At 37.7% G+C, this 72,089-nt stretch overlaps 4 protein-coding genes and 1 long non-coding RNA gene across 6 annotated transcripts; 1 reads left to right on the top strand and 4 right to left on the bottom strand.

The window, feature by feature from the left end:
* Positions 1-4,884: 4,884 nt before the first annotated feature.
* LOC142544240 (uncharacterized) lies at positions 4,885-5,391 on the bottom strand. The gene has a single exon (XM_075651299.1). It carries the CDS (start codon positions 5,389-5,391, stop codon positions 4,885-4,887), a length of 507 nt encoding a protein of 168 aa, XP_075507414.1.
* Positions 5,392-16,420: 11,029 nt separating this feature from the next.
* Positions 16,421-24,528, bottom strand: LOC142547256 (uncharacterized). Of its 2 annotated transcripts, none has more exons than XM_075655442.1 (6): positions 24,221-24,528; positions 20,424-20,618; positions 20,118-20,234; positions 19,836-19,985; positions 17,309-17,367; positions 16,421-16,678 (listed from the first exon to the last, which is right to left on the bottom strand). In XM_075655442.1, the coding sequence occupies exons 1-6, from the start codon at positions 24,365-24,367 to the stop codon at positions 16,543-16,545; spliced, it is 804 nt and encodes a 267-aa protein (XP_075511557.1). In that variant the 5' UTR covers positions 24,368-24,528; the 3' UTR covers positions 16,421-16,542. The 2 variants fall into 2 exon arrangements, with proteins under 2 accessions (XP_075511557.1, XP_075511558.1); XM_075655443.1 differs by having other exon boundaries at positions 20,424-20,646; positions 24,221-24,356.
* On the top strand, positions 20,642-24,200 carry LOC142547257 (uncharacterized). The gene is made up of 2 exons (XR_012820637.1): positions 20,642-22,212; positions 22,243-24,200. It is a non-coding gene; the product is annotated as an uncharacterized LOC142547257 (long non-coding RNA).
* Positions 24,529-37,977: 13,449 nt separating the features above from the next.
* On the bottom strand, positions 37,978-40,332 carry LOC142544239 (uncharacterized). The gene is made up of 4 exons (XM_075651298.1): positions 40,129-40,332; positions 39,635-39,908; positions 38,919-39,553; positions 37,978-38,826 (listed from the first exon to the last, which is right to left on the bottom strand). Exons 1-4 carry the CDS (start codon positions 40,330-40,332, stop codon positions 37,978-37,980), a joined length of 1,962 nt encoding a protein of 653 aa, XP_075507413.1.
* Positions 40,333-40,343: 11 nt separating this feature from the next.
* LOC142544238 (uncharacterized) lies at positions 40,344-42,173 on the bottom strand. Its single transcript, XM_075651297.1, has one exon. The coding sequence runs from the start codon at positions 42,171-42,173 to the stop codon at positions 40,344-40,346; it is 1,830 nt and encodes a 609-aa protein (XP_075507412.1).
* Between the last annotated feature and the right edge of the window lie 29,916 nt (positions 42,174-72,089).

Below are 72,089 nucleotides of genomic sequence, written 5' to 3'. Positions count from 1 at the left end.
AGTTTGTAATCTGAAAAGAGTCATTTCAGAACTTTGTTGTATCGTATTTTCACTGTGTTGAGTAAATAAGAGTTTCAGTAGGCAAAGGGTAAGTCCTGCTGAAGTGGGTGTGTACAAGAGTTGTACTGTAAAATCCAAAGTCTTTTAGTGATACCTTCTGGAAACAGAAGAAGGGGAGACATAGAAGACTTTATCTTCGAACTTCCATAAACAATTGTGTCTACTGATATTACTATTTTCATTCACTCCATCGGATTGTTTCCGCACTTAATATTATAATCTGTTGGAAGTATTTACGACAAGATCAGCTATTATCTCTAACAGGATTCTAGCACTTTCTTTATCCAAGAAAGAAAAGAAGAGATTGGAGAAGAGTTCATTCACCCCCCTCCTAAACTCTTCCTCGATCCCCAACATAGTATCAGAATTTGAGAGAATTGTGTCGAGTATCAGTCGAATCCTTATTTTTTCTTTCAATATTGTTTTTTTATAATATGTTTGATAATGTTTGTAATTTAGTGCAGATATTAAACATCGTTCATTGCTTCAATTACAAATTCCGCACAACTACATTTGAAAAGGTAATTTCAATAATTTCTTATATTTTAATTTTATTAATTATATTGTGCTAATGTAATTATAATTTTGTTCGGTTGTATTATACTATTAAGTATAATTTTGTTATATTTTTTATTTTGCATATTAATAACACTATAAAATTACTAATAGGAATACTAGTAAGAAGCTAATAATAAATATAAATTGTTGATCGTTAAAAAAAATTTCAAAGTTTGTATTTTAAATGTAATTTTATTATTTAAATATGAGAATAGGATCATATTAAGGGCTTTTTCACTATTTAGTGTATTTTAGGTTGGCCACGCTTTGATATATCAAAAAAAAGTTATTAATGAAAAAAATTTGTTTTCATGTGAATCTGCAACCTACTGGCTGGCCTTGTACACATGTAATTTTTCGTAGACGAACAGTAGTAGCGTGTCTATTTATCTTGTTAGAATAAAGAACTTGACTTTGACTCATGTACTTGTTAGTATTTATGTTTTTTTTACTAGTTTACTGGTTCGTTACCACTACTTCCTTTGTTTTGGGTTTTGCTATATTTAATAAAAAAACTTGACGTCTCGGTCAATGTAATGAAGAAATGTACACATATATATTTAAAATTACAAAAATACAAAATTAATAATTTTGAACAAATTATTATATTATGTATTTCTGTAATAGAAAATTTTTAACTAAAATAAAATTGAAACTGATGTATTATGTTTACTAAATTGACATAAAATTTTTTTTAAAAAGGCAATGCAAAGTCACGCCTACCATTTACCTTTTTAATAAAATAATAATACAAATGACTCGCTATAATTATTTCAAAGTTTCACGCCTAGATAGTACATGTATTAATAATAATAATATTAATTTTATGATATATTTTGAATTGTTAAACATGTGTACTGATACTCTTAGTTGTGTATTGATACGCTTAATTGTTAAAATTATTAATATAAGAAATTAATATATGTAAAAATTATAATTACACAGGTTTAAAATTTTAATTTTTTTAATATAAGTCATAAAAAAATTTATTATAAAAACAAACATTGTATTATTAAATGTAATTTTTAATTACATTGATTTAACAATATAAATTTTAATAATAATAATAATAATAATTCTGTAAGTGATTCTTTAAAATTAATCCAATATAAAATATATATTTTAATATATGTGTAAGAAACTCATAAATAAATTTTTGTATGATTGTATACATTGTTTTTGTTTTCGGTGCAGACATGAATACTGTGAGAGCCTTACTCTACGTAGGTGGCTATGTCATTATTGAAGATGGTATGGTTGGATATAGTATCCCCGCTACCAGGCCCATTAAAATCCCTCTGTCTTCTACATTTTCTCAACTGGTGAATTATGTGCATCGCAAGCTGGAGATCGACCCATCAAAATTCTACATCAAATTGTCAATGAAATATTGTTATAGCTCGTTGTCTCGTTACATTGAAGAGCATGTATATATCACAGATGATGATAATCTACAATTTATGTTTGAGTTGCCGACAGTGGATTGCATGTACTTGTATGTTGATTCGTCGCTAGTGTTACGGAGCGTAAGTGATTACAATTTTGATGCAGTCATGCCGGTAATAACGCAAGGTTTCGAAACAGTAGGTTTTAATGAAGCGGGACCTTCTATGTATCACGTCGATGAAAAGTCAACTCAAACATATTCTGGGATCGACACTGGTCCTTCGGATCACCATATCACGGCTCACACTGAAGAAAACTATGCATAGGGGATGAATAGAACACGAGAATTGGATTTTACTTCAGGGGGTTGGGATCAACATATCACGGTTTCATCAGGAGTTGATGTTGCATGAGTTTCTAGTAGAACACGCCAATTGGATTTAAATTCATGGGGTGATGAAGAAAATACCACAAATGTTAGACATTTTGATAGTTCTACTGTGGATGCAAATATTTCCGCCCCAATTACAGAACATATGCCTGAGCAAGATGATTTATTTGGGGACAGTTCGCATCATGTCATGAATAGCGATGATGATTTGTATGCTATATCAAGTGACGGAGAAGATGATCATTACGTTGACAATGCAAATGAAAGGACATCGGCGCGTGTGTTAATGTCTGGAGCAACATTGACAGAGAACATTCCTATTGCACCGGAGCAACATTTACGTGAAATTCCCTAATTTTTCAATGAAGTCTATGACGAACAAATTCCAGATTCATTTGGTATTCTTTCTGCATCATGAACAAACTTTTACAATCCCGAAAGATCAGAGATCGGTGTAAAAATGGTTTTTAAGTGCATAAAAGATTTAATAGCTTCATTGAAGGATTTTTCTGTTTGGGTTTTGAGACGTAAATATATTGTTGTCCAAAGTTCTCAGACAATTTGGAAGGTCAAATGCAAGAACTGGTCCGAAGGTGGAAATTGCGGGTGGGGACTTCGAGGATCGTTGAAAAAAAATTTAGGCTACTTCATGATCACAAAATATGGTGATGATCACACATGCATGTCTACCCAAGTCGGTATAGATCACCACAACCTTGACGTAAAAATGATAGCCAATATACTTTTGGGAATCGTGCGTTGTGATCCTGCATACGAGATCAAATATGTGCGAGAAAGTATTAAAGGAAAATATGGGTATGATATATCATATGCTAAGGCATGGCAGAGTTTGAGACGCGCAGTGGAGGTAATCTATGGCACATGGGAAAGCTCTGTAACTTTGCTTCCTAAATATATGGGAGCTTTGTCAAAGTACAATCCAGGAACTATTGTAGAATGGAAGCATCTTCGACCGTATGATCATCCACATAAAATTTTGAACTTTGTATTTTGGGCCTTCAAACCATGTATAGATGGTTTTCGACATTGTCGCAACATAATCAGCGTAGACGGTACCCATATGTACACCAAATATAAGCACAATTACTCATAGCAGTAACTTTGGATGCCAATAACCAGGTTTTGCCGCTAGCATTTGAGCTCGTTGATGAAGAAAATTATTAGTCTTGGCATTGGTTCCTCAGTAATGTTGCACGACATGTTACCAGAGGGTGAAGTGGTGTGTGCCTTATATCTGATAGACATGCGGGTATAACAAGTGCAGTGCAAGATCTCCCTGACTTTAAGCCTCCTCGTGGTGTTCATTGTTTTTGTTTGAGGCATGTTTGCTCTAATTTCAACAGTAAGTTAAAAAACATTCATTTGAAATACTTATGTTAGGAAGCAGGGATACAACACCAAGTAGCAAAATTTAATGCGACAATGGAGGCAATTAGAACAAATAATGGAGCAGCTTTCACGTATTTGTCAAACATTCCAAAAGAAAAATGGTCATTGGCACATTATGGTGGATGGAGACGAGGGATAATGACGACGAACATGTCTGAGTATATTAATGGTGTATTGAAAGAGGTTCGACGTCTTCCAATAACTGCAATAGTGGAGCTGACCTTACAGCGATGCGTGCACTATTTCATTCAACGGCGAGCGCGACTATACTGAAAATTTGCTCCAAAAATTTTGAATTTAATCGATTTAGGCCATAAGTTTTCTAAATTCAATGTTTTGATCCTGAAATTCTATAAATTATGGAAACAGACCCTGGATTTCTAGAATTCGCAAAACAGCCCCTGAAATTCTCAAACTTTGCAATTTAGTACCCAAATTTTCGAAAATCCCATATTTCCACTTGGAACTTTCGATCATCTCAAATTCAGTCTCTGGACTTCTTAAAATTACATATTAGCCCTGAATTTCTCAACCTTGTGCAATTAAACCCTTGATCTCTCGGTTTTTACATTTAATCCCTATAATTATCGATTTGTGCAATATACGTCCCATAATTCTTGAATTGGTTCAATTCATTCCTTTACATCCTTAAATCTTATATTTTATTTTCAATTTTTATAATTTTCAATGTCATCCCTTAAATCCAACTAAAGTAGATCACGCAACCAACTTTCTTCTAAGTTCCTTGTTACCTCAAATTAATCCTACTAATCAATTTTGCCTCCTCAACATGCATGATATAATCTCTACCAACATTTGGTCCTTTCTTCTTTGGCAATCAATGGCCTTGTGCCCTTCCTCCTTGCATACGAAACACTTGAATGATCCCCACATGCATTTGTCATAGTGAGGGCGGTTGCATTCCTTGCATTGTGGCCTTTCTTCGGATTTTGGGACTCCAACATGTGGTGGCTTCTTCTACCCCTAAGCTCTGTGAGGTCCCGTAAACTGCCTCTTGTTTGGCTGAGAGTTCTGCTGATTCTGCTACCTCTGGCACTACATTTCAAAATCAATATCCTTCAAGGTCTGTCAGCTTGGAAAGCACAAGCAGTGGCAGCTGCATAATCCGTCGGTCTCATCAACATTACATCTCTACGAATAGTGGCTCGAAAGCCATCCATGAAATGCCACAGTTTTTCAGCAGCATCTCTAGCAATGAGAGGCACGAAGTGACAACCCTTATAGAACTTCCTTATAAACGAAGTCACAGACATTTCTCCCTGACAGAGACTCATAAACTCCATCTTCAAGCGTCCTCTGACGTCAGAAGTGAAATACTTCTCGTAGAAAATGTCCTTGAACCACACCCAAGTAAGGGTGGCTAGATTGACACCCTGTTCAGCTCCTTCCCACCAAAGAGAAATGTCATCCCGCAACATATAAATAGCACGACTGACTCGATCAACATCCCCCATACTCAGATAGCGGAAATGCACCTCAAGGGACCTGATCCAACCCTCAGTAACAAATGGGTCGGTGGTACCTGAAAACTCTTTCGGACCCAGCCTCGTGAACTGATCATACATATCATGTTATAGTCTCAGAGCCTCTTGAGACTGATGCTCAAAGAAGCGTGCCACACCCTCCAGCACTCTAGTAGCAGCATCTCCATTAGGAAGTGGGAGTGCATTCTCTTGACGACCCTCATGAGTATCAGTCTATCTATCAGTACTAGGTGCACGTCTAGAAGGTATTTGTAACGTCCCAAAAATTTGAAGGTCCACGTGAACCACATGCATGCAAGTTATTAAATTTCTTTGGTATTTTATTAAACTCTTTTAAAGCATTAAATGCATGTTTGTTTCAGTAATTCGTGTTTTAATTCATGATTTATTTAAATTTCATGCATTAGGATTTTTAGTTAAATTTCGCGCTCGAACGAGGAACGGAGATCGGTGATATTCAGGAAAAATATTTTTATTAAATAATTAAAAATAATTATTTAATATGAGGTGTTTTTAAATATGATATTTGAAAATGGGTCTTGGTTGGACATTTATACCCGTCGTGATATATTTTGATCCGGTATGCAAAATTTAGCGATTCGGGGGACTTTTTGAGGGTTGGTCAATATTTTCAAAATGTATCTAAACAAATATTTTTTGGAAGAGTTTTTGGGCTTGATAGGATTATTTTATTGCTTAGTGGGCCAAAAGTCCTTTTAAACCTTTTAATTTTAATTAAGGACCCATTAACATTTAATAAATTAAAACTTTAACTCCTTAACTAAGCCTTAAACCTAATCTATTCAAGGTGGCTGCCTCTCCCCATTCAGCAGCACTTTTCTGAAATTTCAGCAGCCCCCAATCTCAAAAATCCTCTCGTAACTTTCAAGGAAATCATCCCCCGCTTCTCCGGTTCACGTCCTACGCGCATATCTTCGAGTTTTCGAGCGTATAACGCAAAGACACGCTATGTATCTCCTTTCTCATCATTTACACCGTGTATATGCGTGATTATATATATCTGCATGATAATTCGTTGGTCCCCCTTATAGCATCACTTTTGTAAATATTTTGACACGTATATGTGTATAACTTGCGCACAACTCACGGTTTCTTGCTTTGGTGCGAAGGGCTGCCAATTTTATGTTGTTAAGGGATGTACACGTTGAGTAAGAGGGGGAAAAAGGCTGGAGTCAAAGTTTTGTGGGTTTTAGGAGAGGGCCGATCGGTATCTTGAGTCTTCGGGTGAAATTTCTGTGTCACAAAACTCGTCACCCTCTGTTATTTCGAATTTTGCGACTTATAAGTTGGTTTTCTGGAAATGTGTTCAACACATGATTTGTAGCACTCTGTCTTATTTTCGATTCGATAGCAAATTTGTAATTTTCAGATAAGAAACGACGGATATATGATTTTTATCGTAACGCCGTACAAGCTGTGAAATTTACGTATCAAAAAACCCATCACCCTCTGTTATTTCGTATTATGTGACTTTTAAGTTGGTTTTCTGGAAATGTATTCAACATATGATTTTTATCACTCTGTATTATCTTCAATTCGATAGCAAATTCGTAATTTTTTGATAAGAAACGAGGGAGATATGATTTTTATCGTAAAGCCGCACAAGCTGTGAAATTTCCGTGTCACAAAATCCGGCACCCTCTGTTATTTCAAATTCTGCGACTTATAAGTTGGTTTTCTGGAAATGTGTTCAACATATGATTTGTAGCACTCTGTGTTACCTTCTATTCGATAGTAAATTCGTAATATTCTGTATGAAACGAGGGAGATATGATTTTTATCGTAAAATCGCTCAAGCTGTGAAATTTGTGTGCATACGTTGGAGATTTTCAGCAACCTTTGGGCTTGTTTCGTGGGTCATAAGTGGTCTGGAACGGGTATTTTAGAGGCTGGTTATGTAGGTTTAAGTCACGGTTTAATTTGGGGAAGATTTGGTTAAGTTTCGGGTTGATTCGGGCTAAAGCAGGGACTCTGATCCAAGTTTTAAAACGAATCGATTAAGTTTTGAAACATGCTTGAGTTCACGTCTAAGAAAAAATTTTAATTATGTCTTGAGATGTTTTAAGGAGTTTGGTAAGCTTCGGGTCAAAATTTAGAGGTCCAGGGGTAAAATGGTCATTTTGGGTTTCCAGGGACAAAATGGTCATTTTGCACCCGAGTCGAGATTTTTGTCCTAGCAGCGCCCTAAGCACATTTTATCATGTTTTTAAATGTTTATGCATCATGATCGCGATTTTTATGAATTTATGAAATATACGTTGCATGCTTGATTTTATGAAAATTTACGCATGTGCATAATTTTGATAAGTGATGAAAATGATGATGTTTTGAAGGATGGGAATCAGTTGTACCTATCGAAGTATATGTAAATGCTTAAGACATATATGTAAATCATGATGATGAGGCCTAGGCACAGTGGATGTATAATACTGTCACTGATGTCTGACAGCCGCTGGGTACCGCGGTTCTATGTATGATGGATCCATCGTAAATGATGAATGATGTACGACAGTCACAACTAATGAACTAAATTACTAAAGGAAATGATTAAAATAATGAATGATGATAATGATGAACGATGAATGATGATAATGATGAACTGTTTTGACATGTAATGATTTCATATGGAACGTCTGAATTTACGCTTTTAAAATGCATGAAAGGAATGTTGATTACAATATATTTTCACTGATGTGTCCTATGTATATGTACTTGTTATTTCCAGTACAGGTGTGTTGAGTCTTTAGACTCACTAGGTGTGAATGATGCAGGTGAGCACATTGATGAGGAGACTGGAGGTGCCGAGGACTGAGTTGGCGGAGTTAAATGTGCGCACGCTAACCTGATGACCTTGTATTTTTTCGCATATATATGATTTTATAGGAGCACATTAAATAACTTTTTTAAATGGTTGACAAGGTTATTGTGTTGAGAGTTTGGACATATTTTATTATGCTGGATGTTTTATTTTCTGAACGGCGATTGTTTAGGTTGGCGGTTCTTTTCATAATCTTAACTTCATTTATTTTATTCGGCAGTGGGATGATTTTATAAAATGCATGTTTCGAATTTTTGTATTTTTTCCGGCATGGTTTCAGCCATTGCAATTTTTTAAATTAAAAAAAATGTTCAGTAGTATTTTAAAATGAGCAGACGTTTCAGTATTATATTTGAACGTATTCTAAATTCTAACGTAATCAACATGCAATTAAATATAAGCATCTAACCATTTAGCTTATGAGAACCATTTATCGATCAACTTAAACATGAATACCAATTAACTTCAAAAAGTATTTAAACATGTAACTTAAGTATATAAGCCATGTAAACATGCAGGTGTCATCGTTAAAATCATTTAAAGTATTTAAACTTACAGACTTGAGGCTTGACGACCGAGCTTCCTTTGAGGGAATAGAGAAACATCAAGATCTTAAAGTTGATGAGGGAACCAAATTATAAAAATCATAAATGGTATTACCTAACCTTACTTAACTCTCTTAATTAATGCATTAATAAGTCCACTCTCTTTCACCAAATAAAAAAAATTCAAACACCTTTTATTTTAATTAAATTTCAAATGTGTCATATATTTTTTTGACCCGTGAGAATTGTTATTTGCAATTTTTTTCGGAGTGAAAATAGAACGATATGAATTCAAAATTTCAGTTATTTAAAAAATAATATTTACAAAATAAAAATTAATAAGCTCTCTCACAAGATTAATTTATTGTTTCTATTACATAACTTATCTTCAGTTGTTTTTATATCAACTGATATTTTGACTTTATTTATAATCATATATTATTTTAGTTAAAAATAATTATTTCACCCTCTTATTTTACAAGAGAGAATAGAGGGGAGCAAACTCGACCGTGTCTTTCTAAAGACACAGAAGTAACCTATAAATAGATAGAAGAGCTGGACATCAAACCTCGGATTCCATCTCAAAATATAAATAGTAAAATGCTTTTTTAAAGCAAATAGTAACATGGTTACAAAATTCAAAAAGTAAATAGTGATATGCCACCCACTTTTTGTCATGATATACCATGATGTGAGATTCCACCAACTTTGAATAGTGAGATTCCACTTTCAACGACTTTAATCATCTTTGATATTATCCTTGAGGGATTTTTTCAAATTTTCAAAAATATCATCTATTTGAGATAATTGAGGAATATCATCCTCTGGATCCTGTGCATCCTGCATTTGCATTAGATGTATGAATTGATTTTCGCTGGATTCAGACGCCATAGATTTATCTGACTTTGAATCAGAACATCCAATATTCTGAAAAAGATCCTTTTTCATTTCTTCAATATAAACCTCAATCATTTTTTCTTTTGAATAAATCTCTGAATATTTCTGAGTAAGAATCTTGAATGGACTCATAGAGGCTTTTTCTTTTTCTTGTTGATTGTGAAATTCTGTTTGGTATAATAAAATTTTCTCCTCCATTTGATGAAGAGTGTCATAACCATAAAGTTTTCCAGTTTCTGGATCATCACGCAGTAATTTGTCCCAAAATTTAGTGGAGCTGACTCGCCATATGCAATGGATTCCTTCATCAGTGTATCCAAATTCTGGTTGCCATTTCCAGATCCAGGGAATTCCAAATTCCATGAAGAATAGACATAAAGTCTTCCCATCAATCCAGTGTTCAGAGAATGATTTTTTAATACTTGGGGAAACATTTAACCAAGTATTCATGGGTTTTATAAAAACTTCTGGCAAAATCTTTGCAGATGGACCAAATATATTCCACCAGATTAGAAACCAATTTGGAACCGGATGATGAAAAACATTTTCACAAATCTTTATAAACCATGTATGTTTCCTCTTTTCATTTTTATAGAATAGAGTTTTATTAAAACTCTCAATATAATCCCAAAAATTGAATTTGAAACTCATTTTATGACTTTCAGAATAAAACTCTTTTTCAACCAATGGAGATATACCCCTATCTTCAATAGATATGATCTTCTTAATAATGAACTTTGAGAAGTTATAACTTCCTTTTTGCTGAGTATTACTGAAAAAGTAAGTTATATCAACACTTTTTGTAGATAACAGAAGATTTTCATAAAATCATCTTTACTTGTAAGAACTATATACATATGATGTATTGGTTAGATATCTTTCCATGATAGTCCATGGTAAAAAATATCATTCATAATTTGTTGAAATTCTGAAGGGGTATTTTTAAGGCCAAATGGCATAACAGACCATTCATAATGTCCTATTGGAACATTAAAAGCAGTTTTATATCTATCAGATTTTTTTATTTGAATATGCCAAAATCCTGATTTTAAATCAAATTTTGAAAATATAATTGCATGAACCAATCTATCTAATAAATTTTTTTTATTAGGAATAGGATGCCTAATCCATTTTAAAACCTTATTAAGAGGTATATAGTTTATTACTAATCTAGGAACTCCCATTTCCTGTTCAGAATGTTTATTAACATAAAAAGCAGTACATGACCAAGGAGATTGAGAATGTTTTATCAAACCTTTTTCTAATAAAGAATGAATTTAATTTTTGCATAATTCTAAATATTCAGAATTCATTTGACAAGGACGAGCCTTGGTTGGATTATTTTTTTCATCAAAATTCTCTTCATATGGAAGAGATATAATATGCTTCTTTCTATTCCAAAAAGCATTTGGAAGATCATTACATATTTCTAGTGAGAATTTATTATAAATAAGTTTAATTTTTTCCTGTAATTTAGATTTTGTAATTTATCATCTATAGTTAAAATATTAACTTCTTCTTTTAAAGAATTTATCTGAAAAGTTTTCCTATTAATTTTTTCTTGTAATTCATTTAAAATTCTATAAACAGGTTTAGTTATAAACTTAAAGAAAATAGGATTACCTTGAAAAGTTCCTATAATACCTGTTTCATCAACATAAGTTAAAGGATAAATTTGATAAATAAAAAGAAGTTCAAGTATTAGTTGGCTATAAATATCTTTTGCTAATAAAAAACTGGTTTGAATACAGTTTTTATCTTTGCAAATATAAACTTTTGGTAATTTATAATTTATTTCTAATGGTTCTCCTCCTGCATGAGAGAGAGAATGAGTAGTTTTATGAAAATACTTAGTAGGAATTAATCCTTCATGTATAACATTTAAATCTGCACCACTATCAATCATAGCAATGAAATTCTTTTTATAAGAATTATCAATTAACAAAGTAATATTGGTATACCATTTTTGAGATATGATCATACTTAAAACAGATAATGTTTTTTATCTTGATCAGGAAAGAAATATCTTGAAGATTATCAAAACTTTCAGAATTATTAACTGAATTATTATTATTAGTTTCAATAATTGAAATACGATAATTTAAACTATTATTATTATGCTGTAAAATTTTTACTTGTTCTTTAAGATTTTCTATTTCTTTGACTAAATCCTGTATAGTAATTGGATTCAGTTTATTATATTTTTGTTGTAAAAGATTTTTAACTTCTTTCATAGAATAAGCTTGTTCTTGTTTAACAAGAATGTTATTATTATTACTGCTAGTTGAAGCAGTATTCTCCATTTGATCAATAATTGTATATTTTAAGACTGGATCCTTAATCATTTTAAGGAATTATAAAATATTGTTGTTAGTTAACACATTAATATTTAAGTCTTGAAATTGAGACATGAGTTTATAAAAATCATCATTTTGATTTTTTTTCCTCTATATGATTTAAACAAGATTTTTCTTGTATACAATTATTACATTCATCTAAATCAGATATTTCTGATTCACTATCTATAATTTCATCTGAAATATAAGATTCTAAAGAATTCTCAGTTTCACTGTCAGAATTATTATTTGAATCCATTATTATTTTAAATAATGTTTCTTTTAGATTTTCATCTATATCTAAATTATTAATTTTGTTTTTAGCCCAACATTGATTAGCATAATGTCCTGGCTTTTTACATTTTCTACAAATTATTAATTTATTCTTGTATTTTTCTTCTTTCCGTAAATCACGGCTTTCTTTTCTTTTCTTCTTTTTATCTTTTTGTCTATAAATGTCTTTTCTTTCTATAAAGTTTTTCATCTTTTTCTTTAATTTTCTTCTTACCTTTATTAGGTAAGTCCATACCAAATTGATCACAAAATTTACCTAATTATTTTTTCTCAAGTAAATTATGTCTTTTAATTTGATTATTTAATTTTAATTCATTACACAGAGCTAAACCCTCTTTAATGCAAGTATTAATTAAATTTTCATAAGTATAATTTTCATATGGAATATTAATATTATCTTTTCTTAATACTTTTCTAATTCTTTCAGCAAATAGAAAATGTAAACCATCTATAAATTTGGCTTTCCAGAAGCTATTATTACAATCTGGTATCTCATATATACGAGATAAAAAGGTATCTTTATACCATCTAAAATCAGTAAGTGTTTTATATTTTAGATTACTTAATAAAGTACGAATCTTTTCACTATCATAAGTGAATTTACCAGTAAAGTGTTCAATCATAGTCATTATTAATGAATAGACTACATTTTCTGATTGAATATTATTCTCAATTTTTATAGAATTAATAATATCTTCTTTTTGAAATTGATTTAAATAATTATCTCACCAACCTTTAAGTTGGCCAGTAAATCCTGATATAATCATCTTAGCAATATTTTTATCAGTATTACCTGAAGTTTTACACATTGTACTATACATAAGCATTCTGTGAGCAGTATTATAAATTTGCTTATCACTAAAACCATCAATATTCCATTCATAAATACTTTTCTCATTATAACTATTAGCAAATATATATTCTTGTTTTTCAATAAGAACATCCATGAGAATAGGTCTGTTATAATAATATTTGTTCTGGGTAGGTCTATCTGTCCATTTGATTTTATTAATTTCTTCATCAGAATGATTCTCTTCAAACTCTTCATTAAGAGTATTTAAATTCAGATTTTTAAATTTTTCTTCTAATAATTTTTCTATATCAGAAACAGAAGATTTAAATTTAAAATCCTTTATATCTGGAGGGGATTGAATAGATGAAGTAGCAAGAGAAACAATATTAGTTTCTTCTTCTTTTGTTTGGATATGAACATCTGGTTTAATTTGATTAATAACTAGAATAATTTTATCAATACGATTCTTAAGAGAAACTATCTCTTCTCCTATTATCGTAAGATACAAATTTGTATAATTCTGTTTTTCAATTATCTGATTAATATGTTTAACAGTTATTTGTAACATATCATTGTCAAACAATTTTGAAAAAACAGTAAAATTTAAAATTTTATTATTCTTTTCTATAATAAAAGATTGTTGAGAAGGATAAACAGATTTTTGAATCTGTCCAGAAGAAAGTTTATAATTTCTTTCAAGAATAGAAATATAATCTATGATAAAAGTTTTGAAAAACCAAGGAACAAAATGTATTAATTTATTCTGGTTTTCACAATATTTATAAAATTCCGAAACAATATACTCAAATTCTTCTTCAGAGAAACTTTTAAAGTACCAATCACTGAAAGATTCTCATTTGGGTAAATAAAATTCTGCATTGATCTTTGCTCCAGCAATAGATCCTTTAGTAAAATCAATTTTTGATTTACTATCCATTAAATACTAAAATTCATTTCTGAAACTGTATCAGTTTCTCTAACTTTTTGAAAGTTACTTTTATGAACAATATTGTTTTGATTTATTATTAACTCATCTACTGTATCTTGTACAGAAGACTCAATATCTTCTCTTATCTGAGTTGTAGAAGCTCTAGAAGTTTGAGGAATATCCACCATATAATCTAATGGTTAAATAAAAGAATGATTAGATCTTGATCTAGCATAAATAGAAGATGGTAATAATCTTCTTTGTTCATTATTGAACTGTATTTGAACAGATCCTTCATTATTCTGTATAACTTGTTGTAAATCTCTATTTATTATAGGATTTCTAGGAACAGCTTGTTCAATTATCCAATTTTCTGGAAATTCAATTTCTTCCCATTTTATAGATCTACGGGTTGTAATATTCGATCTATTAAAATTAGTTTCTATAAGAATAGTTTCATTTAATTTTTTATCTATTCTTTTACACATAGGATTCAGTGTAAATAATGGTTTATAATAAATACGATAACAGATACATATAACTTCTGTGCCAGGAGTATAATTATAACCATGAGTTTTAACATTTAATGTTAAAGAATCTAATATATTAATATCAGACAAAGATAAAGATAAATTAGGATAAAAATCAAAATATACTGGACCATGTGCCAAACTAGATTGAATTATTCCCATAAGGGATTGTTTCCAATTCAAATTTCTACCATCTCTTAAAGCTGCTATGAAGTTTCTGGTAGTCCTTCTAATGTTAAAGGTCTAAAAGCTATTTGAATTAAACCTATATGCATGAATCTGTAATTTTTCATATAAGGTAAAATATCTTTATTGTTTAACAATCTAATAACCATTTCATTATTATGAAGTGGTACTGATGATTCTGTAGTTTTAACTACTTGTTTAAAAACAATTCTTTCAAAGGTTTCTATCTTATAGATCATTTTAGAATCTATTTTAGGAATAGTCCATTTATTTAATAAATCTAAATTTTCAGGTAAATCATATTCTTCATTTAAACTGTTTTGAACAGTTTCTTTTAAACCGAAAATATTCATTTGAATAAAAAGTGCTAAATTATTATCCAGACTATTTCCATGGCTCTGATACCATCTGAGGCTTGGGATCAAAGTGAGGAATCTGATATATTCATTTAAATAATTAAAAAATTAATGTATGCACTATTTCTAAAAACAGATATTATTATATTAAAATGAAAAGAGCGAGTATAAGCATAATATTAATATTGACATTCAAAAATTTATCCAAAAGAAATCATATGTTAAAAGCTTAAATATAAAGCATTTTTTTATAGGTATATAGTATATGTTTCACTAATATGCAATTTACTTTTAAAAATCAACTTAATGTTTGAGTTTCTTGACAATGTTATTTAGAACATACTTTTGTGTATCTTGTTACACAATATCATGTATTTAAATTCGATCTATATTCATCATAAAAAATATTATTTTGGCATAAAAAGTAACATATTTCATGAGTTGGGTCGGGTCGTATGAAGATCCGTCTCGCAAAATTGACCAATGAGACAATCTCACAAGAGTTTTTTTATCAAGAGACATAACTGGTGCTTGTAAATGTGGAACTATTGGGTATGAATGAATCGAGGTGACTTCAGAGTTTTTAAGTAAGTTAAAAAATATTCAATTTATATCAAAACTACCAAACTCGAACTTATTCAAATTTTACTCAAATTATTTTGTTCAAGGATTTGCGAGTTACTCACGAATTTAATATTTTATTAATATAATTATATATTAAATAAATATATTTCAATCAATTCAAGTTTTTGATTTTTAGTAATAGGTCAAATAACTCACAGATATGCTCGAATATTTGAGCCAAACTCAAACTCGAGTTCTAGTTTGAGTCAAATTCGAGAAAAAATATCTAACTCTTCTTGTTGGGATAGAACTCGAGTTTGTGCTCGAACCTTAAATTTTAATTTTTTTTAATGTTCGACTTGATTCAATTACAACCGGGAGAATGTGCCTTAATTGTTAAGGCATGACACTCTTACCACAAAATTAATTTGCCCTGCCATTTTTATTCAACATGCTGCAAATTAACTCTTTTAGCCAACTTTATTCTAAAAACTTGAAATAACTTCTCCAAACTTCATTTTCTCAAAGTTTTTCTACCTATAATCATCGAAGTAGCTTCCAGCAATTTAGGCGGCATTTGAAATCCATCAGTATAACGAATGAAAGTGCATAGACTCGTAGGGAGTGAAATTGAAGTTCAAAATAAATTAATTTATTCAAACAATCATATTAAAAAGTATTTGTTTATGCAAACCCATATAAAATTTGAATATATGTATTTAAAATTCATTATTTCAATTTTTTACCTAAATGGATCAACAGCCATTAGCAAATAAAACCAGAACAGAAGAGTTCGTGCAATTTGGTAGATATCCCAAGTTTACATGCAAGTAACACAAAACTCAAAAGGCACCTCATTCACTTGAGATAAAAATCAAGGCATTCTAATAAATTAACTGTATCCTTGTCAAATAATAACGAAAAATAATGAACAATTCAAAAGAAGAGGACTGGTGCTAGGTGGTCAATCAAGGTAAAAAAGAGTAACGATCTTGCGCATATTTTTTGCTTCTTGACAAGTTTCCATGAGCAATCTACTGTCATGAAAGGCAAAACATATGATTTGTTGTACTTGCGAGATGATGTCCATGTTGCACAGCCTGCATAGACACACACAAAATAAACCATTACAAAAAAAGTTAAAGGTGGTCCAAACCAGGATATCTACGAATGTTTTTCTTATATAAGACCAAGGGGGTGGAAGGCGACAGAATTTGCATTTTTGACGGTCGGGGAGGGGGGGGGGGGGGGGGGGGGGGGGGGGGGGTACTCTGCCTCTATCTTTCCTTTTAATTCCATCCCTGATCATAGGTGATGGTATGGAAAGGAAGCTCTGCTTCTTCAGAGCTAAAAAGAAGAAAATAGCAGCAATTTAGTTGAACATGCCAAAAAAACACTGGATTCAATTTTCTTGACTACTGAGTGTTATTTAAGCCTCAATCCAGTGACGCTAAAGTAAACAATTAAAAGAGTGTTACTCCACAGCAACGACTCTAGAAAAGGGTGATAAGTAGAAGCTCCAGTATGTTTAACCGAGAGAACACAAGGTATGTGCTTTAGCCTGATTAGTAGCACAACTGTTCAACTTGAATCAAACATATGACATTAAGCTAATTTATCAAACTTGATTTCAAACGATGCTCCTTTGAAACTTCAGCTCCATATTGAAAAAATAAGAAACAGCAGAATGGGAAATTAAACATGCTTCCTCAAAAGAAAAACTTGCATACCTGCTGGCCTCTATCAATGGAAGATGATCATTGTGTGGTTTCTCTATCACATTTTGTACCTGGAAATCCACAAATCACTGCATAAATATAATCCCTTGTATATGTTTTCCTATACCATCTTTCTAGGCACATCAACACATGATAGGGTGAGAGCAGATGACAAAATGTTAGAGCACTAAATTGATATATTTAAACAGTGGGAAGATAGAATAGTAAGATATCGTTTCGAAAATCCTACTCTTGTCCCAGAGAGCATGATTAAATCAGAGCTCAAAACATAGCATCCAAAAGTCAGATGTGCTTATTTAATTATATTATTTTCCTTTACAGCATAGATGAAGCGTAATCACATGGATAAAATATATTGGATTGGATGGAATACACCTCCTAGGAGCTTATTTAACAAAAAATCTACTGATGGATTTTTTCCTTCGTTATTTAACGGTAAAAGAAATTAAAAACAGCGAATGTACATGGTATCACGTTAAAAATAAAGGAAAGAAGAAAGTTATGCAGCACGTAAGGGAAAGCAAATGACATAAGCACCCACGGATAGACACAACTCAAAACCTCAACCCTAGTGCAATCCTAGTTAACACAATCATCTAAAAATAAAATATTTCAGGTCGCCCAGTAACTATTCTCCTCTACCATGTTCATCAAAACCTCAACCCTAGTGCAATCCTAGCTATCACAATCATCTAAAAATAAAATATTACAGGTCGCCCAGTAACTATTATCCTCTACCATCTTCACCAGCACCAACTTCTTTCTTACCCAGCTTTCTCATACCAGAGACAAAAATCTACATCTAGAACAAATCTAGAATCAAATCTGTCCCAGCATTAGCAAGCTCACACTGAGCTTAAATTTGATTTTGGCACAGCTGATTCTTAAAATTCCTGTTTTAGAGCTCACAAGAACCAACATTTATGAAGAAAATTACACCACAGATCAGGGCAAGTGCCTGTGTTTTCATAATAATTATGTTTACTCACGCCCTCCATTTAATGTCCCATTAGAATCTGGGACCTAATTTGGATTCAGAGTGGAGGTTGGTTAATCATTGGATACTCACTATAAAAATAATGATTGTCAATTGATGGCACCACATCATTATTTAAGTGTCTTTTTGTGGTAAATTTGCCTTCAAACATATAACTCGCTTTTAAACATATAACAAGTTCAATGATTAGAAGTGGAAATGGAAAGGTCAAGTATAAGTATATTGCTTTTAACTTGTAATTTAATAAATTGTCTTTTATGACATTTGAATTTTTAGCCGGATCATCTTTGAGTTGTGCCCTGGATACGTCTCGTAACTCATGTCTCTTTATCTTAAAGCCATGAGTTTTCTGTTCTATCGGGGGATATTAATTTCCCAAGTTTTGTACACGTATTTTCTATTTCTTTGATGACTATCATGTGCAACTTATGTCACTACTTCAGTTTTCCTTAGCTTTGTTTCCATTTAACAGATGTTAAAAACCTTCAAGATTCTAAAATTTAAAATGTCTCATGAAGAATAGAAAATAGTCAACTAAATATGCAAAATACAACAGCAAACACTAATGTTAAAGTAGCTTTTGTTGCCCCCTCAAGTTAGACGCCGCCCATAAGATGATAGGGTCCTTAATGATTCAAATTTACTTATATAACATAGATCATTTTCAGCTTGGTTCAGTTGCAACACAAATCAACATGCAGCATCTCTCATCGCATCAACCACATTCCACCATGTCCGTTAGTCTTCAAGTTCAATGGCTCAAAACTTGAACGATGCTTAGGATTCACAGAGATGATATCAAAGAATGGAGTATTTCCTAAAACGGAGCTCCTACTCCAGGAGTGGTCAGGCAATAACATTCGAGTACACTAGCAACAGGACAGCAAAATTGTGTGGCTTGAAAATAACATTAGCATGCATTAGGGGTCCTTTACCATGTGTTTTCATAGGTCTAAACATGTACTAATTTGTATTTATCTCAGTATGCTACCGACTTTCCAAGTACATAAAATAAGAATTCACTATTGAAAATACTAATAAAAAATTAACTGTAAGAAGCCACATAGGAATGCAGTGACCTATTATTTCTCCTGCATTGTTCACAGATAAAACATAATAGATGAGTTGTCATAACTTTATTGTCTCCTCTTTGCAAGATAGTTGTACATACTTCATCAAGAAAGCTGTATATTTTGAACAGCAATGCATATGAAACTTTAGCCAGAGCAAACCTTGTCTGATTTTCTAGGTCTCCGTTCCAATTTTTAATTTTAAGATATTAAAAGGCCCAGCAAGAAACTACATTTCTTCCAATTACAGTGCAACGTCCTAGCATAGTTAGAAACTATGAACAGTTTCTCCCACAGTGCAGAACATAGATAAACAAGCGAAAGGTAGAAGGTTAACTGCAAGAAATAAATGCAGATTCAGCCATATAAATAGCTGAGAAAATAAAATTGATAATTTCCGGGGCACTTTAATCTTATAACTAAATGACATAGCGCAATCCTCAATTCTTACCTTAGAAAGTAACTCTTGACTTTCTGGGGGTTGCTTTTTTAAACTCTGTGGCAGTATGACAGTGAGCAGCTCTGGTTTTTCAGCACGAAGAGCTCCTCTGATTACAGCAGCATTAGTACCTGAGGCTCCCGATGTATAAATATGATTTTTCTGCAAAGAAGAAAATGATTTTGAGACAAGAATTCATATAGAAAATCATGGAAATATATGAGGTGTGAGCATCATAAAGTAAAAGAATCACCATTTTAAGAGATAACTCAGATTAGTTATTGCGAGTAATACCGTTATAACCAATGCATAGCTTAGAATCTCAATAAGTTCTTGGTGCATGAACCCCATATTCCTTGTCCCAAAAAATCCAATTGCTCTAGGTCCTTGTTGTTGAATTGCTAGCAACTCCTGTTAAAGGAAGTAAGTGCTAAAATAATTCGCCGTTCAACATCGATTTTAACTCACAGTAGGAATCAACATATAGCCAGAAAAAAAAATACAAAAGCTAAAAACAATTAGATGCATAAAAATAACCATCCAATTTATCATTACAAGGATTTATCAATTTAACATAGGCATGGTACACGATCAACAAACCTGTAGGTAGTCCACATCAGGAACAGGCTTATACTCGGATACCAAAACAGCTCCAGACCCTTCAACAAGAGATTGGGCTTGGGTTGGAATCTGAGTTGATATTTCATCATCGGAACCACCCATCTGTATCTCACTCTTCTTGCCATCCCTCAGATTATAAATTTGTTGTTGTCTTTTGCCATATCCGCAAAGCCACTATACTAGCACATAGAAAACAGATGCCCTGGTAGTAAATCATTAGTGAAAACGAACTGACATGTGGAAATCACAAGTTTATTGTAAGAAAGAGAGGCAGCGTTAATAGCATCTGTGATCTAAATAGGTAAAAAGAAGTTTGTTATCCACTACAGTCCAGGACAGGGTCAATCTACATAAACCTAATTGGAAAATTTATAAACAAGCTCTATTCCTTCTAGCTGTTTATTATTTCAATTTATTTTCTTTTACACGCAAAAGTTTGGACAGAAATAGGTCATGAGTAAAAACTGCTGCACATCTTCCTTGAATACAGCTTGAAAAGAACATGGCAAAGCAGTGTTAGGATATTGCAGCAGATATTGCCAATGCTAGAACAACTAACATCAAATGCTTTGAATTTACTTGAATGATACTTGAAAATTCTAGCAACAAATAGCTACCATGGTGATAAGGATAACATATCATCAAAAGAAATTTACAGTGAGTGAACTCATCAGTCAAGCTTTTTCTCTATCGAAATTATTAAAATCTTGTTTCAGCCACCACAAAGTAATTCTCCTCCTTCTAGTATGTCTAGTACACTATCTCAACCAATTATTTATTCTTACTCGGAGTTTTATTATTTAAAAACGTAACTCATGATTGCTGCAGGTAACATACTTTCGTTAAATTTCCATGCCAGGAAAAGTTGATTTAGTTTGGGTAACTGGGCCACTGCTCTATTTGTTATTTAGCAACTTTATTACTTCTTGGCACAAAACTCTGTCATTTCCCATTTCGACCAGCTCTGTTTGACAAGCACGGTACAAAAACGAATGTCAAGCTCAGATTGACGAATGGTAATTCGTATGAATTGTTTAGGATAATGAAACAACAAAAGATTCTCCTCTCATCTCACAGGACACAGCTAGGAACATTTTTCTCGTTTATAGCTCGAACTTGACTTCAGAGGTCCATAAATAACCATTTTAAGAATGTGACATTAGATTATTGTTGATACTGCTGCAATTATTGATTAGGAGGATGAAATTGTACTGAAACACAGTTGGCATTGTAATCTCCAAACAAAAACGCACTAATTACTTACATCTCAAAAAGATTAACAAGGATGATACATTGGCACGCCAATACTTGATCTTCTTGTTCACTTTATAAATGCAAACATCTATTCAATTAGACACTAAAAATAATAATTATAACAAAATTAACAATAAAAAATGTTCCAAGAATAAGAAACTTCAGCCTACCTCGTACTTTCCCATTCAACAAATAATTATGTTGTGTTAATTTCAATATCTTCCTTCCCTAATATATCATTCAGGTGCACTTCTAAAACAGGATAATCCCAAATGTATCAACAACTTGGCATTCAGGTGCACTTCTAAAACAGGATAATCACTAATGTATCAACAACTTGGAGCATGGGCGAAGCTACTCTGATTTTAGGGTTCAATTTAGCCCCCTCAATACCATGTTCATGTTTTATTTTTGCAAAGTTTACATGGATTTGAATTGAATATAAATTGTGTACATTTATAATTTGGTTTTGTTGTGTATTTAGCTTATGTGGAAATAATGTCAAAAATATTATGTAGTTAGTGGATACATCAGCGGGAATTAGATTTGTTACCAATTTACTCGTATATTACATTACACATAGACGATCTGTATGCCTCATATATTACATTACACGTGTAATGTGTGAGCGTCAGCGGCTAGTCTTTATAATGAACCCTCTAGAGAAATAATAACTTCTGCGAATAAAAAATTATGAAGGCTGGAACAAATTTACATCGTCGCATGCACATATCTTACATAAATAAGTTGGGTCATGCTGTAATTGAAAAACACTATGATTCATTTGGTAGTTAATAAATTAAACCATTATGCGTGCACTCTAGGGTTGCACTCAGTTAAAAGATAAATAAGGTTTAAAATAGAATTGGAGAATTAATTGAATGTTCAATGTAAATGATTGAACGTGGAAGTATATTATGTGACAAAAAAAAAAAAAACCATTATCCTTATTTTCTGAATTTGTTCTCTCTCATTCTTGGTACCCTTTTTATTTATTCTGTTTGTCCTCTCTTTCAACTTTTTCCTTTCCTTCTTCATTTCTACCAATCCTGCCACATTATCTTAAGGAACTTCTCCACCCTTCTTTCTCCATAGGATTACCACCTTTGCTTTCGTCATAACACCCAACCATCTAACTCTCTTTCTCCTCTTCTTCCACCACCCTCTTATTCCTCCTGTGACGACGTTACTCCAACCTAACCTGTCACTTTTTGTAATCTGAATCACTCAATCTTGTTCAAATCTGCTTCATCTCTCGGGAACCATGCAAATTGACGGTACTTACGGTCACACCCCTGCCCTTAATTTTTTTATCCAAATACTTTTCTCCACTTCCCTGTCCTCTTTCCTTGTCAAAGTCACGGTGTGGGGGTTTTTTGCAAATCAATAGATATGCAGAGCGGAGAAGAATCGGGGGATACCATTATTGATAAGAGATTGGTCCATAAGGAAAGAAGGGCTGAAATTAAGTTTTAAATGAAAAAATATTGTGATGATAATGAGGAGGCTAGGGGCGGAAGTGACATTAATTTACAACAATACAGATTTGTGTCTGATCCTTCTTCAAAGCCTGATGGATTTATCATATAGAGAGATTATTATAATGGCTGTTACATTGTGTTGTGTCCAATCAAAGCACACCAAACACTTGATTAAACCACAAAAATTAATCTATCCAGTGATAATCCTTCAAACCTCACTTAACCTAAAAGAAGTTTTCACTATATCCCCAACAAAGCGCACTCTCTTAAACTCTTAAACATTAGTCACATAAGTAATGAATTGATGCTTGTACTTAACATTCACTCGAAAAATTATAATTAAATATTTATTTGATTCATATACAGGTTCTGTCTAAAAAATCAATTCCCTTACTACATGTTCTTGAATCCCAAGCTATAAAAAAGGTAACAAAACATATTTGGCAACAAATCATGGAATTTTTTGCTAGTTCTATCAAATCAGATATAACTAGATAGATGATTTCTTGACCATTTATTTGAAGAAAGACATTTGGTGTTTTTTGCACGAAGTAAAATTAGTTTAAATTTTTTACCACACCCTTAACCATTGATTCATGGCTCCATCTCTCCAAAATGTTGAGAAACTTCAGGCCTTTCGAAGGGTTTGGGGGAAGTTGGCAACATAACACACTTAACGGGTCTGAACCCAGCTCAAAAGAAAAAACTGGCAACAAATTCATGAATTTCCATATCGAAGGAACATAACCATTTTGTAATGCCGTCCCGGTTTATCTCCGGCTGCAGAAGGGTAATTATATTTTGCAGCAACAGTTCATCAAACCTCAAATGGATTCAAGAGCACCAAAAAAGAGGACCGTATGCCAAAATCCATTATTGAAGAACATGAATTCCAAAAAAAATACACCAAATTAACAATGCCCATTTCGAACAGGCCCCTCGCGTATCATAAACAAACACACTAAAGCCCATAAACACCAAAAGGTAATAATACGACGAAAAAATAAAGGCAATAGGGAACCCATAAAAAAAAAAAAGAACCTTGTTTTTCTGGTAACACGAGCATGGCGACGAAGCAAATCTTCTGAGATTATGCGAAGAAAAAGAAAGGGAATGGAAGTGGCTCAAAGTATTGATATTAGTATTTGGAAGAGGCAACTGGAGTAGCCTCAAAGAGGAAGTTGTCATGTCTACCTTTTCGTCTCAATTCACAAATTAAGATTTTGGCTAAGTAATCGCTCTGCAGCTATTTTCAGTAATCGTAATAATATGGAAATCAGGTGAGGACGAAGAGTGTGTGATTGGGTGGCTGAGACAATCTTCTGCTTGGCATACTTTCTTGCAAAGCCCCTTTTTTATATATTTTTAATTATTATTATATACACACAAATGCTGAGAATGGGATATCTTCAAAAGGGTGTACCCTTTTTTTTTATTATTTTAGTTTCTTTAACATTTCAGTTTTGTCTCATTTTTTGTGTTCAAACAATTGGGAAGAAATCATGGGTATAAATTCAGTTTCAATTCTTTTAAACTTTACTGGGGAATGTTTTGAAATTCATGGATTTCGATTAGTTTTATTATTTATAATTAAATAATATATGACATCTTAAATCTATATCTGTTATAAAATATTGTCTTATTTAGTTAGATTTGTGATAAAGATAAATATGACAAGATAATATATGTAAAGATTTGTATGTTATAATTTTTTCCTATAAATAAAGTGATTGTATTCCATGAAAATTGCACTTGAGTATTGACTCATTTTCTCTTTTCTTCTATGAAATATCTCTACCCATCTCTCTCTTTCATGCTTTATAACGAGCTATCAGCACGATGCTGTAAACAACTGAGAATATCACAATGTGTTGTCAATACTCAATTTTATGATATATTTTTTAGTGTTCTAGAAGTAGCTTAATTATAACTAATGATCTATTGGTGCCTATGAAATATCATGATGTTGATGGCTCTAAATTAGCACAACTTAATTTTATATTGAGAGAGATTCATGATTAAAATATAATATAAGATTAAATATATTGAGAATTTAAATAGATTCGTGATTATGATATAATATATTGAGAATATAAAGAAATTCATGATAAAATATGATGTCTGATTTCATATATTGAGAAACTGAATATATTCACGGATGATATATGATATTAGATCCAAAATCCATAAGTATTATTGAAATATATAGATCTATTCCAAAGTATTCCGATATTTATAAATAAATATTAGTCAAAAGATAAAAAAATTTGTTGATATTCATGAAAAATATTTATATAAGATCCAAGATTTGACAATATTCTTGAGGGATATTGATTTAATGCATTTTTGGTGAATGTTTTTTTTGATGATCTTATTAATTGAGAAATGTGTTACAATTTTTTTTAAAAAAATATCGACATAGGATCTAAAATTGTCTATATTTATAAAAAAAAGTGATTAAAGCTCTAAGATATATTCATATATATATAAAACATGCATCCATTTTTCATATATATATATATAACATAATCTATTATTTATCACTATTTTATTATGCATAAAGATTTCATGTTCGATGATGAACTGCATAGGCTATTTGATAAAAATATATATATGAATATGTGGCAATAAGACCACAATATTTGAAAGAGAATATATGACAGTAAGACCACGATATCATCAATCGAAAAAGAAAATAAACCGTAAAACCCAATGAATTGATATCATTGCCTGTATCTAGCTCTATGGAAACATAATTTATCCCCATAGATCCTAATTCTAATTCACTCGTGGCTAATATTGGGAGCAGATTTTTCAAAAAGAAATCATCTGAGGTATGGCTACCCAAAACAGCCTTCGGTTGCCCATGAAGATGGCCTGCTGGAATATTAGAGGTTTTAACAAACTTCTGAAGCAGAAAAGCGTCCAAAGTCTCATCAAATTGAATAATTTGGACAATCTATGCCTTCTCGAAACGAAGCTACTAATGGAGACACTTGAAAAAGTCATTAGACTACGATTCCCAGATATTTTATTTTTGAATAATATTTCAACGATTTACCCTAAAATGAGAGTTTTGTTACCGTGGAATTCTTGTGTTGCAAATTGATACCCCATGGATGAGCCCATTACTCCTGGCCCATCCTTAGCCTAAATGGAAGACAAGCCTATCATGGGCCCATGTATTCTCCTATAAATACCAGGTTTGAGTGTTCAGTTCATTCATTCAATATATTGTTTTTCAGCAACACTCTTAGCTGCCCCCCCATATATCCTCAGTCACTGACTTGAGCGTCGGAGGGGCTACGCCTAGACACCCTCCTGGCCCCCTTCTAACGGTCTTCTTCGTGATTTCAGGCTCAGGACCATTTCAAAAACCTGCGTCTGGACTATTGACACTTGCTGGAATCGGACCCTAAATTTCCCGTGAGTATCACTTGGCGCCGTCTGTGGGAAAGTTTGAGTTGAGACGTAGAGATGGTAGGCAAGAGAGGGAGTAGAAGAGCTACCTCAGCATCATCGCGTCCTCAAAAGGGACCCGAACAATCTCATGTTGAGACAAGACAGGAACAACCGTATCTTGAGACGAGACAGGAACAATCTCGTCAAGAGACAAGAGCCGAACAACCTCGTCAAGAGACCAGGGTCGAACAACCTCGTCAAGAGACCAGGGTCGAGCAACCCCGTCCTAATGAAAATGTGGGGAACTTGACCCTGGAGCAGTTGGGTCAATTTATTACCCGGACGATGGACGAGGCCATGAAGAGGAATCAAGAGTCTATGTTTGCTGAAGGACAAGCCACTCGCCAGGAGCGAGAGGAGAATGCTAAGGGTCATCAGAGCAGGGTTGAAGAGACGCAACCCCTCCAAGGTGAGGAGAATCCCGAGATAGAGGAGATGTGGAAGGAGATAAGAATGTTGAGGCAACAATTGGGAAACAAAGCTCCAGTGTCCAAGAAGGAGAGTCCTTTTTCCCCCGCCATTTTGGAGGAAGGGCTTCCTCCAAGTTTCCGAAAATCAAATGTGGGAGAGTACGATGGTCGTACTGACCCAGAAGAATATTTGGGAAGGTTTGAGAACACAGCTCTGTTGCATCAATATTCAGATGGAGTTAAGTGTAAGGTGTTTCTGGGCACATTGGTGAGGACAGCCCAGCAATGGTTTAATACCTTGCAGCCCAACTCTCTACGATCTTTCGAAGATTTTTCTGCTGCTTTCTTGCACAGATTCGCTAGTAGCAAGAGGCACCAAAGAAATTATTTGAGCTTGTTTGTGATGAAGCAGCAAGACACTGAAACTCTGCGAGAATTTATCCGGCGTTTCAACGATGCAGCGCTGGATATTCCAGATGCTTCCCCTGACATCATGATAAGTGCCTTTACCCAAGGACTTAGAGGAGGAGAGTTCTTTAAATCGTTAGTGAAGAAACCTCCATCAAGTGAAGATGATCTGTTATCTCAGGCGGAAAAATATGTAAATCTTGAAGATGCCCAGCGGCATAAGAGGATGGAGCAGCGTCCTGGGGGAAATAGAGTTGAGGGAGCAGAAAGAGGAGGTAGGAAGAGAGGCACAGGCGAGATGGAGGATGATAAGGCTAGGGGCAGAGGACAATTCTCATCACATGTTTCCCTGGATAGGAGTCGGGACGAGATGATGGAGGTGAGGGAGCCCGCGGGAAGGTGGCAGAAGTCACGAAGGGTTTACAGTGCTAGATTTCCTTCGTGGGATAGACGAAAAAGATCCGCACCTGGGAGTCGACCGAGGTCTCACCCGTCCCCTAGGCATGGTCAAGGCCCCCCATGGATAAATCGGAGGGTTGGGGAGCAGAGAGGAGAAGGTCGAGGTCAAGATGTTCCTCAGGAGCCCGTTGAACCGAGGAGGGGAATGGATGAGGATAACCACCCTACGAGAAGAATTATTCATATGATCTCGGGGTGTGCTACGGATGGAGATTCCGGGCGAGCTCGGAAAGCGTATGGGAGGAGGTTGGAAAACTTTGAAATATCTAGGGGTGCAGACTTACCACAAGACCCCGTCATCAGCTTTGGCCCGGAAGACCTCCGAGGCGTTGTGACTCCACATAACGATGCATTGGTGGTGACGGCCACCATTGACAATTATGATGTGGCGAGGATATTTATTGATAATAGAAGCTCCGTGAACGTCTTGTTCAAGAGCACGTTGGATCAAATGAAGATGGAAGGATTTGAGTTTGAGCCGGTATCCATCCCGCTGTATGGGTTTGCAGGACACGTCATCCCGGCTTTGGGTCAGATTGTTCTTCCCCTATCCTTGGGGACTGATCCTCGGCGGGTAATAAAAATGATAGCCTTCACCGTGGTAGATACCCCGTCAGCGTATAATGCAATTCTAGGACGGCCAGCCCTGAAGGATTTCAGAGCCGTAGCTTCCACTTATCATCAGAAGCTTAAGTTTCCTGTGGGAAAAGGAGTTGGAGTCTTGTGCGGGGACCAAAAATTCACGGGTTGGTGTTGTGAAGGGGTAGTGAGAGAGGAGGGAAAAAGAGCGCGTGTGGAGCTTAACATGATTAGGAAAGGAAGAAGTGGGTAACTTTGTCCTGTGGAGGTATAAGAGGAGCAGAGATGAAAGTTGGAGAATGCGCCGGGCAAGGTTCTAAAGATGCTCTAGAACGCTTACCACCTTAGAGAATATTAATGTTGACTTGAATTTTGTTGTATTTCGTTTCTGAATTTGTCTTATGTTATCAGTCGAAATTTAATAAAGCCAAGTTCTTATATTAAGTTCGTGGATGTTGTTGCATTGTGAGGATGAATGAATTAAATTTTCCTTTTAAGGCATCGCCTAGCAGAGGAGCAGAGTTTGGGAGAAGTTCAATTTTTTCTGCTAAGGCATCGTCTAGCAGAGGAGCAGAGTGGAGGAGGTGAATTTTATTTTCCTGCTAAGGCACCGCCTAGCAGAAGAGCAGAGTTGGGGAGGAGAAAAATTTTATTTTCCTGCTATGGCATCGCCTAGCAGAGGAGCAGAGTTTGAGAGGAGAAAAATGTTATTTTCCTGCTATGGCGTCGCCTAGCAGAGGAGCAGAGTGAGGAAGGAGAAAAATTTTATTTTCCTGATAAGGCATCGCATAGCAGAGGAGCAGAGTTGTGGAGGAGAAAATTTTTATTTTCCTGCTAAGACATCGCCTAGCAGAGGAGCAGAGTTGAGGATGAGAAAAATTTTATTTTCCTGCTAAGGCATCGCCTAGCAGAGGAGCGGAGATGGTGAGGAGAAAAATTAAATTTTATCTACTTAGGCTGCGCCTAGTAGAGGAGAAGAGTGGAGGAGGAGAAAAATCATTTTACCTACTTAGGCTGTTCCTAGTAGAGGAGCAGAGTTGAGGAGGAGAAGAATTTTTATTTTCATGCTAAGGCGTCGCCTAGCAGAGGAGTTAGAGGGTGACGAGACGAAATTTTTATTTTCCTGCTAAGGCGTCGCCTTGCAGGGGAGTTAGAGGGTGAGGATGGAGAATCTTTATTTTCCTGCTAAAGCATCGCCTAGCAGAGGAGTCAGAGGGTGACGAGGTGAAATTTTTATTTTCCTGCTAAGGCGTCGCCTCACAGAGGAGTTAGATGGTGAGGTGGAGAATCTTTATTTTCCTGCTAAAGCATCGCCTAGTAGAGGAGTCAGAGGGTGACGAGGTGAAATTTTTATTTTCCTGCTAAGGCGTCACCTAGCAGAGGAGTTAGAGGGTGACGAGATGAAATTTTTATTTTCCTGCTAAGACGTCGTCTAGCAGAGGAGTTAGAGGGTGAGGGTGGAGAAACTTTATTTTCCTGCTAAGGCATCGCCTAGCATAGGAGTCAGAGGGTGAGGATGAAGAATCTTTATTTTCCTGCTAAGGTGTCATCTAGCAGAGGAGTTAGAGGGTGATGGGGGAGAAACTTTATTTCCTTGCTAAGGCATCGCCTAGCAGAGGAGTCAGAGGGTGAGGGTGAAGAATCTTTATTTTCCTGCTAAGGCGTCACCTAGCAGAGGAATTAGAGGGTAATTTTTCTGCTAAGGCATCGTCTAACAGAGGAGTCAGAGGGTGAGGATGAATAATCTTTATTTTCCTGCTAAGGCGTCACCTAGTAGTGGAGTAAGAGGGTGATGGTGGAGAAACTTTATTTCCCTGCTAAGACATCGCCTAACAGAGGAGTCTGAGGGTGAGGGTGAAGAATCTTTATTTTCCTGCTAAGGCGTCACCTAGTAGAGGAGTTAGAGGGTGATGGTGGAGAAACTTTATTTCCTTGCTAAGGCATCGCCTAGTAGAGGAGTCAGAGGGTGAGGGTGAAGAATCTTTATTTTCCTGCTAAGGCATCGCCTGGCAGTGGAGTTAGAGGGTGAGGAGATTGAAGTTTTTATTTTTCCTGCTAAGGACTATTTTAGCAGAGGAGTCAAGGACGTGGGAAAGTGGGAATTATTTTCCTTCAAAAGCTTAGTAGAGGACATTGAAGATGGAGGCGTCGAGGACATTCCGTGTTAGAAAAATTTATTCCGTTTATCGATAAAGAATGACGTTTGCCGCTGCGAAAATTACGGGGATCGACCTGCCCGGTCAGGTCGTGGGTTTGGGGGTAACGCCCCCAAAAGCTCTTCAGAAACAATCATTTGGAAGGGCGAGGGCGTGCTTTAGCGAGGTGCGAGGCAAGGGTGTGCTTGGCCAAGAGAGCAAGTAGGTAATGAGCCTTGGGCGAGGATGAGCGTGGCAGTAGGCGCGGGCGATCGGGCGAGGGTGATGCACGTAGGGACGAGAGCGAGGCTGGGGGCGAGGTTGAGAGGTGACGGGGCGAAGGGATAGGGAGAAGGCTTGCGCGAGGCGATGCTAGGAGGGCGAGCGCACTGCACATCTGGAAGGGCGAGGCACGACTAAAAGGCGAGGCAAAGCGAGGCGAGGCTGGTAATATGTGGGGCAGCTGGGGCAAGCGACGAGGAGATGGGCGGCGAGGTGGAGCTGGGCGAGGGGAGAGACTAGGGCAGGCATAGGGGCGAGGGCTAGGGGTTGGCGAGGGCGGTAACTGGCGAGGCAGGCGGGATGGGAGATTGGTGAGGGCAATCGAGCGAGGCTAGGGGGAGAGGGCAAGGGCGAGGGAGAGGCGAGCGTGCAGCAGGCGGAGGCAGTGAGCGTGTAGTTGGGTGATGGGCGAGGGGCGAGGGCAGTGGCGAGGGGCGAGGGGCGAGGGGCAAGGGTACAGCAAGTGGAGGCAGGCGAGGGCAGGGGCGAGGGTGTAGCAGGCGGAGGCAGGGATCATGCAGTTGGGCGATGGGCGAGGGGCGAGGGCAGTGGCGAGGGTACAACAGGCGGAGGCAGGCGAGGGTGCAGCATGCGGAGGCAAGGAACGTGCAGTTGGGCGAGGGGCGAGGGCTGTTGGCGTGAGCAGGATTGCGATTGGGAGCGAGGGTGTGAGGGGATGAGCACGCGAAAATAGGTGGGGGAGGGCTGGTGAATGAAGGGTGAAGGAAATGCTGTGTGGGAAAAATGAGAATGAATTGAGAAGAAGACATATATTTACATAGGAGGTCCAGATCAAATCTTTCCTTTCAGAGCAGGATTGCGATTTGATATGTTTTCAAACTTATGGAGACTAGTGAGCAGCCAAGAAATAACGCACAAGTCACACCTTATAAACCGAGGACAACACAATTAATCGAACTTCGAACCTGCTATTCAGTTCGACTTGGGAGGGGGAGACTGGTGATACCCCATGGATGAGCCCATTACCCTTGGCCCATCCTTAGCCCAAATGGAAGACATGCCTATCACGGGCCCAGGTATTCTCCTATAAATACCAGGTTTGAGTGTTCAGTTCATTGATTCAATATATTGTCTTCAGCATCACCCTTAGCTGCTCCCCCCATATATCCTCAGTCACTGACTTGAGCGTCGGAGGGGCTACACCAGGACACCCTCCTGGCCCCCTTCTAACGGTCTTTTTCGTGATTTCAGGCTCAGGACCATTTCAAAAACCTGCGTCTGGACTAGTGACACTTGCTGGAATCGGACCCTAAATTTCCCGTGAGTATCACAAATATATCCCTCTTAGACTTGAATGATCAATTTATCCATGTGAAGATTGAATGCATCAGTACGTCCGAACAATTCTTTGCAACGTTTGTTTATGGGCTACGCTTTGTCAAAGCTCGTAAACCTCTATGGGAATCTATCAAGCGAGTTGGGGCTGGAATTGTTTACCCATGGATTGTGATGGGGGATTTTAACAGCTACCTATCACCAGATCATAAAAAAGGCGTGGTTATTATCAAACCTTATGAAACTATTGACTTTGAAGATTGTGCGTCGTCTCTTGAATTATCGGATTTGCATGGGGTTGGATGTTTTTTCACCTGGTTGAATACCACGTGATGTAATCTCGCTGAAATGGGTGAGCCGGGTAAGAAGCTCCAACGAATCAGATCAACAATTTATAATGTTTGGGAATTTTGAGTGAGAATAATGGCTGTGGTAGCACCTGCAAACAATGAAAAGAACTCGTGAATGGGCGCCGGAGGAGTATCCGGCGTAGCCACTCCGATGCTAAAGTCAGCATGTTGAAGATGAACACAAAAAATATTTGAGAGAAAAGATGTGTAATGCTTTAGAGTTCAAAGATTTCAGGATCATTAAAAGACATTAATACCTGCTATTTATAGTAGAAAATGGGGTAGGTACCTCGATTCTCGTGCCACCTACTAAGTATGGCAAGTCGGCTGCCCATACTTGTAGCTTCTGATGGCTTCTAGGACACTCCAAGCCCAAGTTGTTCTGACATATTAGACTGCATGTATCAATCATACTCGAGTGTGGTTCAATTCTCGAGGTGACCGGGTAGTTGGTTACCCGGGTACTTGCATGAGGGCCCGGGAAGAGGAGAAGTGTCCGGGAGATTGAGTGGGAGACCGGGCTGCTTGGTGATCACTCGGGAAACCTCGTGGTACTCGGGTTCTTGATGGTACCCGGGTCATCAATGACCCGGATCCTTATGGGGGTATCACCACCCATCCCTAAAATAGTCGGGCTAGAGTTTTTACTCGCTGTCCCGATTAGTCATAGTTGTACATTTGTTGAATTTCTGAGTGTGTTGAGAGCATCGGGGTCTTCAAATATCCCGGGCTCTGAATAAGGTATCGGGGCCTCAAATCTCCCGGGTTCTGAGTAAGATACCGGGGCCTCAAATCTCCCGGGCTCTGAGTAAGATACCGGGGCCTCAAATCCCCCGGGTTCTGAATATGATACCGGGGCCTCAAATCTCCCGGGTTTTGAATATTGTGTCGTTTAGTATTCTTGGGTATTCCAAAGGGTATCATTATTACCCGTGCTTTTAGCATTTATACCGCCGAAAAATCGTTTCATATTCTGAAGTAATAATGATTCCCGTCTCCTCGATATCCTCATACATCTTTTCATATACCCACTTCAATTTACGAGGTGAATCTCCATCGTCCACGTGTATCTAGATCAACGGCCGAGATCTCTTCCCACCGCCTATATATATTAGCCCTCCTATTTCTCAAAAATCACTTTCAAATTCAAATTTACAGCGAAGCTCTTGCGAATTTTATTCCCGAAACTCCGTTTGTGCAAAATCATCTACCTCCGGCGATCTTTCAACGCTTATCTCATCGTAAGTTTTTCTTCTTTAAAATGTCTCATTCAACTTCTTCTACCTCAGGAGCGAATGTGCGAGGCTCACCTAGTGCTGAGTCCTCCGCACTTTGCTCCGATTCTTCCCCATCTCCCCCTCGTCGTTCCATTACCCAGCCTTCTAAAAAACCAATGGCCCATCAAACTAAACCTTTTTCTTCTAAACTTTCCTCTTCTAGCCATTCCCGGGCCTGAGCTCTTGCTAAGAGCAAGGGTAAGGGTAAAGCCCGGGTCCCGAGTCCTCGGGCAATCGAGATCTCGAGCACTCCTTGGTTCTCCTCTATGAGCAGCACCTTGCGCTCAGGGGCAGATGAGGAACTCCGAGCTTTGGGCAATATTCCTTCTACTTTTTCTATTTTGATACCCGGGCCTTCTGATAGAGCCAATAACCCTCCTCCCGGGTACACAACTTTCTTTCGGGACCAGGTTAGGAATGGTTTTCGATTTCTCGTTCATCCTTTTTATATCGATGTTGCCAAGTTTTTTGGCGTACCTGTCAATCAGCTTCATCCCAATTCTTTCATGATTATGGCCTCAGCCTATGTCCTTTTTAAAATGAATAATCTTCTCATCAACCCCCTTATCCTTCATTACTATTTTTCTTGCCGGCTTGGGAATAATGCATTTTCCCTGAAATCCCGGTTAAACGTCCGATTCCTTGATGACATCCCTTCCTCTCAAAAGGGGTGGAAAGGAAAATTTTTCTATATCCAACTCCCGGGTCCTCTACCCTGTCTGACCGGGTTTCTCCCTTCCCTTCCCCAACAACCTTCCCTTCCCCAATCCTACAAATTCGAGGAGCCTTTCCTCGTAAGTCAAACCCTGGTGGAGGGGCATAAGTACTCCTCTTCCACCCTTATCTCAGAATAGAACTTAGTGGCCTACGGGTTGAGTTCCCGGGTTAAGGACCCCGTGGATCGTGTAATTGACGAGGTGGCTGGCTCGGGCTCTCAACCCGGTACATCCTTTCTCTTCTTTGTTTCCTTATTCCCTTATCTTGCTTGTTTAATTTGTTATAACCATGTCACTTCTTTATGCAGATAACTCCGAGATGCAGGCAGCTTTTGCTAAAAGGCGAGCAGCTGAGAAGGCAGCCCGAGAGAAGGAAATGGCGGCTCGCCGAGCAGCTGCTGAAGAAGAGAAGCAACGGGCTGCAGAGGCGGCAGCCCGGAGAGCTGAAGCTTCCCGGGAAGACCCTCCTCGGGATAACACTTCCCGGGCAATGATTGAGACCTCGGAGGAATCTGAAGATCTCATTCCTCTCAGCCAGAGGAAACGAAAAGCTACTGCAGAACCCAAGCTGGTCATTCTTGAGGACCTTCCCGAAGGTAACCAGGGTACCTCCCAATCTGCTCCATCTCCTCATCTTCCCCCTCAGTCCAATGAAGAACCCGGCCAAGAGCTCCCTTCAACCGATCAGCTCTCCCAGGCTAATATCTTCTTTGAGGGAGCTACTGCCACTGGTGTTAAGCACCTCAAGAAGATACTCAGCCCTGCTGAGACGGTAATCTTGAAGAGTACTCCTGCCAGCGTGAAGTTTTTGGAGGGATCCAACCGCCTTTTGTCTGTAAGTTTCATGCTTTTATCTTCTCCCCTTTCTCTCTCCCTTTTCTCTTTTTTCTTTTTTAATTCTTTCTTATTCAGGCTTCCCAGATGATAGTTTCGGCCTTTGAAGAGGTGGCAGCGGTGGCCACAAAGAAAGGTTAGCAAGCCCGGGCAGCTCAGGATATTCACGATCATCTTCAAGGGGAGATTGCCCGGGTTCAGAAACTTCATGAGGAGAAAACTTCCGATCTCCAAGCTTCCCTAGAGGCTGCTAATCAACAACTGGCCTTGGCTCAGCTTGCCCGAGATGATAGCATAGCCCGGGAGGAAGCTTTTAGAAGCGAGCTGCGTTTCTGGCCTCCCGGATTAGCTATCTCGGGGATGAGGCCAGTGCTCAGCAACATCGGGCTGAGATTGATGAGGATAAGCTCAGACTCCTACAACTGACCCATGAGGAATGGAGGATTGTTTTCCTTCAATCGGCGGAATTCCAAGCAGCTGTTGAAGATAGGGCGTAGAAATACTTCACAGTTGGCTTTGAGAAGTGCCAGGAGCAGTTTGAGGAAGCAGGTCTGATTCCAGCAGGTAGGGAGGGCTTTCCTGATATCGACAGGGCCATTGACTCCTTTCCAAGGATGATGCTGTCGAGAAAGAGGCTGAGAAGACTCCCGAGGAGGCCGGGGAACCATCAGAGCAGCAGACTTAGAATACGATTGTTATTCACTCTGTACTTTCCCTTTGTAGTTCTTTCCTCCGGGCTTTATAATGAAATGTTATTTCTTTCTATTGCTGTGCCTTTTTTAATATTGTTTTGAAAATTTTTCACAACCCGGGTAGATTTAAACCTGAACTTCACGGGGGTATTTCTTGGGTTCCCCGAGCCAGGGTGTAGCTCCCTGGACTTTCAAGAACCAAGGTATGGAGCCTTGGGCCGGGGAGCATGTCCTGGGACTTGAGAATGGTCGAGGTGTGCCCCGAGCCAGGGTGTAGTGCCTTGGGCTTTTAAGAACCAAGGTGCGGAGCCTTGGGCCGGGGAGAATGTCCCGGGACTTGGGAATGATCGAGGTGTGGTGCCCCGTGCCAGGGTGTAGTGCCCTGGGCTTTTAAGAACCAAGGTGCGGAGCCTTGGGCCGGGGAGCATGTCTTGGGACTTGGTAATGGTCGAGGTGTGGTGCCCCGAGCCAGGGTGTAGTGCCCTGGGCTTTTAAGAACCAAGGTGCGGAGCCTTGGGCCGGGGAGCATGTCCCGGGACTTGGGAATGGTCGAGGTGTGGTGCCCCGAGCCAGGGTGTAGTGCCCTGGGATTTTAAGAACCAAGGTGCGGAGCCTTGGGCCGGGGAGCATGTCCCGGGACTTGGGAATGGTCGAGGTGTGGTGCCCCGAGCCAGGGTGTAGTGCCCTGGGATTTTAAGAACCAAGGTGCGGAGCCTTGGGCCGGGGAGCATGTCCCGGGACTTGGGAATGGTCGAGGTGTGGTGCCCCGAGCCAGGGTGTAGTGCCCTGGGCTTTTTCAAATAACCGAAGCTTGATACTTCCTTTGTTCGAGATACAAGAAATAGTACATAATACTCCTTTCTTGAAAAAATAGATCTTTCATTATATCTGCAACCAAACCATTACATCTGTTAGGCATAATACTTCTTTAAATTAAATACATTCCAAGGCCTTTTGAGGAGATGTCCTTGAGCATCTTCTAAATAAAAGGATCCCGAGCTGACTTTCCGGGTGATCTTATAAGGTCCTTCCCACCGAGCTTCTAGCTTCCCAACATCCTCAGCAGGGTTGATTTTTTTCATGACTAGATTCCCCACTTGGAAATCTCGGATCCGGACCTTTTTGTTATATGACTTCATAACCCGGCTCCTGTATGCTTCCATGCGAATGAATGCCCGGTCTCTCCTTTCTTCTACCAAGTCCAATTCCATGGCCCGGCTTTGGTCATTGTCTTCCGGGTAAGATTCTACCCGGGGAGAAGTTTTCCCGATCTCAACTGGGAGGACTGCTTCAGAACCATATACCAAGTTGAAAGGAGTTTCTTGGGTAGGTGCCCGGAGAGTAGTTCTGTAAGCCCAGAGAACACTGGGTAATTCTTCCACCCAATCCCTTCCTTTGCCTTGTAGCCTTGTCTTTAGTGCTTGTACAATAATTCTATTGACAACCTCTGTCTGGCCATTAGCTTGAGGATATGCAACAGAGGTAAAAGATTGAGTGATCTTCATTTCCCTGCACCATGACGTAATTCCTTTGCCCTGAAACTGTCTCCCATTGTCCGAGATCAGTCTTCTGGGCACTCCAAACCGGCACACGATATTCTTCCACAGAAATTTCAATACTTCCTGCTCAGTGATTTTTGCCAAGGGCTCCGCTTCTACCCACTTGGAAAAGTAATCAACAGCTACTAACAAGAATTTTTTCTGAGCCCGGGCAATTGGGAACGGACCCACAATATCCATGCCCCATTGATCAAAGGGGCAAGATGCCCAGATAGGCTTCATGAGAGTGGTCGGGCTGTGCTTAAAATTCGAGTGATGTTGACAGCCCTCACAAGCTTGGACCACCCGAGGAGAATCTTGACTTAAGGTTGGCCACCAGAAACCAGCAAGCATTGTTTTTCAAGCCAAAGACATTCCTCCGAGGTGCTCGACACAACATCCTTCATGAATTTCTCGGAGGATATAATCCACCTCTTTTTCCCATAGGCATTTCAAAAGAGGTTCCTGGAATGATCTCCTGTACAACATATTATTTAAGAGAACAGACATGGGAGCTTGTCTCTTAGTCTTCTGAGCTTGGGTTCTGTCCTCGGGCAGTTCATTATTTACCATGAACTTGATCAAAGGTGTCATCCAGGATTCACCGGGTACTGGAAATATTTCTTCCTCAGTGGAAAGGATCAACCGGGAAACATGCAAGACTTCCCGGGTGCTAACTGCCGATAAGGAAGCAGCCATTTTTGCCAGGGTATCTGCCTCGCCATTCTCCTCCCAGGTTACTTGCTCAGTACCCCAATCTGCAAAGACTTCTGCTCGGGCTTTGATGAGCTGTAAGTATTTTAGCATTCTGTCATCCTTAGCTTCATACACGCCCTTTATCTGCTGAGTAATCAGTTGCGAATCAGAATATAGAATAATCCTGGAAGCTCCGACTTCCCAGGCAGTTTGGATACCAGCCAGGACGGCTTCGTACTCGACTTCATTGTTGGTTATCCGGGAGTCAATCCTCAGTGCCAATTTTATCTTCTCTCCCGAGGGAGATATTATCACAACTCCTACTCCAAATCCAGCAAGGCTAGACGCCCCATCCACAAATACTCTCCATACTTCTTCTTCCTCGGGTTGAACCATTTCTGATAAGAAATCTGATAAGGCTTTTGCTTTGATGGCAACCCGAATGTCATATTCTCCCCCAGCTCTACTGTCCACTTGATCTTCCATCCGGATACCTCTGAATGAGTCATGATCCTGCCAAGAGAACTATTGGTAAGAACGATGATTTGATGTGACAGGAAGTAAGGTCGTAGCTTCCGGGCGGTCATGATCAAGGCCAAAACAACCTTCTCTATTTCACTGTAACGGAGCTCGGGGCCTCTTAGAGCATGACTGACATAGTAGACATGCTTTTGATCAGAGCCTTCTTCTTTTATTAGAACTGAGCTAACAGCATACTTCGTAGTAGATATATAAACAAATAGTTTTTCCCCGGGCTCCGGCTTTACCAACACAGGGAGCTCTGCAAGGTGAATCTTCAAGTCCTGGAAGTCCTGCTCACATTTTTCATCCCACCCGAATTGTTGGGCCTTCCTTAGAACCTGGAAGAAAGGATAACTCTTGTGTGCTGACCGGGATATAAATCGAGACAGGGAAGCTATCCTCCCGGTCAGCTTCTGTACTTCTTTGACAGATCGGGGGGATGTCATACACAACACGGACTTGACTTTTTCTTGATTCACCTCGATCCCTCGATCTGTCACTATGAATCCCAAGAATTTGCCACTCTTGACACCAAAAATGCATTTGGCAGGGTTAAGCTTGATCCCGTAATGCATTAGAGTGGCAAAGGTTTCTTCCAGATCAATGATGAAATCTGCAACCTCCTTGGACTTGCCCAGAATATCATCCACATAGACTTCCACATTTCGTCCCAGCTGCTTCTCAAAGACTTTGTTCATTAGACGCTGGTAAGTAGCCCCTGCATTCTTCAACCCGAAAGGCATTACAATATAACAAAATGTACCTTCCGAGGTGATGAAGCTGGCTTTATCTTGATCACTCTTGGCCAGGGGAATTTGATTATATCCCTGATATGCGTCTATGAAACTGAATAGTTCAAAACCCGAGGTGGAGTCCACCAGCTGGTCAATCCTGGGCAAGGGGTAATGGTCTTTAGGGCAAGCCTTGTTGAGGTCACGGAAATCTACATACATTCGCCACTTTCCGGTGGATTTAGGTACCAGCACCACATTCGAAAGCCATGTGGGGAATTGAATTTCTCGAATGTGGCCGTCCTTCAGTAGCTCCTTCACTTGCTCATCAATAACTTTGTCCTTTTTAGGACCAAAGTGTCTTTTTTTTTTGCTTTACCGGGTGAGATCCCGAGAGAATGTTCAGTTGGTGCTCTGATATTAAGGGAGAAATCCCTGTCAGCTCCTGTTGGGACCATGCAAATACATGGATATTAGCTTTTAAACAGTTAATTAAACTAACCCCGGTGGATGTACTGAGATCCCGAGCCACCCGGATTTGTTGGCCTGGTCCGACTTCTACCATCTCCTGCTCTTCTTCTGCTACAAAATGCACCTCCCCTTTCTCCACCACTCTTCCTCCTACTTCATTCACTCTGGCTTTCTTCCCTTCCCTCTTAGTTTTTGCTCTGATCAGCTGATCCCCCCGGACATCTCCTACCCGGGCTCCAACAGGAAATTTTATCTTTTGATGATAAGTGGATGCCACGGCTCTTAATTCATTCATGGCCGGCCTCCCTAGAATGATATTGTATGAAGAAGGAGATCCACTACAGTGAAAGAGGTCATCACTGTCTTTTTGAGATCCTGAGAGCCCAGGGTTAGCGGTAAGACAATCTCCCCTTCCAGGTAGACCACATGGCCAGCAAAGCCAAAAAGGGCAGTTTCCACAACTTCCAAGTGAAAACCCTGCAAATCCATCTGCACAAAGGCATCTTTAAAAATTACATTTACGGAACTGCCCGAGTCAATAAAGACCCTCAGAATGTCATAATTTGCCACTCGGGCTTGGATAACCAGTGCATCATTGTGGGGTAGATTCGCCCCCCTCAAATCCTTTGGGCCAAAACTGATGACCGCCTCATTTTTCCTCGTCCCTTCTACTTCCATACATTCCCTCCTACTCCTCGATTTCCTCGCTCGATTAGAGTCTCCATCAGTGGAGCCTCCTGATATCATTTTAATCAACCCCGTGGCAGGGGGCAAATTCTTTTTTCTCTCAGGCTCGGGCTCTCTTCTTCTCCCGGGCTCTCCTCTTGGACTATTCCTCATACCTCCTCCCCGGGCGCTGGACCCTGGCTGCCGAGATGTCCGCCGAGATGTCCAAGGTGGCAATCTCGGCTCTCTGTTGTTGTGACTGGGTCCGGGGATGGAAGATGAGACATAATTTCCCTTCAATGTTTTGCAATCTTCGGTGTTGTGGTAACACACTTTGTGGAAAGTGCAAAATCCTCTCTTCTCTGGCAAGGATAATTGATGGTCCGGGGCCAGGTCCCTACTGCATTCTTGTACTTCCCTTTCCCGGGCCGTCTTCAGAGGCATGTGCTGAGAAAAGTGCCCTGGATTACCTCTCTCTTGCCCCCTCTCCTCGGGCTTAGACACCCGGTCTCCTCTTTCCTTCTTAACAGCCTCTCTCTTCTGCTTCTGAGCCTCTTCCATGTTAATATACTTCTTTGCCCAGGACAATAAGTCCTCAAAATCCACGGGCACCTTCTTAGTCAATGATTTGAAAAACTCACCCTCTCTCAGGCCCTGGGTGAATGCGGTAGTCTTTGTTTCAGTGGCACAAGTTGGAACGTCCAGAGCCACTCTGTTGAATCTTTGGATATAAGCCCTCAGACTCTCCTCCGTGCTCTGCTTGACTTCGAAAAGACTAAAAGCATTCTTCTTGTATTTTTTACTACTACTGAAATGGTGTGATAACACCTTTTGGAAGTCTTTGAAAGAACTAATACTTTGAGGAGCCAAACCCTCAAACCACCTTTGAGCCGAATCCACCAATATTGTCAGGAACACCTTACACTTGATTCTATCAGTGTAACAGTGCAATATGGACATGTTCTCAAATCTGGCCAAGTGTTCCTCAGGGTCTGCGTTGCCATCATAATCCTTTATTTTGGCCGATTTAAAATTCCCGGGAAGAGGTTCCCGGACAATGATCTCAGCAAACGGGCATCCCCTGGTGACTGCTCGGGAAGAGCCCCGATTCTCCAACTGTCCTTCCAGCACCTTCATCTTCTGTCTCAATTCCAACAACTCTTCCGCCACGGTAGGAGATTTGGACCCGGCGCTGGATTCCTCCTCTTCTCCTCTCACCTCCTCCTCCCTCATCTCCTGCTCCTGCTCCTCCTCAAGCTCATGTCTATCCTCGGGTGGTGTAACATGATGAGAAACTTCTTTCCTGGCCATAGCTTGCTTTATGGCGTCGGATACAATCTTTTGCAACTCTTCCGGGGTCAAAGTAATGAGATTTGATCCGGTGTTATTAACACCAACTTGTCTTGAAGTCTGCCCTCCATCATCCTGGGCGCGAGAATTATCTTGGTTGGTTCTTCTCGTACGGGCCATATCAACGTCTTGAACTCAAGATTCCCAAAGACGGCGCCAATGATGTAATCTCGCTGAAATGGGTGAGCCGGGTAAGAAGCTCCAACGGATCAGATCAACAATTTATAATGTTTGGGAATTTTGAGTGAGAATAATGGCTGTGGTAGCACCTGCAAACAATGAAAAGAACTCGTGAATGGGCGCCGGAGGGGTATCCGGCATAGCCACTCCGATGCTAAAGTCAGCAGGTTGAAGATGAACACAAACAATATTTGAGAGAAAAGATGTGTAATGCTTTAGAGTTCAAAGATTTCAGGATCATTAAATGACATTAATACATGCTATTTATAGTAGAAAATGGGATAGACACCTCGATTCTCATGCCACCTACTAAGTATGGCAAGTCGGCTGCCCATACTTGTAGCTTCTGATGGCTTCTAGGACACTCCAAGCCCAAGTTGTTCTGACAGATTAGACTGCCTGTATCAATCATACTCGAGTGTGGTTCAATTCTCGAGGTGACCAGGTAGTTGGTTACCCGGGTACTTGCATAAGGGCCCGGGAAGAGGAGAAGTGTCCGGGAGATTGAGTGGGAGACCAGGCTGCTTGGTGATCACTCGGGAAACCTCGTGGTACTCGGGTTCTTGATGGTAGCCGGGTCATCAATGGCCCGGATCCTTATGGGGGTATCACCACGATTTGCTCTAAACTTGATAGAGTGATGGTAAACAATGCTTGGCTCTGTCACAACGTTAATGCGTTTGTTGAATACCTGACTCCAAGTTGCATTTCAGACCATTCTTGTTACATCGTCGCAATGAAGGTGGCAAATAAAAGTAAGAACAGCAGCTTTAAATTTCTCAACATGTGGACTCTTCATGTAAATTTCTTGGATCTGGTTAGAAACAATTGGGATACTGAATGACCGTGTGCTGGGCACTTTGAGATGCCTTGAACACAATAAATCAATGAGCTGCAATAGCTCGTGTTCTAAGAATGTATACACCGATGAATTAAATCGAGTTTGGTTACAAACCAATCGGAAAACACTCGAAGTAATCCTTCGTTAAGAAACATTGATATGTTTTATATCCTTTGTAACTGAATAACTGAAAATATCGAGAATCAATTGTGACATATATAAGTTCAGTTATGGTGAAAACTGAACTGACAGATGCTCTAACTAAACAAATATGTTTGAAAGCTGTAGTTAAATGATTAAATACACAAATGTTCGGAGACTTCAACAGATTCAACGTCACCCCTTCTACCTCATAAGGTAGGATACACTAGAAGACTTTGATTAATTACAACAAGTGTAATAACTCACTCAGCTTAGGACTTGCCCATTGCCTAACTGAACTCCTAGACTAGACTGAAGGCAGCACCTTCCAGTCAACACTTGTTTAATGTATGTGTGTCAAAGACTACATACACAAGTTTATTGTCTTTGTGCAAGACTGTATTTGGGTGGTGGAGTGTGTGTGTGTGTGTGAGAACTAAAAAATGAACACTACAAGAAAGCGTTCTCACACACTGAGGGAATTATGCTTCTAAACTAAGCTTGATAACACGATGAAGTGTTCCTTCTGGGCAAATTGATTCTAGTAAGCTGATATGCAATATGCGTGTCCTTTCTATTGTTTTTCCACACACTTGTTCTTCTTTTGCTTGTGTATATTGTTGGTCTTCACTGATCTGCTACTTATAGGCGGGAAACTGATCGTACAATAAGACTCAAAAATTGTATCCGTTGCAGCTTGAATGTGTTCCTTGAGATTCGTGTCTCGACTTTTCTTAAATCTATGCTGGAACATTTTGTCTTTAAACTTTGCTGTAACATCCATTATTGTATTATAGATAGTACAGATGCTTTTGTACCATTGTGCGTAGCTGGAATCCATTTAGATAAAAGCTTGTCTTGATCTGCAACTGATTGATTCCTAACTGATGCTCCTAACTGATCATCTGAACTGATCTTCAATTTGGCTGGTGAAATCATTTGACTCGTCAGCTGAACTTATTTCACTCTTTCAGTTGAACAGGTCAGCTGGGCTCTTCATCAGTTGAGAACTTTCTCAGCTGGCCGGGCTTCTGAAGGTCTTCTGCTGAACTACCTATCAACTGAACAATCAGTTGGACTGGTTCAATTCGATCAATCAGTTGACACTTTCATTTAGCGTCTCGATAGCTTCAGTTTTGGCTTGATAACTGATTAGTTCGAATCATGATCAGTTACGGTATCTGCGCACTTAGGTAAAATCATTAGAAACAAAATAACAAATTTTGTTAACATCAAAATCAAGATTGCGAAGATGAAATGTTCCAACAGATACAGATATGTATGGGACATCACAATACTTGTTAAAACATAAACTTAGCAGGTTGAAAACTCCGTTGAAGGGCTTGAACAATAGACACTCCAGTCACATTTCTAACAGGTTGAAAACTCCGTTGAAGGGCTTAAACGATCAAGGGTAATGGTTGAACACCTGGCAGAGGCGGAGAGATTGTTCTTCTCTCAAAAAATTAAAGGCGACTATCTTCGATTGGGGGGGATAGATGCTCCAAATTCTTCCACAATTTGATCAAAAAGAATAACAAGAAAAACACGATTTTGGCTCTAACAAAGATGGATGGGCGTGTATCTACGGATACCAATGAGATAGCGACTGAATTTGTTAACTATTACAAGAACTTGATAGGTACGGATACCAGGAGACATCAAATTTTGGATTGCCAATATGGGAAAGGTGCAATGGTTCCGCAGGAGTGGAGATCTATGCTTGTTTCCATTCCTTCCGAGCAAGAAATCAAAAAAGCATTGTTTGACATAGATGATGATAAATCGCCGGGTCCAGATGGCTTTGGATCTTCGTTTTTCAAAAAATCATGGGATGTGACTGATTGTGATGTTATTGCTGCGGTTACTGAATTTTTCACCAATGGACATTTATTAAAGCAATGGAATCATTCTTTCTTGGCACTTGTGCCACAATCTACACTTGCCAACTCGGTAGGTGACTATAGACCAATCTTATGTTGCAATGTATTCTACAAGATCATATCTAAAATACTAGCCAAAGGACTATGTAAAATCTTGGGTGTGCTTATAAATGATGCTCAAACGGCGTTCATTAAAGACAGAATTGTGGATAATATACGCGTGGCACAAGAACTCTCTAGGAAATACAACAGAAAGACAACTTCTCCGAGATGCATTATGAAAATCGACCTCCAGAAAGCATAAAACACCGTTCATTGGGACTTCTTGGCTGAAGCTTTGCGAATATTGGAATACTCTGAAATTTTCTCGTCTTGGATTATGGAATGTGTGTCCACCACTTCGTTTTCAGTGTCAATCAATGGACAGTTACATGGCTTTTTTGCTAGGACGAGAGGCCTTCGACAAGGAAATCCGTTATCACCCTACTTGTTTGCTATCTGTCTTGAGACGTTTTCGAGATCATTATCTACTGCAAAATGTCAGCCACTGTGGATTACACACTTAGCGTATGCAGATGACCACTTGTTATTTTCTAGAGGTGATATTAGGAGCGTGAGCATAATAGTTGATAGTCTGAAGGAGTTTAGTGACAGAGCGGGACTCTTTGCTAATGTACAGAAGTCTAACCTATACATTGCGGGTGTATCAAGCACAAAAAAGGATGAAATATTGAATAGATCAAGTTTTCTCTTAGGTTCTTTTCCTTCCAGATATCTCGGCATCCCTCTGTCACCCTCTAAATTGAGAATATCAGACTACTCCCCATTACTTGATAAGCTTTTGAGCAAAATTAATGTGTGGCCTCGAAACTCTCTTTCTTAGAGGCAAATTGGAACTTATCCGATCAGTGCTCCAGGGAGTAGAATGCTACTGGATGTCTATCTTGCCACTGCCGGATGGAGTGATTGAGAAAATTTATGGTTTATGTCGATCTTTTTTTTGGTTCTCAAAACACCCTTCCATTTCCTAGAAAAAAATTTGTAGGCCTATTGAGAACGGAGGGTTGGGACTTTGTGATCTTAGAGCTTGGAACAAAACACTTTTCCCTGAGGTGCTTTGGAACATACATGAGAAAAAGACACCTTGTGGATCAAATGGGTTAACCATTATTACTTCAATGACTTTTGGAGTTGGAAACCTAAGCGAGATGACTCACCTCGATTGAGGAAGCGAAGGCTACACTGAGTGATTGGAACGAGGGAACAAATTCTCTTCTTAAAGCATATCTTTTGTTCTCCCCTAATCCACCAATCTGGCCCAGGAAATCGCTGGTTTGGAATAGTAATACCATCCCAAATCATAGATTTTCTTTGTGGTTATTCGCTCATCGAAAATTCCTCACTAAAGATCGTCAACCATATGTATTAGATAAGGGCTGTGTCCTTTGCAATCAATTTGTAGAATATTTTGACCATTTTTTCTTTCAATGCCCACTTACAAAGGAGGTTTGGAATAGAGTTAGGGAATGGTTGGACTTAAAGAAAACAATGGGTTCAACTACTGCTTTACTTGCAACTTTTAGAAGTAATTACCGAAGTTCATCTAGAGTTGCAAAGATGAGAATTGAAGCCATCGCAGCTACAATTTACTTCATTTGGGACATGCGAAACCGTAAATTGTTTGATGATGATATGGTGCCCTGTGATAGGGTTGTTAGGAAAATTCAGATTTTTTGGCATACAAATTGCGGTGATGTAGGTTTGGATCTTCATTGTTGAAGAGATCATATGTGCGAATTATGCGCTGGCTGCCATGCTCCAAGAGGTTTGCCATGGATGTTGAAAAGAACTAGGGAATCTCCAATGACATAAGAAGTATGACATGTTGTAATGGTTATTTGCAGCTACATTCTTATTTTATGCATTATTTTGTAAATTTCGAATTTGGTCATTTAGTTGACATCGTGGGTTAATTTAACCACTTTCCCCTTGGTATACCCAATGTATTTGTAACAAACTATATTTAACTTTCATGGAAGCATTTTTATTAAAAAAAAATACCGAGATTATGGTAGTCTATGCACGATCGTAGCAGTGAAATGAGCTGTGAACATTCACGTATTTCTTATCCACTGTCACCAATTTTCAATCCATGTTTCATTGCATGTTATTCTTATGTTAACTAATATGTTTATAATATTTTTTTAAGTTATCATGTGTCAACATATATAATTTTTCTGATAAATTCTTAAATCATGGCATAACCACGTGATCTGAGTAATTGTTCATATTTTGTTTTCTTTTAACCTAATGGTATTTGATAAAACTTTATTTTATATGGATATTAATCTTTATTTATTGATGAATATTATAATAGTTTAAAATAAAGACAAATCACGTTAAGGGTATAATTGATTTCCTCATTTTTTTATTGTTGATATGATTTTGATTAGTAATTGATTTCCTCATTTTTTATTGTTGATATGATTTTGATTAGTCTCAAAATTATTTGATTAAAATTGTCTTTATTTTAAAGTGCTAATAAATGATAAAATATTGTATTATATATTATTGTTTTATATATTTTGTAAACGTAGGAACAAAAAATCTAATGTGGAATGACATTCATGAGAGACTGAATGTCGTTATTTAAGGTAAAAGATCTACTTGGTACATGTAAAAATTTGAAAAGGTTCATAGAATTTGAAAAGATACATTCAATTTCTCAATTTCAATATCTTAGTTATAGTATTTTGTTTATTCAAAGAGAAATGAACGAAGACAATTATTCAAAGTTTTCTAATTAATGTGATCAATTCTATAAGATGAATGTGATAATGGCAATGAATATAATTGATATCAAAGAATAATATATTATCTCAAATGAGATATTAATTATGAAATTGACACAAAATATTGAGGTATACATCAAGCCCGATATAAAAATTGTGGAGCTCGATTATGTCTACCCAAATTATATTTTCATTGTATGTTGATATGAATGGATTAAGAATCTAGAAGATCATTTGATTGACGATGAAAAAAATATGATATGTTTGATACAATAAAATAGTAATGAACATTTACGTATATGGATTTGTTAATCCAATGTCAATATTGATTTAGTATAAATAGTATATTACAAATAAATAGTTCTAGAAAAGCTAATGTTCTCCAAAAGTATCATATATACAAATATTTTCAGAGTTTAGCATAATCGATTTGGTTTGAACATTCAAATTATATAAATAGTTAACAAACAATTGATAGTGAACAAAGATGTTGATCATGAAGCCAAAAGTTCTTGGATCGATAAATATGAAGATTTTTGAATCAAATACCCAGAAAATTTTACGAATTCTTATTTATGGCTTATTAAATTTAATACCATTATCATAAGCTCAAGTTGGCAAAAAATTTCGTATTATCTGGAATGAATAAATAATGTGGGCCCACAAATCGCAACTTGATGTTTGCGAAAATACGTTTTGAGAGAAATTTCCACAATATATAATCAAGATAAACTTGATTAAAAGAAATAATATGAATATCAATTTTATGATTATAAATACGTTGGTTTAGTTGATTTATTATGCCTCCAATCAACTATTGAAACCATCGATTTGATAATAAATGATCACATTTTCGGGATATCTGAAATATATGTTGTATACTATATATTATGCCAAATAATAATGTGTTATGTGCGATAAATGCACTAGAATAAATCTCTTGAAGAGATTGTAGATATATTGGAAATAATTGAATCTTATGATCAAATATTTTGAGCAATGAGATTTTTATGATGCAATTTCTCATTTGTTATTATTGTAAAACAATATTTCCAACTTTGAGGGGGAGGAAATATAAGCTAAAAGATTATTTTTGAGATCAATCCCAATGTAATATAAAGTGAACATGAAGTTCCAAGTTTGAATCTCAAAATATGTTATTTGATATTGTGTATAAGACCGATTATATTATTTAGCTTCATTAATGTTCTAGTTGAACCATTTATACAACTCGTCTAAAGCGATGAAAAACCCCTTTAAAGAAAATGAGTGCATATCTCAATGTCAAAAGAATAATAGAGGCTAGTCATTATGAAAGAAACTGATGTCCTGCTGGACATATCTTATATAACTCGTAAGTAAACATAAAAGATGCTAAAAGTGTGATCGACCAAATATTTTAATGAATCCAATTTGGATGGTTTTATTCATGAAGAATAACAAGTTTATTAAAAAAATGAGATTTCACATATTATTTATGATCAAAATTATATAATTATTAATGTGTTTTTGCTATAATGTAAAATGATGATTATCTTGAAATATAATTTGAAGTGATTGTCATAAAGATAAATGACAAATGACATGTGAAATATGAGCTCACTTTAGCTCAGAGTATCTAACCCAAAGTCGGTTATGAGAAAATATTTTCAGTTGTCATGGATGAGTTAATTTGACAGTGATATATATAGAAAATCTCGGATTTAGATTCAACGTCCAAACCTATTATGTCAATAGAACATATAATTATACAAATTAAAATGATAATGTGTTGGAACTTTTCGAGTTCGCAATCTTGATTTTGATGATAACAAAACTTGTTAATTGTGTTACTAATGATCTACCTTAGTGTGCAGCATCTAGGGTCACTCACGAGATGTTTACATCGCAAAACTAAAGACCCAACTGATCGCACGAAATGAATCAGTCTAACTGGTTACGTCAATTGAGCAGTCCGATTGTCCAGTTGATAGATGATTCAGCAGGAAAATCCTCAGAAGCCTGGCCAGCCGAAGGAGTGTTCAACTGATGAAGAAACCCAGCTGATCAGTCCAATTGAACAAGTGTGAAATCAGTTCCACTGACGAGTCAACTGATTTCACCAGCCCAACTGAAAGATCAGTTCAACTGACCAGTTCGAAGTATCAGTTAGAATATTTCAGTTATGGATAAAAACAAACTCTTTCAAGTGGAATCCAGCTGTATGTGAAGGTACAAAGCCATTACCCAGTCAAAGGACAATAATGGACGTTGCATCAGTGCATTAAAGACAAAATGTTTATGAAGGACAGTCGAAAAGTCGAGACACAAAGTCCAATGAAACGAATTCAAGATGCAACGGATACAATGAATGAGTCTCACTATACGATCATTTTTCCCGCCTATATAAAGAGAAGATCAGTGAAGACTCAAAGATACACAACTCAAGATAGAAAAGAAAAGGGCACGCTTCAAAGTCATATCAGCTTAAGAGGAAGCATTCAGCCCAGTCGAGGGAACTCTTCACAGATAAATCAGCTTAGATTAGAAGCGTATTTCCATCAGTGTGTGAGAACGTCCTGTTCAGTTCTCACACATACAAACACTCTCAACCACTCAAATGCAGTCTTGCACAAAGACGTTAAACTTGTGTATGTAGTCTTTCTCACATAGACATTAAAGAAATGTTGACTGGAAGGTGCTGCCTTCAGTCTAAGTCTAGGAGTTCAGTTTAGGCAGTGGGTGAGTCCTAGCTGAGTGGGTTTGTACAAAGAGTTGTATAAATCAAAGTCTTCTAGTGGATCCTACCCGAGGCGGTAGAAGGGGTGACGTAGGAGCAGTTGAAGTTTCCGAACATCCATAAACATATCTTGTGTATTTAACTGTTTAACTATTGTTTTCAAACAGTTTAGATCAGTTAGAGTATCCATCAGTTCAGTTGTCACCATAACTGAACTGATGAATGCAAAAACTAATCTGTCCCCTTTCGGTTATTCAGTTTACATAAGATAAAATGCTTTCTAATATATACAGTCTTCTTCACGAAGGATTACTTCGAGTTTCTTCCGCTTGGTTTTTAACCAAAACTCGATTTAATTCATCGGTGTTAATATTCTTAGAACACGAGCTATTGCAGCTCATTGGAGAATATTTTGTTTGAAGCATCCCAAAGATGCCCAGCAAACGATCTTTCAATTGGTATCAGAGCGGGTTGTTCTAAGAAGAACATTTGAAGAATACTGTGTTTTAAAATCTTACTTAAAATAGTGTTAAAAGTTATTTAAAAGTATCTTATACGATTTTCAAAACTATTTGAAAATATTTATATGTCGCTCTTTGGTAAAGAGTTGAGAGGATTGGCTCTGTGACTAATATTGCAGCCACTTCTTTAGACTCTTTACTTAGGGGTTTTAATTAGCATGCAGGGGACTGAGAATCATCTACAAAGATGCACAACTAAATTGCTCCTTGAACAAGTCTTCAGTTTCAAGCTTATCAGGTCAGCTGTTCTTCAGACGAAACTCATTCATTCCTAGGACGTTGGATGATTAAATCACCAGCTGCATTCCAGTTGAGCCTATTCAGAGTCTGCTCGACCAGTTAGTCTGCTAAGAAGTCAAGTTCAAGCAGTTTAACTCGTTTCTCTAGCAAAATGAACTCACAACCGATGCAGCAGTTCAAGCATTCAAGCAACTAGTTAATGGTATATCCAGTTCTATCACACAAACCAACTGATATCTGATGTTGTTTAAAATATGCTACCGTTGTAGGAATCTTTCTTGTTCAATTGATGTATGTACTAAAATGTAAATACAAGGAAATTTATTTAAATAAACATCGTATTTGTTCAGCTATGTTTTATTGTGATTGAATGGATATTTCCAAATTTCTTGTCTACATTGCTTGAATGATTATAATCTCTGAATGAATGACTACATAAATATCTTTCAGATACGGATTTTTTATTCAATTTCTGAGGGGGAGCTTCTCATTTTTCTCAATCTAAATGTATTATCAATCAGTTTTTAAAACTCAGTTGTTAAGAAACTTTTTTACCTTTTCATCAACTGAAAAGTAGTTTCTTAATTCTGTCCATCTCTTTTAAAAGGTTTTTAACTTAGTTTTGGAGATGGAGTTTTTGGTTATTTTAATTTTATAAATTCAGTTATTAAGGGGGAGCCTTTAATGATATTTGAACTTGCTAACCATTGAAGTGAATATATTGCGCTTAACTGCTCAGGCTTTGTAATCATCAAAAAGGGGGAGATTGTTGGAACTTTTTAAGTTCGCAATCTTGATTTTGATGATAACAAAACTTGTTAATTGTGTTACTAATGATCTACCTTAGTGTGCAGCATCTAAGATCACTCACGAGATGTTTACATCGCAAAACTAAAGACCCAACTGATCGCACGAAATGAATCAGTCTAACTGGTTACGTCAATTGAGCAGTCCAGCTGATTGTCCAGTTGATAGGTGATTCAGCAGGAAATCCTCAGAAGCCTGGCCAGCCGAAAGAATGTTCAATCGATGAAGAAACCCAGCTGATCAGTCCAACTGAACAAGTGTGAAATCAGTTCAACTAACGAGTCTACTGATTTCACCAGCCCAACTGAAAGATCAGTTCAACTGACCAGTTCGAAGTATCAGTTAGAATCTTTCAGTTATGGATGAAGACAAACTCTTTCAAGTGGAATCCAGCTGTATGTGAAGGTACAAAGCCATTACCCAGTCAAAGGACAATAATGGACGTTGCATCAGTGCATTAAAGACAAAACGTTTCAGAAGGGCAGTCGAAAAGTCGAGATACAAAGTCCAAGAAACGAATTCAAGATGCAACGGATACAATGAATGAGTCTCACTATACGATCAGTTTTCCTGCCTATATAAAGAGAAGATCAGTGAAGACTCAAAGATACACAACTCAAGAGAGAAAAGAAAAGAACATGCTTCAAAGTCATATCAGCTTAAGAGAAGCATTCAGCCAAGTCGAGGGAACTCTTCACATATAAATTTGCTTAGATTAGAAGCGTATTTCCCTCAGTGTGTAAGAACGTCCTATTCAGTTCTCACACACACAAACACTCTCAACCACTCAAATACAGTCTTGCACAAAGACGTTAAACTTGTGTATGTAGTCTTTCTCACATAGACATTAAAGAAGTGTTGAATGGAAGGTGCTGCCTTCAGTCTAAGCCTAGGAGTTCAGTTTAGGCAGTGGGTAAGTCCTAGCTGAGTGGGTTTGTACAAAGAGTTGTATAAATCAAAGTCTTCTAGTGGATCCTACCCGAGGCGGTAGAAGGGGTGACGTAGGAGCAGTTGAAGTCTCCGAACATCCATAAACATATCTTGTGTATTTAACTGTTTAACTATTGTTTTCAAACTGTTTGGATCAGTTAGAGTATCCATCAATTCAGTTGTCACCATAACTGAACTGATGAATGCAAAAACTAATCTGTCCCCTTTCGGTTATTCAGTTTACATAAGATAAAATGCTTTCTAATATTATAGTCTTCTTAACGAAGGATTATTTCGAGTTTCTTCCGCTTGGTTTTTAATCAAAACTCGATTTAATTTATCGGTGTTAATATTCTTAGAACACGAGCTATTGCAGTTCATTGGAGAATATTTTGTCTGAAGCATCCCAAAGTTACCCAGCAAACGATCCTTCATAATGTACATGTGATATTTTCATTTTAATACTCTTGAAGAGTTTACTAGAATCGAAAATTAATTGAAATATAAATTTACGATAAAATACTTGGAAAAGAAGAAAATATGTCTACAATTATAGATTGAACATTTTATAGAAGAATATATATACATAATTTATAGTACAAAGAAAATGTACGAAAATACTTTAATAAGTTGCATCAATTTGTGGTTGTTTGACAATTTGATGCTCAAAGTTTCCTTTTCGCCAACTTGAAAGATGAAGAAAAGATATTTGATCTTGAAGTACCATATATAAGAATTTATACGTCGTCATATCTCACAAATTACACTAGTGATGTATATCTTTTCTCCAAAGAAGATAGTGACAACCAAAAAGACACACGACTCGTTTTCTTTGTCATATCATAAGGACTATTGATTTACATAAAGAGATTATCAAAAACTGAAGATAATATGACCGATCTTTTTACAAAATTATCACATGCATCAACTTTTGGAAAATCAGTGTATAAGTTCGGAATACGAAGAGTTGATGATTTTAAATGATGCTTGCAATAGAGGGAAGAATCAAAATTGTACTCTTTTTTCTTCGTCTATTATTTTTCTCACGTGGCTTTTTCATGACAAGGTTTTTAATGAGACAAAACAATTAGTGAGAGATTCCATACTATTTTCCTTTTTTCCTTCACTAAGATTTTTTCTCATTGGATTTTTCCTAGCAAGGTTTTAACGAGGTGAATCTATCGTCGAGAAGACATCCAAAGAAAGTATCTACTGATGTACTCTTTTTTTTTCAGATTATTCCCAATAGGTTTTACTGACAATGTTTTAACGAGGCATAATTGAGTCCTGATGAAGTTTCTAAGCATCTATCTTGCCAAATGGATATTTGACGAATCAATTGTTTGTGTAAGGTCCATGAATTTAATTCATGTAACCTGAATGCATGCAATCTAGGATTCTTATTTAATTATGTGTTTAATTATTTTTATGTATTTTATGCATAATTATTGCATGATATAATTTATTTCACGAAATTTTATAAGTTCATGCATTAAGGTTTCTAGATGCATTTCGCGCTCGAAATAGGAACGGAGACCGGAGAATTATCAGGAAAATTATTTTTTTACATGATTAATTTTTATTAATCAATATAAGGTATTTTAAATGTATTTTTCAAAAAATAGGCTTTGTTGGGTATTTTTACCCGTCAGAACATATTTTTCAGCGGTACGCAAATTTTATAGAAACAAAGGACTTTTTGAGGGTTCGGGTCTTATTTTCAAAAACTTATCAAAACGAAATATTTTTCGAGATTGTGTTTGGATTTAATTGGCCTATTTTTAAGCTTATTGGGCTTGAAACTCTTTTCATAAATTTTCGGAGGCCCATCATTTTATTCTACCTATTTAATTAACACCTAAACACTCCCTAACCTCAAAATTGATCTCCACTCAGCCGACACCTCCCCCTTCCCCTATCATATTCTCTCGGTTTTCAGCAAACCCTCAGTAATAAATCTTCGGCCAAGCAACTTTCTTCAAGGAAATTCACCCGGCTTAATTCCCGACACTCATTCTTCGTTTGTCTTGAGAAAATTCTATCAGGCACACATGTTCCTTTCCTCGAGAATCATACACGCTGTTAATAGGTGTAAAGTTTGGGTATAATATATAAAACTTTCGATCTTTTTGTGTGTGTGATTCGGTGATGGTTTATGCATGATCTAATAGGTTTTTGTTGTTGTTCACTCACGGTTTCTTGATGTGTTTGCAAGGGGGCTACCTTGTGTTGTTGCTGAAGGGTGTGCGGGGCGAGAGTGATGCTGTCACTAAGCTGGAACCGACGGAGAGCAAGTATAGGGTGAGGACCGAGAGGGGAGTGCTAGGCGGCTAATGTTTTGGGGAAGGTAGTGTGCGCGGGGTTGGGGCTGGTGGTGCAAGGGCCGATCTAGGGCCTGGACCAGACCATGTGGGGTCTGAACTGTGGCTGAGGGAGTCTCAAACGCTGCTGGTGCCACCCCTGAGGTCGATCGAACGTGAGCTAGGAGTAGTGGCCGCGGTTGTAGTTCCTGGTACACTAGCGAGTGATCGCAATTTCCAGTGTGCAAGGGGCTGGGTCCGTGGGTATTTTAGGTCCTTAGGGTCTGGTCCAGGTCCTAGATGGCTTGGTTCATGGCTGGTGCAAGCTTAGGGGTGCTAGTGTTAGGGTGGTGCATTGAGGGTTGGATAAGGGAAATAGTTGAATTTTTTTTCCAGCAAACTTGGGGGCTAGTTTTTGTAAGTTTATGGGTCTGGATATTTGGGTTTTAGGACCTCTAGATGTTGTTAAGGTATGGTAAAAAGTTGGAAAAATTTTGGTTAGGTTTCGAGCCGATTCGTGTTAAAACCGGGACTCCGGTCCAAGTTTTAAAACGAATCGGTTAAGTTTTGAAACGAGCTCGAAGTTTACGGCTAAGAAATACTTTTAATTACGTTTTGGGACGTTTTAAAGAGTTTGGTAAGCTTCGGGTAAAAAATTTAGATGTTCAGGGGTAAAATGGTCATTTTGGGTTTTCAGGAGCAAAATGGTCATTTTGCACCCGGGGTGAGATTTTGGTACATGGCAGCGCCCTGAGCACAAATTTATCAAGTTTTAAATGTTTATGCATCATGATCACGATTTTTAAGATTTTATGAAATATACGTTGCATGCTTTGTTTTAAGGAAAATTGCATATGTGCATGATTTTGATAAGTATTGAAAATGATGATGTTTTGAATTATGAGAATTAGTTGTGGCTATCGAAGTATATGTAAATGCTTAAGACGTATATGTAAATGATGATGATGAGGCCTAAGCACAGTTGATGGGTAATCCTGTCACTGATGTCCGACAGCCGCCGGGTACTGCGGTTCTATGTATGATAGATTCATCGTAAATGATGATGATGTACGATAGTCACATCTAATGAATTGAATTCACTAAAGAAAACGATAAACGATGAATGATGAATGATGATTAGCGATAAGCTGCTTTGACACGTCACGATTTCACATGACATGTTTACTTTACGCTTTTAAAGTTCATAAAAAGTATGTTTAGTATGATATTTTTCACTGCTGTGTATCATGTATATGTACTCGTTATTTCTGGTACAGGCGTGTTGAGTCTTTAGACTCATTAGGCATGTGTGATGCAAGTGAGCTCGATATCGAGGGGACTGGAGGTGCTGAACTCTGAGTAGGCAGACCTGGTGGGGACGACACGACCCGAGGACCTCATGTTTTCCGCACACTTATGATTTTACGATGTTGAGAGTATATGAGTATTTTTGTACGATGTTTATTAAACTGTTGGATGTTGGGATTTTTACTCGCTTATTTTCCATGATATTTTATTGGTAATTATTTACGATTATTTTTAAATGATATTTTCAGTAAGACTGCATACATGCAAATTATTCAAATGAATGTTTTCAAAATGTGAGCTTTATAAAATTAAAAAAATTATTTCCGCAATTTTAAAATAGTAGACGTTACAGTTTGTGCAAATAATCATCTAAGGGAGAGTGATAAATATATTTTTATTGTAAATTATTGTCTTATTTAGTTAGATTTGAAATATTTGTAATCAAGATAAATATAACAAGATAATATCTGTAAAGATTTGTATGTTGTAATATTCCCCTATAAATAGAGTGATTATGTTCAATGAAAATTGCACTTGAGTATTGACTCATTTTCTCTTTTCTTTTATGAATTCTCTCTATTCATATCTCTTTCTTTTATAATTTATAACATCATCTTATGTATTTATACATTAACAATATAAATTAGAATGAATTTTAAATTACACCATTATTGTGTGAGCTTGAATCCATCTATATTAACATAAAATATTATATAAACATCTAAGAAATAGATTTGAAGTTTATAACTTTGCTTTTTTTAACAATAAAAGTACAATTGAAATTATCAATCCAAATGCAACTTTGGGTGTAACACCAAAAAATGTAAGAAAATCCAACTAGGCTGCATTATATTTTTTTTGGATGCTAGATATTGGTTAATTAATTAAGTTAAAAAGTTAAATTAATATCTTCAACAATATTTTTATTTAACCAATATTTTTCACGCGTTGTTTCGAAATGGTTCCCGAAGGAAAATACCCGAACACAGAACACTAAAGAAAGTTTAAAATTTTATAAATTTACAAGAAAAAAATTCTTGAGATAAATCACTGTTTTTAATATTCTTTAGTGCAACGTCCACTACTTTTAACTTTTAAAAGCCTACTAATTTTTTTTCATACATAATTTCGAATTTCACAAATTAAAAATAACTTAATATTTTCATAAATAAAAATAATTTAACAATTTAAATCTCAAGTGCATAAAATCCCTAAATCGTCAATTATCAAGTTTCAACTTCAGCCTTTAACATGATTATACTAACTTCAAAATAAAGCATAAAATCTCTAATAAAATCATTAACAAAATCTTTTAAACTTTGACTATCAAGCTCATGCGGAAAATAAATGTCCCTCGGGAGTGTACTGCCGTACTCGATCCACTCAAGCGTCAATGTCTCCCTCAATATCATCATCACCTACAACATTCAAACCTAGTGAGTCTAATGACTCAGCATGTCCTAAACATGAGCAACAAATAATACATAAACAAGCACATGCATTAAAATCATACTTTTATTTAAAATAACTTGTAAGCATAAATCAATCATATATCGTAAAATCGTAAAGCTTTCGATCTTTTATCATTTTGGGTGAAATTTGATCCTTGAAAGTGACTAGTCTTTTATCCTATGGTCGACTGGTCAGTCTTAGCTCACCATTGCGTATGGGGACTGGTACTAGGCACCGACGTAAAATGGAAATACGATCGTTGGGCTCCCTCTGGGGCCTTGTCACTCACGATATTTCCAAAATCATATATAATATATCCACTTTGTCATAGTCAATTCACATTCTTCAAAACATTTGTTTTTCTTTCCTTTTTATCATAAAATATCGTGCTCTTTCCATATTTGTAAAAATAACATTTTTAACAGTAAAAATTGCACAGTTTTACCATAAATAATAAAATCTCATACTTTCATCATAAACATTTTAGAATATCATTTAGCATGCGTTATGATCCTTCGGGACACTGCCAAATCATTTCGTACTACACAGGTGTAAAATGACCGCACAGCCCCTTCCAGCTCGTGTCCAGCCCTCGTTTCCACCTTTAATAATCCTCGTTATATCCATAAAACATCCTATGTTGGCAGCATACTCGTTGGAAATCATAACACGTTCGTACATGCATAAAAAATTTTCAAAACTTTAAAAATAATCGTCAAAACGATAAGCAATTTGAACTCCAATATTTTTCATGCACAAATACATAAAACATGCATAATATGGTTTGAATGTTGCGTAAAGGAGTTTAGAAGCGTGCCTTTGCGTTTTAGAACGCTTGAATATGCGATCGTCAGCGTGGGGCGCAAAGAAGATCGAACGGGTGACGAAGACTCCTTGTTTTCTCCCTCTCCAATATTTCAAATTTTAGTGTGTGTGTATAGTGTGTGTTTCGGCTGCTGTAGGTTTAGAAAAATACCTAGGAATCCTTTTTATAGATTTTAATTTGCATGTTAATGGTACTTTCAAGTTTAGGAGCAATTGAACCTACTTATCCTAGGTAAATTGAGCCCAATAACACCTATTTAATTGAAACATAAATGTTTATAAAAATTAGTTTTCAAAAATAATGCATTTGATATTTTAAAAGTCCATCATTTGCCCAAAACCGGCTTCCCGGATAGAATCGTGCTCGTCTCTTAAAATAATTTGAACTCTATCATTTTTAGAAAAATTTAATCATTTTTAATCATAATAATAAGCCTTGAAAATATTTATTGAAAAATATTTATTTATTCTTGGTCGTCCCCGATCTCCTTTCCCCAGCCTATTATCGAACATTAGGATAAAATCTTCAATTCTCATGAAATCATGCCATATAATCATTTAATCATGAAATCATATCTTTAATTATATAATATGTGTCATGCAAGTATTTAAAATTAATTAAAACAATTAAGCAATTTTAATTCATTTGCAGTGCATGTGATTTATGTAAGTTGGTTTTTTGGATGTTACATTGAGAGAGAAAAATATTTACTTGGTATTTCATTTAACATTAAACACTTTTATATAAAAGATTTTATCCTTTTAAATATGAGTTTAACACATTAAATAATTTAAGAAACACATTTTTGATAAATTAACTAGCACTTCTAAACCTTTAATTAAAAAATTTTAATAATAAAATAAACCCAAAACCCTCCCCAAACACATTAGAAAAGAAGATGAGAGGCGGCTTAGGACGAAGAGGGCCTTATTTTTTTCAAGATTGCGCAGTTTTTATTATGCTCGTGATATCGCTCCATGGTCGAGACCATCCTCGCTCCATCTACAAAAAAATGAGGAAAGTTTTAACAGATCCTTTGACGTTCGATGAGAACATATTATGTCTTTGATTGATTCATCTTTTTATTTAAAGATTGATGTGATCAACAAGTTTTCAAATCAAGTTGATTCCATTTTTTGACGTATCTATGAAATCATATTAAGTTTCGTTGAAATCTCTTTTTTATGAACCTATCATGAAATTGTTGATTTATAGGAAAAAATTCATAATAATTATGCATTTTGTGATTTAGACTCCGCCTAAGACTTGCATAGATGTATGCGTGTCCGGTGTACATATAGGTGTTTGTATTGAGCCCAACTGATATCAACACTTTAAGAATGTAGGTACTTATGCCTGGATGTCCTGGGTTCAATTGTTGGGGAGGCGAAAGAAACAACTTTCTAGGGGTGAGATATTCTATGAGTGACGGTGCATGTGGAAGCCCATGCTGGACCATCCTAACGACCAATGATCAGTAGCGTTGCATGGGTATGGGCCGAGGTCCATGTTGGTTTAGCCTAATAGCCCATGATCGTTACAAAAAAATGCTGTAAGGTCTAGGAAATTCATAATACGTAACCTGAATGCATTCAATCTAGGGTTTTATTTTAAAATATGTGTTTAATGATTTTATGCATTTAATGCATAATTATTGCATGTTTAAAATTTATTTCACGATTATTTTAAAGTTTCATGCATTAGGGTTTAAGTTGCATTTCGCGCTCGAACAGAGACCAGGGGATATTCTTGAAAAATATTTTTATTGAATAATTATTTTTAATTATTTAATATGAGGTGTTTTAAGTATGATTTTTGAAAATGAGCCATGGCTGGATATTTTTAACCGGTACACAAATTTTAGCGAATCAGGGGACTTTTTGAGGGCTCGGACAATATTTTCTAAAACATACCTAAACGAAATATTTTTCGAGGGTGTTATTGGGCTTGATGTGTTTATTTTTAAGCTTAATGGGCTCAAAACTCTCTTTACCCTTTAATTTTCATGCTAGGGCCCATTAGTGCTTAATTAATCATTTTAAAAGCCCCATTAAGCCACCCTAAATTCCTCTACTTAGCAGCCGCCCACCCCACCTTTCAGTAGCCTCTCCCTCGTGTATTTCAGCAGCAAGTCTCAAGCATTGGTGGTTTCTTCAAGGAAGTTTCTCCCCTCCTCTCTGTTTCACGTCCCACGCGCGTATCTTCAAACTTTTGATTGTTTAATAATCAAGGCACACTTGTATTTTCGTTTTCTAATCATACACGTCATAAGTATGATGAAGTTTATGTATTTGCATGAAAATGTCATGATTTACCTTGTGTATGCATTTTCATATAAGTTTGACATGAAAAAATTGAATTTTTCTTGATTCATGCTCACGTTTTATGATTTTTGTTCAAGGGGCTGCTATGGTCAGGTGTTGAAGGGCTAGTGACGTCTAGGATTGAGATGTCAAGAGGCTGGAGTTGGGTGAGGCTCGAGTTTTAGCGTAGGTCGACCGAGTTCCTTGGGTTTGTGGCTGGGGTGTGTCTAGATCGGATAATTTGGGTGCATTGGTTGTGCAAGGGTCGTCCCTAGCCCTGGACCAGACCCTTGTGGGTCTGAGCCGTGTCCTAGATGGCTCAAACATGGCTGGAGTTAGTGAGGAGACCGATCGAGCGTGTGGTGCTGGTGTGTATTCTCGGTTGGTGAGATCTTGGTGGCTAGCAAGTGTGTGAGTCGTGCAGAGTGCATGGGACTGTGTGCTCGAGTTAGTTTGGTCCAGGAGGGTCCTAAGTTTGGCTAGGAAAGGTTGGTCCAAGGATTGTTCGAGTCGATTGAGCGTGGCTTTGAGTTTGGATCAAGAGTCGTTTTGGGAAATTTTTCCCCAGGTCTGGCGCCGCGATGCTGCCACTGTGGTGCCGCGGCGCTAGCGCTTCGGTGCTTGTAGTGCTGTGGCCTTGAGTGGCCCTTACCAGCACCTCAGTGCCATATTGCACGGTGCCTAGGCGCTAGTTCAGAGTGTAAGGGGCTTCAGTTTTAGTGCTATTGTCTTTATTGGGTATCGTTACGTCATTATGACCGAGCTTAGCGAGGGTTAGATTAGCTAGTATGAAGCTTGTTGGGCACCTTTGAGTTATGGTTTAAGTTTTGTCATCTTCGGGTAGATTTAGCAGGCTTGGAAGCGCCCTAAACACGATTTTACTAGTTTTTAAACGTTTATGTTGTTCTGAACATGATTTTTCGTAGTTATGAAAAATATTTCGCATGCTTGATATTAACAAAACTTTACGTATATGAATGATTTTATTAAGTGATAAATATGATGTCACATTTTGAAGGATGAGATTTGGTTCTGACTAACACGATGAGATGTAAGGCTAGGGCTCAGTGGACGGGTAATGCTGTCGCTGATGTCCTCGCTGCTAGGTAGCTCGGTTACACGTAGATGGATCCATCGACTGGCATGATGATACGAAAGTCACAACTAATGAACGGAATTCAACTAAAAGAAAAATGAACACGTATATGATGTTATGTGAGATATGTTTTGACACATATGCTTTATTATTTTTACATTTACGCTTTAAAGATCATGAACTGTATTTTATTACGGTACTTTTCATGTTGCCTTTTATGTATGAGCATTTTGAGGAGGAGACTGGAGATGCCAAACTCTGAGTAAGTAGGGCTGGATGTGCACACACGACCCGAGGACAACACTTTTCCGCACATCACATTTTTACTTAGCTTTGAGTAGACATAATCAGTTTTATACGTTATTGTGATATGATTTTGATTTTCAGGATTTTACTTGTTTAATTTCGTTCATGCATGGTTGAGGGCCGAGTTGGCAAATTTTTTGAACTGCAGTATTTTATCTGTTATTTGATCATGATTATTTTGTCAAATGTGTATTTTTCAGCAGTAGTGCATGCATGCAAGATTTTAATTTCGAAATTAAGTTTACAAAAAAAAATTAGTAGTATTTAAAATTAGTAGACATTTCAGTTGGTATCACAAGGGTCATGTATAGTGTTGTGCACCGTCAGTTTTCTACAGCTCAATCTTCAAACCTCAAGTCTGTAAGCTTTTATGTTTTAAATGATTTAAATTATTTACTACTATCACCTCCATATTTACATGATTTACGTTTTACGATGATTTACGGTGCATGTTTAGTTGCCCTCATGATTTAAAGATTTATTGTTTTAAAACTAAATTAAATTGCATGATTGTTTACGTTTAGAATTGAATTGTGTTCAGATATCATGTCTCCCAGACGTGCTCCCAGTACTGGCTGCCAGGATGATATTCTTGAGGATGGGAGAGGCCCTCCAACAACCCCACTCCAGGGGACGCAGCCACCAAAGTACTGTAGGGCATAGGTAGACTTATGGAGCAGGCCCAGCAGGCACGCCGACCACAGGCGGATATATATGAGTAGTTTAGACGGCTCAACCCGAAGGAGTTCGGGGGTACCATTGACCCATTCTTGGCAGAGGGATGGATTCAATCTCTGGAGCTGCATTTTGAGTATCTGCAGATGAGGGATGGCGATCGAGTCAGGTGCACCACATATATGTTGAGAGACGATGCATCCCTGTGGTGGGAGGGAGCCGCTCATGCGGTGGACTTGGCTATCCTCACCTGGGATAGGTTCAAGGAGATCTTCTAAACCAAGTACTTCCCAACTGATGTTACGGGCCGCCTGACGAGTGAGTTCATGAGTCTCCATCAGGGGGACTCGCCTGTGACAAAGTTTATATAGAAGTTTGATAGGGGTTGCCATTTTGTGCCCATTATTGCTAAAGATGCCGCTTAGAAGCTGAGGCATTTTATGGATGGTCTGAGACCCACTTTGCGCCGGGATGTGATGCTTATGAGACCGGTGTGCTACGATGAGGCCACCGCCTACGCTTTTCAGGTGGAGCAGGCCTTGAGGGACATAGACTTTGAGATGTAGAGGAAGCGACATCAGGCACAGTCCAACTCCCAGCCGCAGAAGAAGCAGTATACAGGGCCGCCGAGGCAGAAGGGGAAGCAGAAGCCCTAGGGGCAGTTCAAGAGGCCGGGACAGCAGCGGCCACCTCAGGCACCAGGGGCTCCCAAGCCGGACGGAGGACTTCCGTGCAAACAGTGCAACAAACTTCACTACGGCAAGTGTATGTGGGGGACTTTCAAGTACTTCATATGCAAGGAAGAGGGTCATAAAGCAGCTGACTGCCCGAGGAATCAGGTTCCCACTACTTGAGATTCTAATGGGCTAATTTCGAATTTTCTGACGTTTTTGGAGATTTAATTTTTAGTTTCGAGAATTTTAAGATTTTATAGGGCTAAAATTCGAAATCCGTAAGGGTACCAAATTGTAAATTTTGAAAAGTGTAAGGGCCAAAACGTAATTTCTGAAACTTTAAGGGACAATTTGCAATTTTCGAAATTTTTACGGAATTCTTGGGTTAAATCAATAATTTTTCGAAGATTTGGGATAATTACTGGTAAGAAATTTCTCAAGTTTTAATGCGATCGGATTTGATGGTATGCTTTGTCCCAGGAAGGATATATATTTCAGGTGTAGCCACGCATGCATTGCTAGATTCAGGAGCTACACATTTGTTTATATCTGAGTCTTTTGTCAAGCGACTAGGAATTATACCAGTGGCCATGGATTCAGGGTTCAGAGTATCGATCCCATCCGGGGATCAGATGTTCATCTCTCAGATAGTGAAGGGATTGGAGCTTCGATTACAGAAATATACGATGCAAGCAGATTTGATAGTGCTACTGTTGCCAAAATTCGACATCATTTTGGGTATGGGATAGCTTTCTGTGAATGGAGTCGTCATAGATTTTCGATAGAGGTCAGTATCTGTCTGACCGCCTAGTGGTAAGCCGTTTATTTTTTAGGCAGCCAAACATCAGTAGATGCCTCACGTCATTTCTTGTATGTGCGCGAGGAAGCTCATGAAGAAAGGCTGTCAGGCGTTTCTGGCCAGTATCATATCGGTGTCTGAGCTAGAAAGTCAGAGGCTAGGGGACGTTGATGTGGTCATAGATTTCTCTAATGTTTTTCCTGACGATGTTTCAGGCATTCCACTAAACAGAGAGGTGGACTTTTCTATTGAGCTCACTGCAAGGTACAATGCCGATTTCTAAGGAACCCTACCTTCTAGCACCTGCAGATAGGGAAGAACTGAAAGATCAGATACATGATTTGCTAGATAAGGGTTTCATTCGCCCTAGCGTTTCTCCATGGCGTGCATCGGTACTGTTTGTCAAGAAGAAAGATGGCAGCATGCGACTCTGCATTGATTACCGAGAGCTGAACTAGGGTCACAGTAAAAATCAAGTATCTATTGCCGAGGATTGATGATTTATTTGATCAGCTTCAGGGAGCATCAGTGTTCTCAAAGATAGATCTCCGATCTGGATACTATCAGCTGAAGGTCAGAGAGTTTGACGTGCATAAGACAGCCTTCCAGACACGTTATGGGTACTATGAGTTTATGGTGATGCCCTTCGGTTTGACGAACGCGCTAGCGATCTTAATGGATCTCATGAATCGTGTGTTTTAGCCATACTTGTATCAATTCGTCATAGTTTTTATTGACAATATCCTGATCTATTCAAAGAGCAGGGAGGAGCACAGTCAGCATTTGAGGACCGTACAGCAGACTTTATATGATATATGGCTGTATGCAAAATTCAGTAAGTGCAAGTTCTATCTAGACATGGTGGTATTTTTGGGCCACATTGTATCTCGGGATGGCATAGAGGTCGACCCAAGTAAGGTCGAGGCAGTCAGAGATTGGCCGGTGCCTAAGAGCATGACAGAGACCGTAGCTTCTTGGTATTGGCTGGATATTACAGGAAGTTAATTTAGGGCTTCTCTTCTATTGTGGTGCCTATGACCACGTTAACGAAGAAGAATGCCAAGTTTATTTGTGAACCAGAATGCCAGGAGAGCTTTGACAGGCTGAAGCAGGAATTGACTTCAGCACCAGTTCTAGCTATGCCATCAGGGCAAGGAAAGTTTGTGGTCTATACAGATGCTTCGAAGCTCGGTTTGGGTGCAGTGTTGATGCTGCATGACTAGAGTTATAGCTTATGTATCGCGACAGCTGAAGGTCCATGAGAAGAATTATCCGACTCATAACCTCTAGCTAGTAGCATTGGTTTTTGCCTTGAAGATCCGTAGACATTATCTGTATAGGGAGAAGTGCAAGATTTTCACTGACCATAAAAACCTGAAGTACTTCTTCACACAGAAAGAGCTGAACATGAGACAGGGGAGATGACTAGAGCTAATGAAGGATTACAATTGTGACATTAGCTACCATCTGGGTAAGGCTAATGTAGTTGCAGATTCCTGAGCAGGAAGCACACAATGATTTCTCATTTGTCGGTACAGAGACCGGTGCAAGAGGAGATTCCGAGGTTTGAGCTTGCAGTTTATGCAAGGGTCGATGCCCCAAATCTTGCTACTTTGACAATACAGCCAACTTTGAGAGAAAGAATTTGGGCAGGGCAGACCTGTGATGAGCAGTTGCAGAAATGGAGACAGAGGGACGAGGCTAAGGGCCGGAGACAGTATATAGTTGTAGATGACATAGTCAGATACAGAGACCAACTGTGGGTTCCTAACAGTGATTCCCTGAGAGCAGATATATTGAGCGAGGCCCACAACACCCCGTAATCCATCCATCCAGGGAGTACGAAGATGTATAGGGATCTTCAGTCTCTTTATTGGGGGCCGGGCATGAAGCGGGATATTCTGCGATTCGTCTCCAAGTGTTTGACATGTCAGCAATTCAATGCAGAGCATCAAAGACCTGCAGGAAAGCTGAGGCCACTCCCTATTCCCGAGTGAAAATGGGAGAATATCACCATGAACTTTGTGACAGGACTTCCAAGAACTACTGGAGGATATAATGTCATTTGGGTGATCGTTGATCGGCTCACTAAATCAGCACACTTTTTATCCATCAGGAAGACTTTCACCATGACTCAGTACACAGAGCTATACATCAGAGATATAGTCAGATCGAATGGGATTCCAGTGTCCATCGTGTCATACAGGAATATGAGGTTAACATCTGTGTTCTGGAAGAGTCTGCACATGAATTGTGTACTAAGCTGCTATTCAGTACTATCTTCCATTCTCAGAACGACAGACAGTTAGAGAGGGTGATTCAGATTCTGGAGGACCTACTCAGAGCTTGCATGATCGACTTCCAGGGCAGCTGGGAGCCGAAGTTACCTCTTGTGGAGTTCACGTACAACAACAGTTATCAGGCGTCTATCGGTATGGCTCCATATGAGGAACTGTACGGGAGGAAGTGTAGGTCTTCAGTGTATTGGTATGAAGTAGGAGAGAGGGAAGAATTGGAACCGCATATTGTCAGGCAGACTGCAGAGTTAGTGGCCAAGATCCGAGACAGGATGAAGACCACTTAGAGCCGACAGAAGAGTTACGTAGATCAGCGGCGCCAAGATCTTGAGTTTTTCGTAGGAGACCACGTGTTCGTGAAGGTCGCACCAATGAAGGGTGTGATGAGATTCGGGAAGAAGGGCAAGCTCAGTCCGAGATACATAGGGCCATTTGAGATACAGGAGAGAGTTGGGACACTTGCATACAGAGTTGCATTACCACCGAATCTGGCGGGAGTACATAATGTGTTCCATGTCTCTATCCTGCGGAAATACATGTCGAATCCTTTGCATGTGCTGAACTTTGAGCCGTTGCAGCTGACACCGGACCTGTTTTTTGAGGAGAGACTCGCTCAGATATTGAACAGACAGGAGAGGAGGCTCCGGAACAATGTGATCCACATGGTCAAAGTCAAGTGGCTGAACCATTCCAACGAGGAGGCTACTTGGGAGACTGAGACCGAGATGAGGAGTTCGCTACCCAGAGTTATTCGGTATGTTATAAATTCGAGGACGAAATTCTGTTTAAGGGAGGGAGAATTATAAGGTCTAGGAAATTTATAATACGTAACTTGAATGCATGCAATCTAGGGTTTTATTTTAAAATATGTGTTTAATGATTTTATGCATAATTATTGCATGGTTATGATTTATTTCACGATTATTTTAAAGTTTCATGAATTAGGGTTTAAGTTGCATTTCGCGCTCGAACGAGGAACGGAAACCGGTGATATTCAGGAAAAATATTTTTATTGAATAATTATTTTTAATTATTTAGTATGAGGTGTTTTAAGTATGATTTTTTAAAATCGGCCTTGTGTTGGGTGCAATAATTGTCTCTGCTTGGTAGAGCGATCGAATCATGGTGCTTGAGCTGTTGTGCAGTTTAAAAGATTTGGGTTTCACCATTACTACAAGCTATAACTTTTGGTAAAGCGGTAAACACTAGGTCCTACAATTGGTATCAGAGCAAAGGTCCCGGGTTCGATTCCCATTGATTGTAAGGAGTGCAATTATTGGGAGGGAGATTGTTTGGTGCAATAATTGTCCCTGCTTGGTAGAGCGATTGTATCGTGGTGCTTGAGCTGCTGTGCGGTTTAAAAGATTTGAATTGCATCATTATTATTAGCTATAGGTTTTGGTAAAGTGGTAAATAGTCGGTCCTATACCTTGGCTGGGTATTTTTAACCAGTACGCAAATTTTAGCGAATCAGGGGGACTTTTTTAGGGCTCGGGCAATATTTTCTAAAACGCACCTAAACGAAATATTTTTCGAGAGTGTTTTTGTGCTTGATGGGTTTATTTTTAAACTTAATGGGCTCAAAACCCTTTTTATCCTTTAATTTTCATACTAGGGCCCATTAGTGCTTAATTAATCATTTTAAGAGCCCCATTAAGCCACCCTAAATCTATTCCTCCACTTAGCAGCCGCCCACCCCACCTTTCAGTAGCCTCTCCCTCGTGTATTTCAGCACGAGTTTCGGCCATTGGTGTTTTATTCAAGGAAGCTTCTCCCCTCCTCTCCGTTTCACGTTCCACGCGCGTATCTTCAAACTTTTGATTGTTTAATCAACAAGGCACGCTTGTATTTATATTTTCTCATCATACATGTCATAAGTATGCTGAAAATTTATGTATTTGCATGCAAATTTTATGATCTACCTTGTGTATGCATTTTCATATAAGTTTGACATGAAAAAATTGCCTTTTCTCTTGATTCAAGCTCATGTTTTATGATTTTTGTGCAAGGGGCTGTTATGGTGTTGGAACATTTCATGTTCGTAATCTTGTTTTTGATTTTAACAAAACTTGTTATTATGTTTGTAATGATTTACCGAGTGTGCAGATGTTGTAATTGATCGAACTGATCAGTTACCGAGCCTAAACTGAAGCTATCGAAGACGTAAACTGAAAAGTGCAAACTAATTGATCAAACTAAACCAGTACAACTGAAGTATCAAGAGCAGTTCAACTTATTGTCCAGTTGATAGGTGGTTCAGAAGAAGACCTTCAAAAGCCCGGCCAGCTATTGAAGAGCCGAACTGACCAGTTCAACTGAATCAGTGAAATCAATTAGGAGCGAACCAATTTGCAGATACGACAAGCTTAATCCAGCTGTGCACAAAGGTACAAAAGCTATTGTACGATCATAGTACAATAAGAGACGTAGCAGCATCACTTAAAGCCAAATGTTCCAGATATCTATTTGGGGGAACAAATTCAAACTGCAACGGATTCATTCAATGAGTCTCACTGTACGTTCAGCCAAACGCCTATAAATAGAAGCCAAAGTTCAGTGAAGACGATGATGAGAGTTGATGGAAAATACAGAGAGGGCACGCTTATTGCATATCAGCTTTAAAGAAGCAATCAGCCTTGTTTTCTGAGGGAACACTTCAACGTGTTATCAGCTTAAATTAGAAGCATATTTCTCTCAGTGTGTGAGAACACTTTCGGGTAGTTCACAGAGATCAATTCTCACACACGCACACACCACCACTCAAATTCCATCTTGCACAATGACGTAAATCATGTGTATGTAGTCTTTCTCACATAGACATTAAAGAAGTGTTGGTTAGAAGGTGATACCTTCAGTCTAGACTAGGAGTTCAGTTAGGCAGTGGGTAAGTCCTAAGCTGGGTGAGTTATTACAGTTGATGTAATTAATCAAAGTCTTCTAGTGGATCCTACCCGAGGTGGTAGAAGGGGTGACGTAGGAGCAGTTGAAGCTAAGCTGGGTGAGTTATTACAGTTGATGTAATTAATCAAAGTCTTCTAGTGGATCCTACCCGAGGTGATAGAAGGGATGACGTAGGAGCAGTTGAAGCCTCCGAACATCCATAAACATATCTTGTGTTATTTTTGTTTAACAGCTTGTTTTTGTTCTTAACTGATTTGATCAGTTCAGCCGATATCAGTTCAATTCTGTCCATAACTGAATTGATATAAGCCATAACTGATCCCTAACTATTTCCAGTCATTCAGTTACACAAGATATAAAATTTATCAGTGTTTCTTAACGAAGGATTATTTCGAGTGTTTTCCGCTTGGTTTAATACAAAACTCGATCTAATTTATAGGTGTATATTTTCTTAGAACACGAGCTATTGCAGCTCATCAACGTTTTTAGAAGATTTTCCCGATCCAACAATTGGTATCAGAGCTAGCTGTTCTAAGAAGGACATTTGAAAACTGATAATTTTCTTTAAAATATGTTTTTAAAAGGTTTTCAAAACCCTCTTATGATGTTATATATGTCTGCCGTGCTATTTTGTTGTTTAGCTGTGTGCAGGATTTTTGAGTTCAACTGACAGCAGGATAACTAAAATGACCAGCAGACAAGATTTTAGTTGCCATCTTACCAGTTAAACTGATCAACAGACGAAAGCCAACTACCAGCTGAAACTGATGAGTTAAGTGGAGCTTAATCATCATAAGTTCCGCCGCTTCATTTCCATATCAGATCAGAGTAGATGATCAATGCGGTTCAGCATCAGTTGAGTTCAGTTTGCATCAGCTAGACCAGTTAGTCAGCACAGAGATCAACTCCAAGGCAATTAGTTGTTCTTATGGCAAAAGAAACTCAAAATCGATGCAGCATTCTAAGCATTCTAGGCAATCAATTGTTGGTACACTCAGTTCTATTTTGTATAAACTGACTGATACTTGATGTTATTTGATATTTGCTAAGTGTAGTAGCAATTCCCTTACATAAGATGGTGTGCTTTATATTAATACAAGGGACGCATAATGGATCAAATTAACATCATATGCATCCAGTTAGTTTGCATGTAACTGAACTGATTTTTCCAGTTTATATGTTGCCTTTACTGCTTGAGTGTTTATTGCTTATCGATTATATTTTTTTAAGGAAGAGTTTTATTCATTTCTTGAGGGTAAGCTTTTTCTTTAAAACTGCTTTTAAATTTGTTATCTCTCGAACTGAAAAATTGTTTTCAAATCGTTTTTATTCAGTTGTTGAGGGGGAGATTTTCTTTCTGCTATCCCTCGAACTGAAAGTTCTTCTATTCGCTTTATTGTTTTTAATCGTTTTTTATTCTCACAAAGGGAGAGAATTATTAACTGTTAAAATTGTATTTTAAATCGCTTTAACTGTTCAAGTTTTATGATCACCAAAAAGAGGGAGATTGTTGGAACATTTTAAGTTCGCAATCTTGTTTTTGATTTTAACAAAACTTGTTATTATGTTTCTAATGATTTACCGAGTGTGCAGATGTTGTAACTGATCAAACTGATCAGTTACCGAGCCTAAACTGAAGCTATCGAAGACGTAAACTGAAAAGTGCCAACTGATTGATCGAACTAAACCAGTACAACTGAAGTAACAAGAGCAGTTCAACTTATTGTCCAGTTGATAGGTGGTTCAGAAGAAGACCTTTAAAAGCCCGGCCAGCTCATGAAGAGCCCAATTGACCAGTTCAACTGAATCAGTGAAATCAGTTAGGATCGAACTATTTTGCAGATACGACAAGCTTAATCCAGCTGTGCACAAAAGTACAAAAGCTATTGTACGATCATAGTACAATAAGAGACGTTGCAGCAGCACTTAAGGGCTAATAACGTCTTTAAGTTGCATTTCGTGCTCGAACGAAGAACGGAAACAAGGGATATTCAGGAAAAATATTTTTATTGAATAATTATTTTTAATTATTTAATATGAGGTGT

Source organism: Primulina tabacum, chromosome 5 (genome assembly GCF_025594145.1).
Source record: "Primulina tabacum isolate GXHZ01 chromosome 5, ASM2559414v2, whole genome shotgun sequence".
NCBI classification, from domain to species: Eukaryota; Viridiplantae; Streptophyta; class Magnoliopsida; order Lamiales; family Gesneriaceae; genus Primulina; species Primulina tabacum.
The sequence above is the reverse complement of the archived record's forward strand: the minus strand, read 5'-3'. Positions and strand labels throughout refer to the sequence as shown.

Excerpts from the sequence above, each read along its gene's own strand:
- LOC142544239 (XM_075651298.1), bottom strand. The coding sequence starts at position 40,332 with ATGAATGAATTAAGAGCCGTGGCATCCACTTATCATCAAAAGATAAAA. Across the intron at positions 39,909-40,128 it reads CAGAAGAAGAGCAGGAGATG|GACAAAGTTATTGATGAGCA; the intron begins GTAGAAGTCGGA and ends GGTCCTAAAAAG. Across the intron at positions 39,554-39,634 it reads TCAAATTCCCCTGGCCAAGA|GGGCTACTTACCAGCGTCTA; the intron begins GTGATCAAGATA and ends TGAAGAATGCAG.
- LOC142547256 (XM_075655442.1), bottom strand. The coding sequence starts at position 24,367 with ATGACAACTTCCTCTTTGAGGCTACTCCAGTTGCCTCTTCCAAATACT. Across the intron at positions 20,235-20,423 it reads CTGATGTGGACTACCTACAG|GAGTTGCTAGCAATTCAACA; the intron begins GTTTGTTGATCG and ends TTCCTTTAACAG. Across the intron at positions 19,986-20,117 it reads GCTATGCATTGGTTATAACG|AAAAATCATATTTATACATC; the intron begins GTATTACTCGCA and ends TCTTCTTTGCAG.
- LOC142544240 (XM_075651299.1), bottom strand. The coding sequence starts at position 5,391 with ATGTATGATCAGTTCACGAGGCTGGGTCCGAAAGAGTTTTCAGGTACC.
- LOC142544238 (XM_075651297.1), bottom strand. The coding sequence starts at position 42,173 with ATGGCCCGTACGAGAAGAACCAACCAAGATAATTCTCGCGCCCAGGAT.